Source organism: Phyllobates terribilis, unplaced genomic scaffold (assembly GCF_046119375.1).
Source record: "Phyllobates terribilis strain yellow unplaced genomic scaffold, ASM4611937v1 Scaffold_10__3_contigs__length_209671492, whole genome shotgun sequence".
NCBI classification, from domain to species: domain Eukaryota; kingdom Metazoa; phylum Chordata; class Amphibia; order Anura; family Dendrobatidae; genus Phyllobates; species Phyllobates terribilis.
Window position 1 is genome coordinate 90,648,507 of NW_027362770.1, and position 72,089 is coordinate 90,720,595.

Below are 72,089 nucleotides of genomic sequence, written 5' to 3' on the forward strand. Positions count from 1 at the left end.
CGATGACCTGTTGTCCGGTGGGCAGATGGGCCCCGATCCGATGACCTGTTGTCCGATGGGCAGACGGGCCCCGATCCGATAACCTGTTGTCCGGTGGGCAGACGGGCCCCGATCCGATGACCTGTTGTCCGGTGGGCAGACGGGCCCGGTTCCGATGACCTGTTGTCCGGTGGACAGATGGGCCCCGATCCAATGACCTGTTTTCAAGTGGGAAAACGGGACTGGATCCGATGATCTATTGTCCAGTGGACAGATAGGCCCAGATCCGATGACCTGTTGTCCGGTGGGCAGATGGGTCCCGATCAGGCAACCTGTTGTCCGGTGGACAGTTGGGCACCGATCTGATGACCTGTTGTCCGGTGGGCAGATGGGCCCCGATCCGACAACCTGTTGTCCGGTGGACAGATGGGCCCCGATCCGATGACCTGTTTTCCGGTGGGCAGATGGGCTTCACTCCGACAACCTGTTGTCCGGTGGACAGATGGGCCCCGATCCGATGACCTGTTTTCCGGTGGGAAAAAGGGACTGGATCCGATGACCTGTTGTCCAGTGGGCAAATGCGCCCCGATCCGATGACCTATTGTCAGGTGGGCAAATGGGCCCGGATCCGATGACCTGTTGTCCCGTGGACAGAAGGGCCCCGATCCGATGACCTGTTTTCCTATGGGAAAACGGGACTGGATCCGATGGCCAATTGTCCGGTGGGCAGAAGGGCCCCGGTCCGATGACCTGTTGTCCGGTGGGCAGATGGGCCCCGATCCGATGACCTGTTGTCCGATGGGCAGACGGGCCCCGATCCGATGACCTGTTGTCCGGTGGGCAGACGGGCCCCGATCCGATGACCTGTTGTCCGGTGGGCAGACGGGCCCGGTTCCGATGACCTGTTGTCCGGTGGACAGATGGGCCCCGATCCAATGACCTGTTTTCAAGTGGGAAAACGGGACTGGATCCGATGACCTATTGTCCAGTGGACAGATAGGCCCCGATCCGATGACCTGTTGTCTGGTGGGCAGATGGGTCCCGATCAGGCAACCTGTTGTCCGGTGGACAGTTGGGCACCGATCTGATGACCTGTTGTCCGGTGGGCAGATGGGCCCCGATCCGACAACCTGTTGTCCGGTGGACAGATGGGCCCCGATCCGATGACCTGTTTTCTGGTGGGTAAACGGGACTGGAACCGATGGCCTATTGTCCGGTGGGCAGACGGGCCCCGATCCGATGACCTGTTGTCCGGTGAGCAGATGGTCCCTGATCCAATGACCTGTTGTCCGGTGGGCAGACGGGCCCGGATCCGATAACCTGTAGTCCGGTGGACAGATGGGCCCCGATCCGATGACCTGTTGTCCGGTTGGAAAACGGGACTGGATCCGATGACCTATTGTCCGGTGGGCAGATGGGCTTCAATCCGACAACCTGTTGTCCGGTGGACAGATGGGCCCCGATCCGATGACCTCTTTTCCGGTGGGAAAACGGGACAGGATCCGATGACCTGTGGTCCAGTGGGCATATGCGCCCCGATCCGATGACCTATTGTCAGGTGGGCAAACGGGCCCGGATCCGATGACCTGTTGTCCCGTGGACAGATGGGCTCCAATTCTATGGTCTGTTTTCCCATGGGAAAACGGGACTGGATCCGATGGCCTATTGTCCGGTGGGCAGACGGGCCCCGATCCGATGACCTGTTGTCCGGTGGGCAGAAGGGCCCGGATCCGATGACCTGTTGTCCGGTGGGCAGATGGGCCCCAATCCGATGACCTGTTTTCCGGTGGGCAGATGGGTCCCAATCCGACAACCTGTTGTCCAGTGGACAGATCGGATCGGGGCCTATGACCTGTTGTCCGGTGGGCAGATGGGTCCCGATCCGACAACCTATTGTCCGGTGGACAGACGGGCACCGATCCGATGACCTGTTGTCCGGTGGGCAGATGGGCCCCGATCCGACAACCTGTTGTCCGGTGGACAGATGGGCCCCGATCCGATGACCTGTTTTCCGGTGGGAAAACGGGACTGGATCCGATGACTTGTTGTCCAGTGGGCATATGCGCCCCGATCCGATGACCTATTATCAGGTGGGCAAACGGGCCCGGATCCGATGACCTGTTGTCCCGTGGACAGATGGGCCCCGATCCGATGACCTGTTGTCCGGTGGGCAGATTGGCCCCGATCGGATGACCTGTTGTCCGGTGGGCAGACGGGTCCGGTTCCGATGACCTGTTGTCCGGTGGACAGATGGGCCCCGATCCGATGACCTGTTGTCCGGTGGGCAGATTGGCCCCGATCGGATGACCTGTTGTCCGGTGGGCAGACGGGTCCGGTTCCGATGACCTGTTGTCCGGTGGACAGATGGGCCCCGATCCGATGACCTGTTTTCAAGTGGGAAAACGGGACTGGATCCGATGACCTGTTGTCCAGTGGACAGATAGGCCCCGATCCGATGACCTGTTGTCCGGTGGGCAGATGGGCCCCCGATCCGATGACCTGTTGTCCAGTGGGCAGATTGGCCCCGATCGGATGACCTGTTGTCCGGTGGGCAGACGGGTCTGGTTCCGATGACCTGTTGTCCGGTGGACAGATGGGCCCCGATCCGATGACCTGTTTTCAAGTGGGAAAACGGGACTGGATCCGATGACCTGTTGTCCAGTGGACAGATAGGCCCCGATCCGATGACCTGTTGTCCGGTGGGCAGATGGGTCCCGATCAGGCAACCTGTTGTCCGGTGGACAGATGGGCACCGATCCGATGACCTGTTGTCCGGTGGGCAGATGGGCCCCGATCCGACAACCTGTTGTCCGGTGGACAGATGGGCCCCGATCCGATGACCTGTTTTCCGGTGGGTAAACGGGACTGGATCCGATGGCCTATTGTCCGGTGGGTAGACGGGCCCCGATCCGATGACCTCTTGTCCGGTGGGCAGATGGGCCCGGATCCGATGACCTGTTGTCCGGTGGACAGATGGGCCCCAATCCGATGAACTGTTTTCCGGTGGGAAAACGGGACTGGATCCGATGACCTGTTGTCCAGTGGGCATATGCACCCCAATCCGATGACCTATTGTCCGGTGGGCAAACGGGCCCGGATCCGATGACCTGTTGTCCGGTGGACAGATGGGCCCCGATCCGATGAACTGTTTTCCGGTGGAAAAACGGGACTGGATCCGATGGCCTATTGTCCGGTGGGCAGACGGGCCCCGATCTGATGACCTGTTGTTCAGTGGGCAGACGGGACCGGATCCGATGACCTGTTGTCCGGTGGACAGATGGGCCCCGATCCGATGACCTGTTTTCAGGTGGGAAAACGGGACTGGATCCGATGACCTATTGTCCGGTGGGCAGACGGGCCCCGATCCGATGACCTGTTGTCCGGTGAGCAGATGGACCCTGATCCGATGACCTGTTGTCCGGTGGGCAGACGGGCCCGGATCCGATGACCTGTTGTCCGGTGGACAGATGGGCCCCGATCCGATGACCTGTTGTCCGGTTGGAAAACGGGACTGGATCCGATGACCTATTGTCCGGTGGGCAGATGGGCTTCAATCCGACAACCTGTTGTCCGGTGGACAGATGGGCCCCGATCCGATGACCTGTTTTCCGGTGGGAAAAAGGGACTGGATCCGATGACCTGTTGTCCAGTGGGCATATGTGCCCCGATCCGATGACCTATTGTCAGGTGGGCAAACGGGCCCGGATCCGATGACCTGTTGTCCCGTGGACAGATGGGCCCCGATCCGATGACCTGTTTTCCTATGGGAAAACGGGACTGGATCCGATGGCCTATTGTCCGGTGGGCAGAAGGGCCCCGGTCCGATGACCTGTTGTCCGGTGGGCAGATGGGCCCCGATCCGATGACCTGTTGTCCGGTTGGAAAACGGGACTGGATCCGATGACCTATTGTCCGGTGGGCAGATGGGCTTCAATCCGACAACCTGTTGTCCGGTGGACAGATGGGCCCCGATCCGATGACCTGTTTTCCGGTGGGAAAAAGGGACTGGATCCGATGACCTGTTGTCCAGTGGGCATATGTGCCCCGATCCGATGACCTATTGTCAGGTGGGCAAACGGGCCCGGATCCGATGACCTGTTGTCCCGTGGACAGATGGGCCCCGATCCGATGACCTGTTTTCCTATGGGAAAACGGGACTGGATCCGATGGCCTATTGTCCGGTGGGCAGAAGGGCCCCGGTCCGATGACCTGTTGTCCGGTGGGCAGACGGGCCCGGATTCGATGACCTGTTGTCCGGTGGACAGATGGGCCCCGATCTGATGACCTGTTTTCCGGATGGAAAACGGGACTGGATCCGATGACCTGTTGACCAGTGGGCATATGCGCCCCGATCCGATGACCTATTGTCAGGTGGGCAAACGGGCCCGGATCCGATGACCTGTCAGTTTTTAATGGTATAAAAATTTAAGACGCAGAAGTAGCATTTAAACAATTCTCTATATAAAAATGTTAAATTATTGAACCCATAATATAAGCGCCACAAGAAGCATTTACCCCTTTAATGATCGTATTTTAGTTGCCATACCTCCTCCTAAACAATGAGTTAAAAAACAATCAAAATCTTTTGTGTTCTCCAAATTGTTGTCAATAAAAACATAAGTTTAACTCACACAAAATAATTCATCATATAGCTTTATCAATAGGAAAATATTTGGCCACAGAAAATGACGGGGAAACAATATTTTCAATCAACTACACCTTAATGGTGTGTCACAACAATGTCATTGTTTCAATCGTTCTAATAAAGACTTTTTTTTATACTGGATTTGGATCTTCACTTCAATTCGTTCACCTTGCTTCTACATCTGCCAGAGACTGGATCCTGTGCTTCGTTATATGGAACCCGCTGGGAATCCTTCAAGGGTGAGCTGAATATTACTCTTTGACCTATGTGGGGTCCATTATACTGTTTGGAGGGCTAGTGCGGACTATTATACAGTGTGGGGCCATTATACTGTATGTAGGCCCATTACACTGCATAGAGGGCTGTGTGGGGGGGCACAGTTGGGGGATCACACTGTGTTGTGGTCACATTACTTTTCCTTGGGAGTTGAGGGGGGGGGGCACAGTTTGATGACCCTACTGTACATGTGGAGGCTAAGGTGGAGGAATTCACCATGGGGGTATCATACTGTATTTGGGGGGCACTTCTGTTGGCATCATACTTTATGGTGGCAATGAGAGAGGAATTGAGGACTTCAGCAGGAGGAAAATTACTATGTAAAGGCTAGAAAATTGAGATATGCTCTTCTGTGACCCCGACATATATCATTTTTTTTTCTTTGAAGGGGGAGGCCCCAACTATAACTTCTGCTATGGGGCATCATGATTTCTACGTACTCCCCTGCCTCACGGCATCAATATATACGTGGACAGCACTGCTACAGCAATACACAGAATTAACAAAATGAAGGTGAGTGGCCCCCTAACCTATTAGCCCCCTGTGCAGCTGCACTGGTTGCACCAATGATATCCACTTAGTCTAGTAAAAACTGTCACCCCTTATCAAAGCTGAGCAACAAAAAACTCTCCTAGTTACCCATAGCAATCAGAGATTAAAAGGGTATTCCCATCTCCAAGATCCTATCCCAATATGTAGTAGGTGTAGTAATAATAATAATATTAGCAAATGCCTCCAATTAGAAATGTAGAATAGTTTTTCTGATTCACTATGTCTCTTTCCTCGTGTGCAGGCATTGCAGGACCTTAGGTATCCATGGTTACGACCACTAGCAACTAGCTAATTAACTATCGCTATATCATTGGTCGTAACCATGGATAGCTAAAGTCCTGCAATGCCTGCACATGAGGGAAGAGACATAGCGAATCAGAAAAACTATTCTACATTTCTAATCGGATGTATTTGCTAATATTATTACACCTACTCCATATTGGGAGAGGATTTTGGAGATGGGAATACCCCTTTAATAAAGCTGAGCTCTGACTGGTTGCTATGGGTAACGAGAATAGTTGTAATGCTGCTACATAATCTACATAATTTCTCACCTTTCTCATCAGTCAGGTGGATGTGACTGGGTCCTGGGTCTCCTCCTCCGCTTCCATCCTGTCAGTCGTGTCATGGCTCAGTGAAGCCTAAGAAGCGGGTTATTCTGTTCTTCTTGGCTTCTCCTGTCCCTATTCTCCAATTGATTCTTCTTGCCTTCCTTGTGGTTTGTGAGCTCCCGTGTGTCTCCTCTCACCTGCAGTGAGCGAGTGCAAAGCACCTGAGCTGCGCTCCTGTTTATGTAGCCACCTGCCATTGTGATGTCATCACTATGTCATGAAGATTCCACAAGCTGCCATCTATTGTGATGTCATCGCTGTCAAGGATTCCACATTCCGGCACCTGCCATTGTGATGTCATCGCTATGTCGCCATGCTTCCACATGCTGGTATGTGCCTCTGTGATATCACAGCTTTGGCCAATATGGCTGTAGTCCTGGGGCAGCATAAGTCACATGACTGGTACAAGTCGTATGGTCCAGGACATTGCAGTCCAATTGAAGAAATCATAGCTTGATTACAATCCGGTTTTCCACACAATTTACCTCACACATATTATTTACACCAGTGCATTATTAATGGCCGTACAGAACTAGGCCTCAAAAAGGCTGGGTTTATTGAGGTCCTGACAAGGATTTATTACTGGGTTTGATATGGAGGTTGGATGTGGAACTAGGAATGTGATAGGCTGGTGGTGGAGTTAAAGTGAGATTTATATAATAGGAGGGCAGCCATCTTTGGCGTGACAATCAGCACTGGCTTCACTTTCCTCTCCTACGGACATACAGTTGAAACCAGAAGTTTACATACATTATATAAAAAGACACATACGCATGTTTTTCTCAAACAGGTATAAAGCATTGCAATGGTAGTGCATTGCAATGCATTATACCAGTGATCAGACTGCTAAAAGTTAAAGTCCCATAGAGGAACTAAGAAAAAAAAAAGAATAAAAAAATAGTAAAAATATTTTATTTAAAAATCACAAAATAATGAAAAAGGAATAAAAAAAATTATACCCATAAATACATATTTTTATGTAAAAACAAAAATAAACAAAAAAGTTAACATATTGCCGCGTCTGGAACAACCACATCTATTCTGTCACAATAGTTAACAATTTCTGTTTTTGTTCATTCTACCTCCCAAAAATTGGAAAAGAAAGCAATCAAAAAATGTCATGTGTCTGAAAATGGTACCAATGAAAACGCCAACTCATCCCGCAAAAAATAAGCCCTCACATGACTGTTGGCAGAAATGTAGAAAAATTATAGTTCTCAAAAAAAAAAAAGCATCTTTTAGTGTGTGACAGCTGCCAAACATGAAGCGATCGCTGTAATCGCTGCAATCGCACCGACCCAGAGAGTAAAGTTGTCTAATCACTTATACCACATGAGGAACGGCGTAAAAAATAAATAAAACAAATTCTTCACCTGCTGTTGATTTGTTCATTTAGCCTCCCAAAAATCGCAGAAATGCTCGGCGCACATTTATTCTGCACTGAGCGCTTACAATGGGGTTTACGTGTAAATCTCTGAAATACACGATTCAGACAGAACCCCTGGGGGGAAGATTCCCTACAATGAGGCAGATGGAGGCACTGTGGACTCTGTCTGGCCTATGATCCGGCGGTGTCCGTCTTTTTAGGCGTGCATAAAAGTGCGATTGACAACAGTTTTGTGCACTTCTGAAAAGAAGAACAACACTGAACAGAGACCAGATGGAGTCCAGAATATCTCTGCTGCCTCATTATAGTGAATGGATCACTCGGGGTTTCATCTGAATCGTCATTTGGAGATTTAGATGGATACCCTGATGGTCCATTTTCTCCTATTATGCCTTTTGAAAATTGAAAACTTGAGGCCAAAGTAACATTTTAGAGGAAAAAATGGTAATTTTCCATTGACTCAGCCCAAAGTTATACAATTCTGAGGCTCGAGGGTTAAAAATGCACACGAGACCACTAGATGAATTCCTCAAAAGGTATAGTTTCCAAAATGGGGTTTCTGCTGTTTTGGCATGTCAGTGGCTTTTAAATGTGACATGGCATCCGCAATCTGTTCCAGCCAAAATTGAATTGGCACTCCTTCCCTTCCAAGCTCTGCCATGCACGCAAACAGTATTTTTCCACCACACATGGGGTACTCAGGAAAAATTGCACAACAAATTGTATGGTCCATTTTCTCTTGTTAATCTTGTGAAAATGAAAAATTTGGGGCAAAAGGAACATGTTTGTTGGAAAAATGTAATTTTTCATTTACACGGATCATTATAAAATTCTGTGAAGTACCTGGAAGTACCTGTGGGTTCAAGCTGCTCACCACACCTCTAGATAAATTCTTTGAGGGGTGTAGTTTCCAAAATAGGGTCACTTGTGGGGGGGGTTTCGACTGTTTAGACACATCAGGGGCTCTGCACTCGCGACATGGTGTGAACTATCTATTCCAGCCAATTTTGCACTACAAAAGTCAAATGGCGCGCCTTCTTTTCCGAGCACTGCAATGCACCCAAACAGTAGTTGTCCACCACATATGGGTTGTCGGCGTACTCATGAGAAATTACAGAAAAAATGAACGGTTTATTTTCTCCTATTACCCTTGTAAAAATGTAAAATTTGGGGATAAATGAACATTTTTTGTGGGAAAAATTAAAATGTTCATTTTTTACTTCCACGTTTCTTCAATTCCTCTGAAGCATCTGAAGGGTTAATAAACTTCTTGAATGTGGTTTTGAGCGCTTTGAGTGATGCATTTTTTAAAAAGATGTCACTTTTGGGCATTTTCTGTGTTAGAGGCCCTTTAAGGTCACATCAAACCTGATGTGGTCCCTAAAAAAAAGTTTTGTAAATTTTGTTGGAAAAATTAGAAATTGCTGATAAACTTTTAACCCTTCTAACTTCTTAAAAAAAAAAAATAAAACATGATGCAGATGTAAAGTAGATACATGGGAAATGTTATTTAGAAATTATTTTGTACAGCATGACTAACTGCTTTAAGGATATAAAAATTGAAAGTGTGAAAATTGCAAAATTTTCTAAATTTTCGACAAAATTCCGATATTTTCACTAATAAATGCAAAAAAAACTTTGGACCTAAATTTATGACTAACATAAATTATAATGTGTCTCGGAGAAACAATCTCACAATAACTGGGATTGGTTGAAGAGTTCCAGAATTATTAAAACATAAAGTGACACTGGTCAGCAAGGTGAAAACAGGCTCAGGGGTGAATGAATTTGGTGCAACTGTATGTCACGGTCGTTATTTCCCATACATATCAATAAGTTGGCGAAGCTGGGCTGGGCTGGACTGGCACAATAACATCAAAAGTGCACAAAAATCTTATGACAGTTCAAGTATTTTTACTCTAGAAACTGTTTGAAGAATAGACCTAATAGTGCCTCAAAATAACGCTTATAGTGCCCACAGGCATATTGTTTCATTGCAGCCACATTGCCTTAAGTCATAATGCCCCATTATACCAGCCATCGATCCTATGATGTCCAATAAAAGGAAACATTTTACAAGATAATAATGCACATTTTTCTTGTTCCAGTGCTGCTCCATTCTACTCTAACAGTATTCTTCCCATTAACCCCCCACCCCCAGTACATTAAGGGCCCCATTCATTAAGCCTGGCATTGTGTTCACAAGTCTTAATGATGGGTGAGCAGGAGTAAATGCACCTAATTCGTTAAGAGATGCATGCCACATAATGATGGAACATCTTATTGGTGTGCGGGGCTGGAGGACATTTCTGGTGTAAGGTTATGCCACAAAAGTGAATTTTTAAAGAATCTGTCGCGTGGGCTTCCACATGCCCCGTCCCGCCCTTCCTCTGCTCACTTTGGCATATCTGGCCAGAATTAGCAAGGAAATTCCAAGTGTTGCAACATTTTGGAATAACTTCTAAACCAGGCTTAAGTCCTGATGAATCAGATACTAAGTGCTGATATTACAGGGGCCACCAAAGGAAACTAGGCACAGGCCTCAGGCGGCTCGTCACCACTTAGTATGCCAAGCTGTGCTCTGGTGCAGTGCCATGAAGGCACGGTGACTACAGAATTTCCTAGGATTCTCTCATCAACTGGCAATGGCTCCAGCCCCTTAAACCATTACTACCTGCAGGCAGCGGTACAAAGACCTGGATTTCTCCACAATGCCACCTACTATTAAACTACATGTTAATATCTAGATCTTAGAGGAACAGAATATGACTGTAGACTCATTGATTTCCATTAATCATCCCCTTCATGTTATTTCAAAAGGAACCTCTGGTCAGCCGCTTGTTGCTGCAGCTTCCGTAGACTCCACAGCCTGCCCTGGGGACATCCTGAGAGCAGATCAGCTGCCCAAAAGCCACCAGACCCCTCAGGCTGGTTTCTGTGAAACTATCCCAGAAATATATTACAGCACATTAATTATTCTTATTTATTATAGCGCCATTTATTCCATGATGTGAAAGGGGTATACATAGCAAAAACAATTACAGATTATTCAGATTAATCTGCTGAACGCCAGTTTGACTCAAGTTTATCTCAAATAAACTGACTTTTACATTATAATCCTCTGTATCTGCGAAGTATACATTACACACACAGTGGTGATACCATGGGTGGTGCAAGCCAAAAAGGCACATTAAAGACCATCTTCACTTAGAGCCTGTTACACTGAATAAGTAACACGTTATCCAGGTTTTCTGACACTAGGAATAGGGTTTGCTACATTGTTATAATAGTCGGTACACCACCGTAGATTAGATACAACACTTACATTATGTTAGATGGTTAAGAGATGACGTTACCATACCTCCCAACTTTTGAATAACCGAAAGAGGGACACCTCATGTGGCACGCCACGGCAATTTTTGGCCACTGGCCACACCCCAATCCACAGCCATTTACCATTATCTTTATCCCCCGGCAGGAAGAGTTGTCAGAGGGGCTCTGGCAGTGAGGGACTCAGCAGACGCTTGAGACTGCAGGGCGAAGACCCAAATCTGGGACTGGCTGCTGTGTCCGGGATGGTTGGGACTAGAGATGAGCGGATCAATTCACGGGTCTCTGGTCCAGCGTCCAGATGAGTGGTACTGGGCGGCTGGACAGGAGGCCGCGAGTCTCTTATCTTCCGGTGTCCCCGGCGGCTTTTGATCACCCGGGGCAGCGCAACGTCATCTGTGCGTCCTGCTCCTCTCTAGTTGGGACCTGTGAATTATTTTTTGTTCCTTCATTCACAGTCGGAGCCGCCAGAACTTTCTCATCTTTATGTAGCTTCACTACATGACATATGACTTTTTTTGTTTCTGTAAGGGCGAGTTCACACGTTGCAGAAATACTGTGTTTTTTGTTTTCAGCAGATGTCGGCACCAAACTACGCAATAACAATCTTCTCCCCCTTATTTGATGCATTTTTGGTGCAGGTGTGAAGCCGCTTTTTTTAATGTGCTTTTAATAGTATAGAAAAACTGATTCTGCACTTAATATAGTATCTGCCTTTTTTTTTAGGCTTCACATAGAAGCACCTAGAGAAAAAAAAGCACCAAAACCGCAGCAGCGTCCTTGGGTGCACAGTGAGCGCCTTTTTTGGTAAAGTAGTTTTTATTAAGGATTTTTTACATAAATGGGGTAAAGAAAAAGGAGGGGATACATATTATAAATACACAGTTTTATAGAAGCAAACAAGAACAAAATAAAAGCAAAATTTAAAGGGATGAAAGATATAGGCAAAATAAAGGGTTAAGGATGAGAAGGGGGAAGGAAAAATATAGTTTATTAAAGAAAAGTAAGGAAAAAGAAAAAATTAAAAAGGGATAGAGGGAAAATGGAAAAGATTGGTATGGACAAGATAAGCAAGAGAAAGGAGTTACGATATACATATAAGATACCTTATATATAAAACATTTAAAAAGGTAGGAGGGGAAGAAAAGGTATGGGAAAAGCAAAGAAAGAAAAGGGAAAGGAAGAACACTTGCAAAAACAGGTGAAGAGACAGGAATATAGATAAATACTAACTTATAAATAACATAAAATACTATTTGTTGAATTCTAATAGCAGGCGCACGTCTCATGAAATCACATCCACTTTGCTTGAACAGTTAAACATAGCAGAATTATTGTGCAACCTGGTGGTGGGATGTACGTTACCCCAACGCGCGTTTTGCGTCGGCTTCCTCAGGGGGTACCTACATCCCGCCACCAGGTTGTATATGATTACACACTATGTATGTATTTTGTTTCCCCTAAGAATTACTTGTCATCTTTACTGGATTTATGAAATCATTCCTTTTGTCCCTCTTGATACTATAGCCGTTTCATCAGGTTATATATGTTTACATTTAGGTGATAGGTCTAATCGTATATCTGATGGTCTATATATAAAAATTACCTTTTTCTAACTTGAAGCATAGTTCATACCGTCTGATACTGATTGGCCTGCCTTTTATACCTCTGTATTTTCTCTATTTGTTGGAGAGGTTTATGCCCTGATTACTGAGTGAGGGGTGCATGAATTTGGGGCTGTTCTACCATTGGATCGCTGTCCTATAATTATTGTTTGCGGCTTGTGGGAACCTGTATACCTGTGGTGGTGTGGCACTCTGTCACTTCTCCTTTATATCAATTTTATATTGCTAATGTTTCAATAAAGAATCTGATTTTATTTGGATTAATCCTTAGACGCATCTCTCTGCTCCCCTTTCTTTCTTTCGGGTAGATCTATTCGGAAGGGCGTATTATAGTGGACGGCATCATTTGTGTTGGGATACTTACTGATTACACAGGATGGCGCACTGCTGAAAATGACTTTTGTGCTGCTCAGATCATTTCACCCCATTGAGCGTTTTGCTCCTTGCTTGGCAGCCTGTTTGCAGGATTAGTCTGCAAGATTGTGTGTGAAAAGCTTAAAAGGGTTCTCCAAGAAATGTAATAAAACATTTACAAACTATTCCTATTTCTGAATACCTTCATTTAGCAGAGGTTTGCTTTATCTACTGCACACTCAGGATTTTAAACATGGCAACTGCCAGGACACGAAGTAGGACTGACCCAGTAAAACGGTCAGGCTGACTGAACGGGGGCATGTGCGATCATAATGCCGCTGCTCTGCCCTTGGTCTTGTGCCTGACAGCCTTTCCTACTCAGAGCGCGTGTCCTCAGATCTAGGACAGGTTGTAATTGATGGTAGCCGCCATCTTGGAATCCTGAGTGCAGTAGACCAAGCAAAAAGGTATTTAGAAAAGTGTTTACTATGTAACCCCTTCATGACCTTGTGATTTTCTGCTTTTGTTTTTCCCTCCCCTTATTACAAGAGCCATAACCCTTTAATTTTTCTGTCCCCATAGTCATATGAGGGCTTTTTTTTACCCCATGTTCACTATATGGTAAAACTGACCTTGTTATATTATTCTCCAGGTCAGTATGAGTACACAGATACCAAACATGTATAGGGTTTGTTAGTTTTTCCCTCAGATTACTTGTTTTTATATTTAGATAAATAGGACATTTCTGAACGCTGATACCAAATGTGCACTTTTTCAAATGGTTTTTAATGGAGCAAAAGGAAGAGGGTTTAAACGTAGGTTTTAAAAGTATGAAAAATAGAACACATCGACTTAATAGTCCCCTTAGGGGACTTGAAGCTGGGATCGTCTGATCGCCTGTGCCATGTATAGCAGAAGTCACGATCTGCTGTATACTGTACGCCGGCTACGGGCTGGTGTTCATAGGAGGATTGTAATGACTGGCATGGAGGGGGGGGGGTGGTTTGCAGACCCTCAGTTGTCATAACAAACCATCAGCACCCCATAATCACGTGACAGGGAGACCAATGATGCAATTTCTGCCAGCACGTGTTAAATCCTGCCATCAGTGATTGACAGACATTTAACCAGTTAATAGCTGCAAGTGGATAAACTGCTCCACTCATGGCTGTTAAGGCACATGATGACTGATTAGATCAGCCATCATGTGCAAGGAAAGGTGTGGGCTCGGTGTGCAAGTCCACATTAACACCTTTACCCCCAAGGTTGTTTGCACATTAATGACCAGGCCACTTTAAGGTAATACCTCTGGAACGCTTCAACGGATCCCACTGATTGAAATTGTTTTTTCGTGACATCTCGTACTTCATGATACTGGTAAAATTTGATATGACTGGCTTTTTTTGTGAAAAAAAGAGAAAAAAAAATCAGAAATTTGGCGAAAATTTTGCAATTTTCAAACTTTGAATTTTCATGTTCTTAAATCAGAGAGATATGTCACACAAAAGTAGTTAATAAATAACATTTCTCACATGTCTACTTTACATCAAAAATATTTTGGTTCCGAAATTGTGCTGGTTAGGAAGTTATAAGGGTTAAAAGGTGACCAGCGATTTCTCATTTTTCCAACAAAATTTACAAAACCATTTTTTTTTTTTTTTCGAGACCACATCACATTTGAAGTGACTTTAAGAGGCCTTTATGACAGAAAATGCCCAAAAGTGACACCATTCTAAAAAATGCACCCCTCAAGGTGCTTAACACCACATTCAAGAAGTTTATTAACCCTTCAGGTGCTTCATAGGAATTTTTGGAATATGGAACAATTAACATTTAACTTTTTTTTCACAAAAATTGTACACATTTTTAATTTTTTTTTTTTTTTTCGCAAGGATAACAGGAAAAAAATTAGACCCCAAAATTTGTTGTGCAATTTCTCCTGAGCACGCCGATACCCCATATGTGGGGGAAAACCACTGCTTGGGCACAGAAGGGAAGGAGCGCTATTTGACTTTTTGAATGTAAAATTTGGTTGAATAATTAGTGGACGCTGTGTCGCATTTAGGTGCATCAGAGGCTTCCCAAACAGTGGAAACCGCCCACCAGTGACACCATTTTGGAAACTACACCCCTCAAGGATTTTATCAAGGGGTACAGTGAACATTTTGAACCCAGAGGTACGACACAGAATTTGATAACTGTCAGGAATTCCAACACACACAGAGGGACGACACCGGGGAGATCATGCAATATCTCACCGTGCCGTCATGCTGTGCGTATTTTGTTCGGAGTCGTGAGCACGCGATCCAGACTACTCTTTACGTTGGTATCGGTAAGCAACCAGTGAGTGTATGACGCAACACCCTGGGTTCCACAGCCTTGAATTCGTGTTTAACGCCCTCCGTACGGTCATTGTCAGCTTCAAGATAGCCCAATTATTAATTCTCTCTGCCACCACCGGCCGAGTTTGAAATATCATACAGTCCGGACGCCTACATTTTGGTAGCGTATATGGCTTCGGGGAAGGGAACTATTACAGAACAAAAGGAACAGGACTATTAAATTTTATATTTAATCCAAAAGGGAGGCAGTGTTTAGGAAAAATATATACAAGGATGTTACAAAGGGGACATTAAAATACATATGCAGTTACATAAAATAAACAGGAGGAAAGAAGAAAACTTACACTATACGATCGCTGAGACGATTCAATATAGGTGGAGGAGGGGCTCTCCAGTTAGATTATGCTGTTATTGAAAATAATTCTTATTCCGCCCCTGGCAATGAGTGCTACTGTCTTCTCCATGGATTGTCTTATACCTAAGGGGAGATCTGCCCACACGCTCCTTGTGGTGACATCATGTGGGCCGGTCTCCAGCCTGTACATTTTTATTAAAAACGCTAACTTCTGTGATAACTCATCGCTCGTTGATCGCAGAAGCTTGCAAACTACGCCATTTTTTCCCTTATGATTTTATCTTTATTTAGATATCACACATCACATAGCTGCAGTCTGCTATTCTGGTGTTTTTGCGCTACAGCTCCCTGATTTTGGTTACAGCCCTGGAAAACTACCTATACATTCCTGGGCTGATTTGGTCACTACACATATGGGTCTCGTTACTGTCGGACGTATGGAACTCATAATATTTCATATCGGAGTCTATCTGGCTATGGCTGGTGGCCGGGAATTGTTTGTGAGTGCCTTTGAACTTAACGAACCATTTCCTCTTTCCTCCAAACTCTGGCCTGGGAGAAGGTGTCAATCTATCTCAGGTCTGTGTTTTAATTACCTCCTGCATCTTTCATAGACAAGATGCTTGCTTCCTAACAAAGTTATAACACTCCTTGCCTGGCATCGTTTGCATTAGCTATTTCTCAGGCGTGTGCTAATTGGGGCTTTTGTGCTGAGCAGAAGGGGAATAAGGGAGGGGGGTGAACATCTATGTCAGGCAGATATGGAAGAACATTTTCCTGATACTAATACTTTCCTGACAATAACATTAGGTCATCATGTTGAATAAGTTGTCATTAGTTTTGCGCGCAAGTGCTCGTTACTTGAGTTTGCATCGGGTACTTGGATATGCACCAAGTATAGCGGGTGCTCGAGTGAGATGCTCGAATCCACGCATTTTCACTGTTAGACACCCCCCAAAAAGAAAAGTGTGGGGGATTGCTCGTGTATGGCAGGCAATCCCCCGTGTTTTTTTTTTTTTTTGGCTGTATAACAGACGCAAAACATGCGGGGCGGAGACTTTTTTTTTTAAAGTCCTAATACAACCCTAACTCCAGGGATCCATTCACTCTAATGAGGCAGCAGGGTTAGTCTGGACTCCGTCTGGCCTCTGTTTAGTGGTGTCCTTTTTTCTTTTTTTTAAATAAAGGAGGTTCACAAAACTGTGGCCGAAGGCACTTTTATGCATGCCTAATGAAAAGACGGACACCGTGGGATCACAGGCCAGAGGGCGTCTCCATTTGCCTCCTTACAGGGAATCTTCCGCCGAGGGTTCCATCTGAAGCACGTATTTCAGAGATTTACACGGATACCCCGGCATAAGCGTTCAGAGCAGGATAAATGTGAGCCCAGCTATACTGCGATCTTTGGGAGGCTTTTTTTTTCTGCAGAGACTAGTTTTTGCATCGCCATATTTTGAGAGCTATAACTTTTTTCCATATTTTGGCTGACAGTCATGTAAGGACTTGTTTTTTTGCTGGACAAGTTGACATTTTTATTGGTACCATTATTGGGCACATGACTTTTTATCGCTTTTGTGACCACACAGCTTCTAATCTTAATTAGCCAGACTTCTAAATTTGTTAAGCCAAGAGAAATACACTATTATCTTTGTGTTGACAATATTGACTACTCTTGGTTTGGAAACAATGTTTGTTAATATGCTGATTATCAATTGTACTAAAGTCAGCTAGTTTATTTACAAGAGCAGGGGATTTAGCTCAACCAATGAGACCTGAGCACTGTACCCCCCCTCCCCACGTGACTGATGACCTTAGCCACATATATAAATATAAAAAGGGGTTTTCTATCCTGCTGAAAAGGGAATCATGGAGAATCAGATAGACATTCTTCAGGACAGCAGATGGATAGCATGGCTCAATCCAGATTTGCATTCTACATGATTCCGGCCTAAGGGTATACGACCATGACTGGAAGGATATAGATCTGCTCCATTGACCATCAGAGAACCCATGGATAGATTTGGGGGAACCAGGTTGGGACGATGAAGTCATCTAGCCCCATGGATATGTTGTTTGGAGTTGCCAGGTGGGACCCTCTGGTCACCTGGAACCCATGGAGACGTTCGGAGAAGCCAGATTGGAACCAGCCGGTCATCTGACCCCATTGAAGCTCTTGGAGAAGCCCAGGTGGGACCATCGGGTCTCCTGCCCTGTACCTCGGTGGACTGTCAGCTTCCTAAGCTTGCTGCTACCTCCTCTCTGTGGCAGCCCGCCAAAAGTGGGGAGCCACTAGTGAGGTAGCTGGCCCTGGAAGTCCCGAAGTTGCAGCTGATCTATTCTGGGCGGGCCAGCGGCCGGGTGAGACTGTGCAATGTTGTGGCATCTTGGGTGTTTGCTGGGACTGTTCTATATGTTTGGTGGTTCAATAAAGTATTGCCACACTGTTTTACCCTCACCCTGCGTTGTCTGAATAGTGTTATGCCCATGGAAGACTCAAGGTCTTCACAGCATTTAGGGGGTTAAAGTGCGGAGAGCGGTGCAGGCACTGCTCCTGGCACAGAGTGCCAGCTGTCAGAATCAGCTGACACCTGGCGGCTATCACACCCGCACAACCTGTGTGCGATCGCCATGTCGTAATACCTCCCTGGTCAATAAAGCCAAGGGCACAGGAATGTATTACCATGTCAGAAAGGGGTTAAAGGCAGGGAACTTTACCTGTGATTAAAATATACTGCAAGAGAGGAAGGTGTTAAATGTGTATTCATCTACATTTCTCAGAGATCACCTTCAACAATGCTCAAGCACAATTAGCTTGTAGTGAAGTGCAGTCATCGTTCTAAATTAGAGATATACAGTGCTGGCCAAAAGTATTGGCACCCCTGCAATTCTGTCAGATAATACTCAGTTTCTTCCTGAAAATGATTGCAATCACAAATTCTTTGGTCTTATTATCTTCATTTAATTTGCTTGCAAGGAAAAAACGCAAAAGAGAATGAAGCAAAAATCAAATCATTGATCATTTCACACAAAACTCCAACAATGGGCCGGACAAAAGTATTGGCACCCTCAGCCTAATACTTGGTTGCACAACCTTTAGCCAAAATAACTGTGAACAACCGCTTCCGGTAACCATCAATGAGTTTCTTACAATGCTCTGCTGGAATTGTAGACCATTCTTCTTTGGCAAACTGCTCCAGGTCCCTGATATTTGAAGGGTGCCTTCTCCAAACTGCCATTTTGAGATCTCTCCACAGGTGTTCTATAGGATTTAGGTCTGGACTCATTGCTGGCCACCTTAGAAGTCTCCAGTGCTTTCTCTCAAACCATTTTATAGTGCTTTTGGAAGTGTGTTTTGGGTCATTGTCCTGCTGGAAGACCCATGACCTCTGAGGGAGACCCAGCTTTCTCACACTGGGCCCTACATAATGCTGCAAAATTTGTTGGTAGTCTTCAGACTTCATAATGCCATGCACACGGTCAAGCAGTCCAGTGCCAGAGGCAGCAAAGCAACCCCAAAACATCAGGGAACCTCCGCCATGTTTGACTGCAGGGACCGTGTTCTTTTCTTTGAATGCCTCTTTTTTTCCTGTACACTCTATGTTGATGCTTTTTCCCAAAAGCTCTACTTTTGTCTCATCTGACCAGAGAACATTCTTCCAAAACGTTTTAGGCTTTCTCAGGTAAGTTTTGGCAAACTCCAGCCTGGCTTTTTTATGTCTCGAGGTAAGAAGTGGGGTCTTCCTGGTTATCCTACCATACAGTCCTTTTCATTCAGACGTCGATGGATAGTACGGGTTGACACTGTTGTACCCTCAGACTGCAGGGCAGCTTGAACTTGTTTGGATGTTAGTCAAGGTTCTTTATCCACCATCCGCACAATCTTGCGTTGAAATCTCTCGTCAATTTTTCTTTTCCGTCCACATCTAGGGAGGTTAGCCACAGTACCATGGGCTTTAAACTTCTTGATGACACTGCGCACGGTAGACACAGGAACATTCAGGTCTTTGGAGATGGACTTGTAGCCTTGAGATTGCTCATGCTTCCTCACAATTTGGTTTCTCAAGTCCTCAGACAGTTCTTTGGTCTTCTTTCTTTTCTCCATGCTCAATGTGGTACACACAAGGACACAGGACAGAGGTTGAGTCAACTTTAATCCATGTTAACTGGCTGCAAGTGTGATTTAGTTATTGACAACACCTGTTAGGTGCCACAGGTAAGTTACAGGTGCTGTTAATTACACAAATTAGAGAAGCATCACATGATTTTTCAAAGGGTGCCAATACTTTTGTCCATCCCCTTTTTTAGGTTTGGTGTGGAATTATATCCAATTTGGCTTTAGGACAATTCTTTTTGTGTTTTTTTCATTGAAGACAAATTAAATGAAGATAATAAGACCAAAGAATTTGTGATTGCAATCATTTTCAGGAAGAAACTGAGTATTATCTGACAGAATTGCAGGGGTGCCAATACTTTTGGCCAGCACTGTATACACGGCTCCGGAAAAGCTACATTCCTCCAACACATGGTGAATTTACACTTTAGCAGAAGTAGAGTAGAAATTCCCAACTGTAATGCCATCCTTCAATATATGTAACAAGCAATACATTCATTAAAACATTTTTTTTTATTATTTAAGAACAAGCGCACTAACAAAATGGAGGACAAATAAATAAGTGACGTTTCACTGTTTAATCTGTTCAGTCAGTCAGGGGCATCTCCACAGCGATCTCTTCCAGCATGGCAAGGAAAGATGGAAGACTGTCAGCAGCATCTGGAATACAAAGTTATTTTGACTAGTGTAGAAAACCTATTTGACCTGCTATATAGCAATTCAGTGGTGTCCAATGACCCACATTAAGCATATAACGGCAGTTAAAGATCCGGTGCCCCCACCGTTATAGGAGGTATACTTAATGAGTACCCCTGGATGTGACCCCATCAGGTATTCTCCCATCACCTCTAGCTTCAAGCGCCCTCTAACCGGCAGTATCATTTTCTCTCAAGCTTCCCACCCATCTACACATCCAGATCTGCTGTTCTTTGCAGGGTTCTTCACAAGTCACCATCTGGAGACCTGCTCTTTATGGCTGTTCGCTAGACCTGATGTAAATGCACCCAGCTGTAAGGCACACGGGGGGTCTGAGCCCCAGAATGCGGACCCCTGCTGTAGGGAATGAGGCTAGTGACACTGGATAACAGTTATATGGGGAGAGTGAGGAGAACAAGGAAGCTAATGGTCAAGTCACTCAAAACCCAGCCCACCAGTCTAGACATGGATGAGGATTGTAGCCTGTTACCAACATGGCCGAGATCACTACTTAAATGGAATCTGCCATCAGGATTTTGGGACCTAATCTGAGCGACCGATTCCAGCGATGTGACACTTATCGGACTGCTTAGTGTAGTGCTGATAAATATCAATAATTATCAGTAGGAGACCACCACTAGAGGACTAGTAAACCTGCTGCCATGTAGTCCTACAGAGCTCATCCTCATCACTGATTAGCAGCTTTGACCATGGGTACAATTAATGGTGGGGTTACACAGAGCTCAGCATTCAGAGAACTGCTAGACAGAGAAAAGTGATGTCGCTTACTGTCATTTTTATGACCACAGGAATCAGGGTCTCTGCTACCCCATCTGAGTGCAGCACAATGTAGGGGCAATCACCTGGTGACAATTTTAACCCCATCAGCTGTACTCCTTCCCCTGCTGCTAGTTATAGGCTGCAGCAGTGACAGTGCAGGGGAAAGGGAGCGAGCTGTAAACCCTGCATGGCAAGACAGCGGGGCTCTGATTCATCCAGACTGGTGTTATTAAAGTATTTGCACCATAATTCTGGCGTCATATCTAACTGCTGGCAGTCACTGTTTTCACCAAATGGTTTTAGGCTTTTACAGTGCTTGGTATGAAGGTGTCAGAACTGCAGTCACCCGTATTGATGACAGTACCATGATGTGTAGTGATCTCTGCAGAGTAAGGCTGGCTTTCACCATCTTATCTGCCATTTCAATTATAATCACCTACCTGACACCCAACTAAGTGCAGGGATGTCCATGAGGGCCGGCTCTAGGCTTAGTAGAGACACAAACCTTTTAGCATCATTCACATTAGCTATAAGACCGACACCAGCCAGGGAGAGGTGACTCAGTTTATGTTCTTCTGGGACATCAAAGGTCTCAAAATCTACAAGGCAAAAAAATATATAATATAGTTTTAGCATAGGTTGATCTTTGGTAAAGGAATAAGCAACTGGCTGCTCAAAGATACCCAGCAATCTTGCTGCAAGTCCACTCATATCTTATGGTTTAAAAGGGCTTTAATGTGGTGCTTAAGATTAGGAGGCATTCCTAGATTGTAGTAAGATACGGCACTAAAATCTCTGTAAATACTACACCAACATGTGTGCTAGTTAGAAATTCACACATTCACCAGACATGTGGACAGGACAGTTTGGAAGAAATTACAAAGAACCAATCAAGAACCGAATATAGAAAATGTATGCATAAATAGGAAAAAACCTTTAATGAATACACGGTTAGGTAAGAGAGTGACACTAGAGACCGGCGCTCACACCAATGTACATACAATAGTTAAAATACAAAAATATAGAATAGATCTCACAGACACAGGGCAAAGTGTGTGGTATGGAATCCAATATATAATGTATCTGAGCAAAGATTATAGATCTAACCATGCAATAGCTCTGTCCAAGAGTAATTGAATAAATCTACTATATGACGAGATAAGAGTGCTTGTGCATAATCTAAATAGGGATTCCCAACACTTGGGTGGGCTCCACACAAGTCTCTGGACCACACAGGTACTAATGCTTTATTTACTACCGACCTTGATATGCACTAAGCACCTTTAGATTTATTCAATTACTCTTGGACAGAGCTATTGCATGGTTAGATCTATAATCTTTGCTCTGATACATTATATATTGGATTCCATACCACACACTTTGCCCTGTGTCTGTGAGATCTAGTCTATATTTTTGTATTTTAACTATTGTATGTACACTGGTGTGAGCGCCTGTCTCTATGGTGTCACTCTAAAAAACCTTTAATGAATACACGGTTAAGTAGATTTCCTATTTATGCAGAATTTGACTATTTTGTTCGGTTGTTCTTGATTGGTTCTTTGGCATTCCTAGTTTACCTTTGGGCTCAATGCACCAAAATGGGTCATCTAGCATCAATGAACTTGAACCACCTTCACTGCACACGTCAGTGTTGTGCCCTCCTCTCCCCACCCCCAAATAGCTGCAGAGTCCCACCTGTATAGTGGAGCCCAAGACCACACTCTGGATCTCTGGCACTCCTGATGTCACGTGCAGGGGCCCCAGGAGCCTCCGAACACCACACTGACATCTGTCTGCTCTCCTCCACAACTGAGCAGCAGCAGAAGCCCAGCTAACAGACATTGCTGTCACTGCAAACACTCATTGGATTAACTGACACGATGTCAGCGAGTTTCTGAAGATCCGGATACTGCAGCCATGAGATCTGTGGCTGCATTAGGCAGATGGGACATTGCAGCTAATAGAGAGTAAGAGTGTAACAGAGATGGCCCTAAACTGCATTTAAAGGGAATCTGTCACCAGGTTTATTGCCACCTGATCTGAGAGCAGCACAACGTGGGGACAAAGATCCCCAATTCCAGAGACGTGTTGCTTTCTGGGCTGACTGCTGTAGTTTTGATAAGTGATCCTCCACCAGCAGGAGACTGCCACCAGAGGACTAGTAAAGCTGCTGCCATGTAGTCCAACCCTGTCCCCACAACTGATGGATAGCTCTATACACCGTGCATAGGCAGAAAGCTACCAATCAGTGGTGTGGGTGGGGTTATACAGAGCCCAGCATTCAGAGCATTTGTAGATCTGCAGCAGACACAGTTACTCTGAACTGCACCAAGCGATCCATCACTGTAATCAGGGTCTCAGCCCCTAAATCATGCTGCTCTCAGATGGGGCAGCAAAATCCTGGTGACAAATTCACTAACCCCATCCAGCTTCAGGTGCAAATATTAGAATTGATTCTGATGCTCAAAATTAAATGTAAAGGCAAGTGGCTAATGGCAGGCAATAGGTACAGCAAGGTGTGGAAGAGTTACCTGCAGGATTGTAGGGAACAAACTTCTCAATGTCGGGGTACTGCTGTTCGTCTGTCTTATGAGAAGTGTCAGAAACCTAGTGGGGAACGGGAACCAGGTCACAAGCTTCATTTATCCAGTATTTACCATTAGGTTCTCCATATATGATCTGAAAAGGAGTCAGCCAAGCCCTTGTGGCCTAGCTGTGGTCTGGCCATACACTGTTTGGCTAGCAGTCATCTCTCCCAACATACAGATGAGCTCTCATGTGTTCTGTGGGGAGGAGGGTAATCTGCTGCCTCTAAGCAATGTGTGCCTAGAGAACAAGGAGCGGGTATTTGAACTGAACATTTGTTAGGGCAGCCAGGAGACCCCCATACACATTACACAGCTAGATTAGCCAGATATTAGCCCACTTTAATCCAACAGATAATAATGGGACTTGTAATAGTAGAAAATGCCATGTGGTCTTCTTGCAGATGTTCCTGTGGCATTTTAGGATTATGTAGATACAAGTCTGTACATCAGTACAGGGCAGAACACAAGAGCGGTGTATGATCAGAGCTGCGGTAATACATTATACCTGTATAACAGCTGGCGCAGGCTTTGGCACTTTCCGGTCTCCTTTCAGAGGCTGCCCGTTCTTCTGGGTCATTACTTGCTTGTTGATATTTCCTAGAGCTTTTCTTGATGTTTTCCCACATGATACAGAACCGTGCACTTTGTCCAGGTGGGTTTTCACAAGCGACTTTCCTTTTTAAAAAAAAAATCAGATACCTTTTATTAAAAGACATTTTTAACATTGCACATAAACATTGAGGCATCACCCAACTGGCAATGCCCTTCAAAACCCACCCGTTCCCCCTCCCCCCGCCCATTACACCCCCAAAAACCATATGGCAAAGACAAATTTAATTACAGACGGCATATTATCATATAGCTTATCTAACTGTTAAAGCATTGATAATTTGATCCATGGATACAGAGCATAATATCTAATAGTCAGTGATTAGTTAAGTAGAACCTGAGAGACCACAACATTTCAGACTCAACTGATATTTAAAATGGACATAATATGATAACCATGAAACGTGCTCCATCTACCCCAGATTTGATCAAATTTCCGTATAGCCTTCCGCTTTTTGTACACTCCCTCTTCTAATCTTAATAAAAGACGCAATCTATCCAAGAATTCCTGGAACCTGAGAGGGATCCAACCAATGTGCAGCTATAAGCTTTCTGATCTGATATAGAGTCCTCTTAACGGCTATTATTTCATCCTCGTCACATCCTATTATTTCTACATGGCCCAACACACACTTTAGGATATAAGGGTAGATTACACTCAAACATATTATTAATGTACTACACACACATTCCAGAATACCGCGACCCTCCTACACGTCCACATCATATGCATAAGATCTGCTCCTTCCTCTCCACATTTTGGACACACACTGTCATTCCTTGCTCCAATGCGCTGTAGAAATTTGGGAGTTCTATATACCCTATGCAATAAGTACAACTGTGAGAGTCTATGTGCCGCACATGTAGATAGTATCGGAACGCTCCCCACCACATCTTCCCATTCTTCCGAGGTTATAGTACCAATGTCACGCTCCCACCTCTCCTTAACATTTAAGGGTCTGTCCCACTGAAATTGCTGCATAAGTATCCTGTAGATTCTGGAAATCAATCCCTTCCCACCTCTATGGCATAATAATGTGTTAAACAGTAGATGATGTTGGATTTTACTCTGCATATGTCGCGGCTGTACAAACCATGCATGTCTTATTTGGAGATAAAAGTAGAAACTAGTTTGTGGAATACAGTATTCTTCTTTCAGCTGATGGAACGATTTAAATATTTCCCCCTCTAATATTTGTGCCACATTAGTTATTCACAATTTTTCCCATATTCCGAATCCTTTCAATTTCTGGATCTCTGGAAGGCCCGCATTATGCCACAACGGGGTAAAACCCTCTATTCCCAACAACAGTTTGATTTTCTGCCACGTTTTCCCCATAAGTGCTAGGGTCGGAAGATGCCGCCTAGCATCCCACCCCGAGATTCCCGTTTCTAGAAAGGAGGTAATTGGCAAATTGTGTTTGAGTAGAAGTATCAGTTTATCTAGGTTCCCCTGAATTAACCAGAGTTGTTGAGTCTGAGAGGCTAGAAAATATATCCATGGATTAGGTGCGGCTAGTCCCCCCTGATCTTTGGGCCTTTGAAGTGTATCCAACCCCTTTTTTCCAGATCAATTCCCGAAATAGTGCTTGAAATTTATAAAATTTTCTCATGGGGACCCAGACAGGTGAATTATGAAGGATATATAATAATTGGGGCATTAACACCATTTTAATGAAGTTAGTTCGACCTACTACTGATAGGGGGAGTTTGCTCCAAGTATTGGCCTTTTGTTGAAATCTGGTAAGCAGTTCAAGTAAGTTTAAAGGAATGTAATCTCCGATAGATGTGGTCACTCTAACTCCGAGATATTTAAATTCTCGCACAATCTTCAATCAAGTATTCCCTGCCCTAGTATTCAGAGTATTCAGAGACAAACCATCCACCGGCATAAGAACTGATTTATCCCAATCAATCTGTAGGCCAGAATGATCTCCAAACTCCCTTATTAAATTCATAGCCGTCGTCAGAGATTGCTCCGTGTCGCCCAAAAACAACAGAAGGTCGTCGGCATATAGGGCTACCCGCTCCTCCAGTGTTTTATAGCGGAACCCCTGTATTTCGCTGCTGGAGCGAAGCTTAACAGCCAACGGCTCCATAGCCAGGGCGAACAGTAAGGGAGACAATGGGCAGCCCTGACGCGTGCCTCTGCCCATTTCAATGCTACCAGAAAGATTGCCATTAATTTGAATCTGAGCTACCGGATTGTTATACAGAAGCCGCGGCCAGGCCCGAAATCCAGTACCAAACCCCATCTTTCTCAAAACAGCCCATAAATACTCCCATTCGACACTATCAAAAGCCTTAGCGGCATCAAGTGATAGCACTGCCCTACCACCCGCATTTTGTGACTGCATTTGCAGATTAAGAATTAATTGCCGTCGACTTGGCCGGTATAAACCCAGTCTGGTCTTCTGCAACCAAATGTGTGATAACCGCCACCAGTCTGGTAGCCAAGACCTTAGCTAAAATTTTTACATCTACCGAGAGTAAGGATATTGGCCTATATGATTCAGGGTTTAATGCATCCTTTCCAGGTTTTGTCAAAAGAACTATGCTAGCCTCCCTCATTGAAGTCGGCAAAGCCCCCCCCTCCCTCGCCCCCTTAAGCCCTTCCAGTAACCTGGGAAGCAAAACCCCCCCAGCTTCCTTATAAATTTCCGCGAGGATCCCATCAGTACCAGGGGCCTTGTTATTTTGAAAATCTTTTAAAGCTTCCTGCATCTCCTCCAGTGTAATTGGTGCATCTAGTTGCTCTCTCTGGCCATCTGTCAGACATGGTATTTGCATATCATGAAGATAGAGATCTATGTCCCTTTGCGCCTTAGTCAGTTTGGAGGAGTATAATTGTCTGTAAAACTTCCATTGAATCAGTAGTTACCGCACCCTTAGTATCCCTGATAGGTGCAATCATAGGAGCCCCAGTCTGGGCCTTGGCTATGGTGGCCAGCAAGTGCCCTGTACTCTCTCCCTCCACATAAAATTGCTGTTTAAGAAAGAACCGTTTATGCTCCGCTTGTTTCAATATATGATCATTTAGTGTAGCCTGTGCCCGTGTCCAGTGTTCCCTATTCTCTATGCTTGGGGACCCAACATACCTCTGTTCCAATATGTCTACTTCCCTCCGCAGCTCCTGAAGACGGGCCCTGTTTTTGGATTTGATCATGGAAATTTCCTTAATCAGGATCCCCGGTAAAAATGCCTTCATGGCTTCCCATACCGTATTTAAAGGGGCAGAGCCTATGTTGTCTTTAAAGAAACGATCCAATTTACCTGCTAAGTCCATCTGTTCCCCAAATACATCCAGCCAGTAGGGGTTAAACCTCCACAGTGCCCTTCTGTTTATGGTGCCAGGATCGACCCCCAAAACAACCAATAATGGTGAATGATCAGATAACAATCTCGTGCAGTATTCTACTTTAGTAACTAGAGGGACTAGATGACTATTTCCCAGAGCCAGGTCAATTCTGGACAGAGGAATAGGATGGCGAGTAACACGAATACTGCTTAACATTTGGGAATCGAGCCCGCCACACATCTACCAAGCTAATTTCCTGCAAGACACTTGCCAACGACGTCTCTTGAGCAGCCCCTCCCCCAACATTACCCCTATACTTATCAAGCTCAGCGTGTAGGTACATATTAAAATCACCGATGACTAACAGGGGTATGGTAGCAAATTCCGTTATCCACGGGAATAGCTGGCGCACAGTCTGTATAGAGAAAGGTGGAGGAACATACAGAGCAATTAGACAAGTTCTAAGCCCAGCCACTCTGCACACTAGACATACATACCTTCCCTCCCTGTCACAAATACTTCCTTCACATTCAAAGGGTAAATTCGGATGAATCAATCTACTAACCCCCCTAGAATAAGTACTATGTGTAGAATGATAGGCCGGCCCCCTCCAAAGCTTGCTCAGTGCCACAGCGGCCCCCGTATCGCAATCCGTCTCCTGTAAATCTTTAGTTGTGATCTCCCATACCTCTAATATTCCAGGATACTACATTAACCTGCTTAACCATATTTTAACGATTGAAAATGAACTGTCACATGCCCCCCTCTGTACCCACTCCTGCGTCTGACCATCAACATTATAACATTGTACTAATACACAGTCTGTATTAATCAAAGTAGATTTTGTTCTTTTACCGCCATCACTCCCTCATTTAACATCCCCTCCCCCCTTAATTAAATGGATACCAACAGCCGTAACATGAAGAGCCGGATATTTAGCCTCATGCAACCTAACACGCCTTAGCACACGAGGCGCCGTGGCATAAGGTGCATCACAGACTCCCCCATTTTTCCCCCACACAGCGACTTTCCTTTAGGGAAATCTAGATCATGTGAGGACGGTTCCTGAGCCAACCATGTGGACCATCAATGGGCATGAAAGTGAAAGATTGCCAACACCAAAGCTGCAGAGGCAAAAGTCTTCCAATACACAAGGAACAGAATTATGCCCACCTGGATGTCAGGTGTACTAGTAATCCCAGCACCCAGCCCTCATGCCCAAAAGGACTACGTCATATCTACACTAAAAGGATTTCACGTGACAAAACCCCACTGGAGTGGCACTTTAACCTCTTACCAACATGATTTGCCGTTACATCATATGCCAGATGTGACTTCACGCCTGGAAGATGATGGCTGTGATATTTAGCCATCATCTGCCTTTAATAGCCACATGTAGGCCAGAGCTCCACCTGTTAGAGATGGACAGTGGCATTACCAGCGAACTGAGAAGGGAGTCATGCCATGTGCCCATCTGTGCCCCTGTAACACGATCGTGGGATGCCATCACTGTCAGGAAGGAGTCTGCTGAAAAGACCCATGCCTGTCATGACAGATCTGTGAATGCTGGCTATATACTGCAGTATTGCTGTACATAACACAAGAAATCAGATAATTGCATGTTCAAGTCCCCTAAGGGGACAAAAAGGAAAAAGTAGAATCTGAACATTCAAATCACCCCTGCCCCTCTATGACCCATTTTAAAATAAAACATATGGGCATTACTTCTGTAAAAGTCCAATCAAAATATAAAAATAATTTACCTGATCAGTGAACGGCATAAAAACAAAAACCCTCATATGGCTGTACTGACAGAAAAATAAAGTTACTGCTCTTAGAAGAGTAAGAAAAATGCAGAGATGGGAAATAACATGGTCAGGAAGAGGTTAAATTCTGCCACTTCTATAGAAAACTGAACCCATTTGCCAAATAAGGCAGGGGGTTAGAGGAACACCGACCTTATATTGTAGAGATCAGGGGTGGTCTTGTAGACTTCTAGGATGCTTAAGAAGTGGACATTCCCTTTAAGCTACATTGTGCAGACAAAGCCATGGCAGTGTAGAAGGCCGACAAGATCTCAGTGGAAAGGCTGCAGGTTTGCGTCTGCATTAGGCAAGTTATAGAGGTAGAAGTGTTGGGACCTTGTTGCTGTGCAGGTAGAATCTGGAGCCTCGGCACCGTCCTGCGTAGTCCATACTACAGGGAGGAGGAGCAGCGCCATGTGTAGTAATCTGAGCAGGATAGTCAGTGTTCAGCCAGCACTGATGGAGACTGACACCCCAACTCATTACCCAATACATGACAGGCTTAAAGACCCTCTCCCATCAGAGCTTATCCTCTTAGTATATTGTAATCAGATTATACAGCACTGTACTTACAGCTGCTCATTATACCTTTCTACTGGGCTAATTATTCTCTTTTCTCTGCTCTATGTAGAATTAGGAAGACTCTTCCCTGCAAAAATCATTCCCCTCCTGACCAAGCTGCTCTCATCCCCCTGCCAGGGACTTTTGCAGTGACTTATGACTCATACAAGGAAAACTGACCTCCTGTTTCTACATACAGCTTATAAATATTATCAAAAATGTCCAATCACATTGTAAATATAACGACATCCAAAAATGGGTGTGTGGCAATGGACACATGGACAGTGTAGAGCAGGGGTCCTCAAACTACGGCCCGCGGGCCACATGCGGCCCGCGGAGGACTTTTATCCGGCCCGCCGGGCTATGGGCGGAGGAGAGGAGAGCGGTGCCATTGCCCGCCCTTCCGCCCGCTTGCTCAGGGCCCCGGCAGGCGGATACTTACCTCTTCCCGTGCCTCCACAGATCCGCTGTCTTCCTGCTGTGCGCTTCCTGTGACGTCTCAGGTCAGAGGGCGCGGTGACGTCTTTACACCGCACTCTCCCGAGTGCTGTCACAGGGAGAGCAGAGCGGGACGACGCCGCCGCGACGCTGGAGTCCAGACCAGACCAGAGCAGCGGCAGCAGGTGAGGAGGAGTGAGGTGAGTATTGGATTTTTTTTTTTTTAATGTATGGAGGCATAGGTCATTATATGGGGGGGTGACATCCTGCATGGGGAATGATATGGGGGGTGACATCCTGCATGGGGCATTATATGGGGGGGTGACATGCTGCATGTGGCATTATATGGGGGGGTGACATGCTGCATGGGGCATTATATGGGGGGGGTGACATGCTGCATGGGGCATTATATGGGTGGTGACATGCTGCATAGGGCATTATATGGGGGGGTGACATGCTGCATGTGGCATTATATGGGGGGTGACATGCTGCATGGGGCATTATATGGGGAGTGACATGCTGCATGGGGCATTATATGGGGAGTGACATGCTGCATGGGGCATTATATGGGGGGTGACATGCTGCATGGGGCATTATATGGGGGGTGACATCCTGCATGGGGCATTATATGGGGGGGGAGGGACATTCTTCATGGGGCATTATATGGGGGGTGACATCCTGCATGGGGCATTATATGGGGAGGGAAGGGACATCCTGCATGGGGCATAATATGGGGGGGGGGTTGACATGCTGCATGGGGCAATATATGGTGGGGGTGACATGCTGCATAGGGCATTATATGGGGGGGTGACATGCTGCATGGGGCATTATAAGGGGTGGAACAGCCTGCATATGGCATTATAAGGGGGAAACAGCCTGCCTATTGGGAACATTTACCTGCCCATTGAGGACCTATGCTGCCTATTGGGGATATTTACCTGCCTACTGGGGACATTTACCTGCCTATTGGGGACATTTATCTGCCTATTGAGGACCTATGCTGCCTATTGGGTACAGTTACCTACCTATTGAAATACCGGTTGATTTAACTTTACTTGTTCTTCATTTTAAATATTGTATTTGTTACTGTATTGTTTTTTTAAACTACAAAATAAGATATGTGCAGTGTGCATAGTAATTTGTTCATAGTTTTTTTTAAAAACTATATTCCGGCCCTCCAATGGTCTGAGGGACCGTGAACTGGCCCATCTGTTTAAAAAGTTTGAGGACCCCTGGTGTAGAGGGTTATGTAAAAGAATGGGAAGCCACTAGGCGGCAGCACAACCTCACATAACAGGATTTTTGATCCAGATGGCTGTGAATGTACTAGTCATTAGGTTACCTGACTCAGGGTCCTTCTAAGAATGAAATAATCATTCATAGATCCCAACAGCCAAATGTAGATGTATTGAAGTACAACAGTGAGACATAATACCTGTGTAGGATTGCATTGCCAAACCCAGGATAAAAAAACCCAACTCAGACGTACATTTCGCCTTCTGCCTTCTAAAATTTTAAGTGCTATACAATATGATGATTGCAATATATTGAGAATAAAAACTTTGATTATTGCTTCTGTAAAGATGGGTGGGCAGAAGAAACCAAGTTCATTATGAGGTGGACCCCCAATTAACACTTGTGGGGAGGCGCAATTAATTTGTAAAAAAACAAAACACTGGAGGGGTGCTTTTTTTACTGCATTGCTGGAGTGGCGCTTTATATACAATTGCCCGGTCTCATACTCACTTGCTGCCGCCTTTGTTTTCCAGAGTTGCTCCCATCGTTGTCCGGTGAAGAGTGACCTGTTGGCTGCTCCAGTGTTTCATGGAGCTGCGGAGGTCACTTTCCCATACAAGTCTATGAGAGCCTTGTTCTGGCTTCCATAGAGTTGCATTGAGATCTTGTGTCGTAGCTTCTGACTTATGGCCAGTCAGCTGCGCTCACAAGATAGTGCCATAGGAACAGAACAGTGCCGAAAAACAGTGAAGACGCCGGAGGGCGAGTATATGACCAGAGGCCCTACATTTAAAAGAGCCATCCCAGCGCTGAAAACCAAACAAAAAAAGCTGGAGTGGTGCTGTAAGTCCCAACTTTCCATGAGTATCAGGCGGCTCCACCATGCCCTGTCCATGCTCCACCCACTTGGCAGAGCTGGCTGACCTGGCATGAAAGTGCTAAAAAGGTCACAATTTTTAATCATTAAGTTGCATAAAAGTTTTGACTTGTCAGAGTTCTGCTAGAAATCTATTAAACCCCTTGATGAATTGGGGCCAGATCGGCCGTTACCTTTAGAAACCACTTACCGGCACATGATAGTTGTGCACGATCTCTGGACAACAGCGCAGCATTAACATCACCGTTCTCCTGGTCAGTGTAGATCACGGTCGCCATTATAGTCAGATTCTGCAGGCAAAATATAAGAATGAGCCACATTTCATTGCAGAACACACAAACAAGTAGTGTCCTCCTCACCAACCCCTGGACAATCTCCTCACACCACAACTCAGGAATATTAGAGGAGCCCTTCATTATGATGGTCCTTGTCAGGAGGAATATAGCGTAAGCTCAGAAGAGGAAGCCATTCCTGGTAAGCAGGTGCCCAGTGTTATAGCGATGATCCTCCTACAGATGCCAGGACCAGAGAATAGAGGCCTGTACCTCCAACCACAGCAACAACCCATTACAGGGACCGGACAGATCCTTAGTGCTATGTGCAGCACTGATCAGCAGCCATATCTACACTGCAGCAATTACCCATTACAGGGTCCTGACAGATCCATAGTGCTATGAGCAGCACTGACCAGCCGCCATGTCTACACTGCAGCAATTACCCATTACAGGGTCCTGACAGATCCATAGTGCTATGAGCAGCACTGATCAGCAGCCAAGTCTACACTGAAGCAATTACCCTTTACAGGGTCCTGACAGATCCATAGTGCTATGAGCAGCACTGATCAGTAGCCATGTCTACACTGCAGCAATTACCCATTACAGGGACCTGACAGATCCATAGTGCTATGTGCAGCACTGATCAGCCGCCATGTCTACACTGCAGCAATTACCCATTACAGGGCCCTGACAGATCCATAGTGCTATGTGCAGCACTGATCAGCAGCCATGTCCACACTGCAGCAATTAACCATTACAGGGACCTGACAGATCCATAGTGCTATGAGCAGCACTGATCAGCAGCCATGTCTACACTGCAGCAATTACCCATTACAGGGACCTGACAGATCCATAGTGCTATGAGCAGCACTGATCAGCAGCCATGTCCACACTGCAGCAATTACCCATTACAGGGTCCTGATAGATCCATAGTGCTATGAGCAGCACTGATCAGCAGCCATGTCTACACTGCAGCAATTACCCAATACAGGGTCCTGACAGATCCATAGTGCTATGAGCAGCACTGATCAGCCGCCATGTCTACACTGCAGCAATTACCCATCACAGGGTCCTGACAGATCCATAGTGCTATGAGCAGCACTGATCAGCAGCCATGTCTACACTGCAGCAATTACCCATTACAGGGACCTGACAGATTCATAGTGCTATGAGCAGCACTGATCAGCAGCCATGTTTACACTGCAGCAATTACCCATTACAGGGTCCTGACAGATCCATAGTGCTATGAGCAGCACTGATCAGCAGCCATGTCTACACTGCAGCAATTACCCATTACAGGGTCCTGACAGATCCATAGTGCTATGAGAAGCACTGATGAGCAGCCATGTCTACACTGCAGCAATTACCCATTACAAGGTCCTGACAGATGCATAGTGCTATGAGCAGCACTGAACAGCAGCCATGTCTACACTGCAGCAATTACCCATTACAGGGTCCTGACATCCATAGTGCTATGAGCAGCACTGATCAGCAGCCATGTCTACACTGCAGCAATTACCCATTGCAGGGTCCTGACAGATCCATAGTGCTATGAGCAGCACTGATCAGCAGCCATGTCTACACTGCAGCAATTACCCATTACAGGGTCCTGACAGATACAAAGTGCTATGAGCAGCACTGATCAGCAGCCATGTCTATACTGCATCAATTACCCATTACAGGGTCCTGACATCCATAGTGCTATGAGCAGCACTGATCAGCAGCCATGTCTACACTGCAGCAATTACCTATTACAGGGTCCTGACAGATCCATAGTGCTATGAGCAACACTGATCAGCAGCCATGTCTACACTGCAGCAATTACCCATTACAGGGTCCTGACAGATCCATAGTGCTATGAGCAGCACTGATCAGCAGCCATGTCTACACTGCAGCAATTACCCATTACAGGGTCCTGACATCCATAGTGCTATGAGCAGCACTGATCAGCAGCCATGTCTACACTGCAGCAATTACCCATTACAGGGTCCTGAGAGATCCATAGTGCTATGAGCAGCACTGATCAGCAGCCATGTCTACACTGCACCAATTACCCATTACAGGAACCTGACAGATCCATAGTGCTATGAGCAGCACTGATCAGCAGCCATGTCTACACTGCAGCAATTACCCATTACAGGAACCTGACAGATCCATAGTGCTATGAGCAGCACTGATCAGCTGCCATGTCTACACTGCAGCAATTACCCATTACAGGGTCCTGACATCCATAGTGCTATGAGCAGCACTGATCAGCAGCCATGTCTACACTGCAGCAATTACCCATTACAGGGTCCTGACAGATCCATAGAGCAATGAGCAGCACTGATCAGCAGCCATGTCTACACTGCAGCAATTACCCATTACAGGGTCCTGACAGATCCATAGAGCAATGAGCAGCACTGATCAGCAGCCATGTCTACACTGCAGCAATTACCCATTACAGGGACCTGACAGATCCATAGTGCTATGAGCAGCACTGATCAGCAGCCATGTCTACACTGCAGCAACTACCTATTACAGGGTCCTGACAGATCCATAGTGCTATGAGCAGCACTGATCAGCAGCCATGTCTACACTGTAGCAATTACCCATTACAGGGACCTGACAGATCCATAGTGCTATGAGCAGCACTGTTCAGCAGCCATGTCTACACTGCAGCAATTACCCATTACAGGGTCCTGACAGATCCATAGAGCAATGAGCAGCACTGATCAGCAGCCATGTCTACACTGCAGCAATTACCCATTACAGGGTCCTGACAGATCCATAGTGCTATGAACAGCACTGATCAGCCGCCATGTATACACTGCAGCAATTACCCATTACAGGGTCCTGACAGATCCATAGTGCTATGAGCAGCACTGATCAGCAGCCATGTCTACAATGTAGCAATTACCCATTACAGGGTCCTGACAGATCCATAATGCTATGAGCAGCACAGATCAGCAGCCATGTCTACACTGCAGCAATAAAACATTACAGAGACCTGACAGATCCATAGTGCTATGAGCAGCACTGATCAGCAGCCATGTCTGCACTGCAGCAATTAAACATTACAGGGACCTGACAGATACATAGTGCTATGAGAAGCACTGATCAGCAGCCATGTCTACACTGCAGCAATTACCCATTACAGGAACCTGACAGATCGAAAGTGCTATGAGCAGTATTGATCAGCAGCCATGTCTACACTGTAGCAATTACTCATTACAGGAACCTGACAGATCCATAGTGCCATGAGCAGCACTGATCAGCAGCCATGTCTACACTGCAGCAACTACACATTACAGGGTCCTGACAGATCCATAGTGCTATGAGCAGTATTGATCAGCAGCCATGTCTACACTGTAGCAATTACTCATTACAGGAACCTGACAGATCCATAGTGCCATGAGCAGCATTGATCAGCAGCCATGTCTACACTGCAGCAAATACCCATTACAGGGTCCTGACTGATACATAGTGCTATGAGCAGCACTGATCAGCTGCCATGTCTACACTGTAGCAATTACCCAATACAGGGTCCTGACAGTTCCATAGTGCTATGAGCAGCACTGATCAGCCGCCATGTCTACACTGTAGCAATTACCCAATACAGGGTCCTGACAGATCCATAGTGCTATGAGCATCACTAATCAGCAGCCATGTCTACACTGCAGCAATTACCCAATACAGGGTCCTGACAGATCCATAGTGCTATGAGCAGCACTGATCAGCAGCCATGTCTACCCTGCAGCAATTACCCAATACAGGGTCCTGACAGATCCATAGTGCTATAAGCAGCACTGATCAGCAGCCATGTCTACACTGCAGCAATTACCCAATACAGGGTCCTGACAGATCCATAGTGCTATGAGCAGCACTGATCAGCCAGCATGTGTACACTGCAGCAATTACCCATTACAGGGTCCTGACAGATCCATAGTGCTATGAGCAGCACTGATCAGCCGCCATGTCTACACTGCAGCAATTACCCATTACACGGACCTGACAGATCCATAGTGCTATGAACAGCACTGATCAGCCGCCATGTCTACACTGCAGCAATTACCCATTACACGGACCTGACAGATCAATAGTGCTATGATCAGCACTAATCAACAGCCATGTCTACACTGCAATTACCCATTACAGGGTCCTGACTGATCCATAGTGTTATGAGCAGCACTAATCAGCAGCCATGTCTACACTGCAGCAATTACCCATTACAGGGTCCTGACATCCATAGTGCTATGAGCAGCACTGATCAGCAGCCATGTCTATACTGCAGCAATTACCCATTACAGGGTCCTGACAGATCCATAGTGCTATGAGCAGCAATGATCAGCAGCCATGTCTACACTGCAGCAATTACCCAATACAGGGTCCTGACAGATCCATAATGTTATGAGCAGCAATGATCAGCAGCCATGTCTACACTGCAGCAATTACCCAATACAGGGTCCTGACAGATCCATAGTGCTATGAGCAGCACTGTTCAGCCAGCATGTGTACACTGCAGCAATTACCCATTACAGGTTCCTGACAGATCCATAGTGCTATGAGCAGCACTGATCAGCCACCATGTCTACACTGCAGCAATTACCCATTACAGGGTCCTGACATCCATAGTGCTGTGAGCAGCACTGATCAGCCGACATGTCTACACTGCAGCAATTACCCATTACAGGGTCCTGACAGATCCATATTGCTATGAGCAGCACTAATCAGGAGCCATGTCTACACTGCAGCAATTATCCATTACAGGGTCCTGACACCCATAGAGCTATGAGCAGCACTGATCAGCCGCCATGTCTACACTGCAGCAATTACCCATTACAGGGACCTGACAGATCCATAGTGCTATGAGCAGCACTGATCAGCAGCCATGTCTACACTGCAGCAATTACTCATTACAGGGTCCTGACAGATCCATAGTGCTATGAGCAGCACTGATCAGCCAGCATGTCTACACTGCAGCAATTACCCATTACAGGGTCCTGACATCCATAGTGCTATGAGCAGCACTGATCAGCAGCCATGTCTACACTGCAGCAATTACCCATTACAGGGTCCTGACAGATACATAGTGCTATGAGCAGCAGTGATCAGCAGCCATGTCTACACTGCAGCAATTACCCATTACAGAGTCCTGACATCCATAGTGCTATGAGCAGCACTGATCAGCCGCCATGTCTACACTGCAGCAATTACCCATTACAGGGACCCGACAGATCCATAGTTCTATGAGCAGCACTGATCAGCAGCCATGTCTACACTGTAGCAATTACCCATTACAGGGTCCTGACAGATCCATAGTGCTATGAGTAGCACTGATCAGCCGCCATGTCTACACTGCAGCAATTACCCATTACAGGGTCCTGACAGATCCATAGAGCAATGAGCAGCACTGATCAGCAGCCATGTCTACACTGCAACAATTACCCATTACAGGGTCCTGACAGATCCATAGTGCTATGAACAGCACTGATCAGCCAGCAAGTGTACACTGCAGCAATTACCCATTACAGGGTCCTGACAGATCCATAGAGCTATGAGCAGCACTGATCAGCTGCCATGTCTACACTGCAGCAATTACCCATTACAGGGTCCTGACATCATTAGAGCTATGAGCAGCACTGATCAGCCGCCATGTCTACACTGCAGCAATTACCCATTACACGGACCTGACAGATCCATAGTGCTATGAGCAGCACTGATCAGCAGCCATGTCTACACTGCAGCAATTACCCATTACAGGGTCCTGACTGATCCATAGTGCTATGAGCAGCAATGATCAGCAGCCATGTCTACACTGCAGCAATTACCCAATACAGGGTCCTGACAGATCCATAATGCTATGAGCAGCACTGATCAGCAGCCATGTCTACACTGCAGCAATTACTCATTACAGGGTCCTGACAGATCCATAGTGCTATGAGCAGCACTGATCAGCCAGCATGTGTACACTGCAGCAATTACCCATTACAGGTTCCTGACAGATCCATAGTGCTATGAGCAGCACTGATCAGCCGCCATGTCTACACTGCAGCAATTACCCATTGAAGGGTCCTGACATCCATAGTGCTGTGAGCAACACTGATCAGCCGCCATGTCTACACTGCAGCAATTACCCATTACAGGGTCCTGACAGATCCATAGTGCTATGAGCAGCACTGATCAGGAGCCATGTCTACACTGCAGCAATTACCCATTACAGGGTCCTGACAGATCCATAGAGCAATGAGCAGCACTGATCAGCAGCCATGTCTACACTGCAGCAATTACCCATTACAGGGACCTGACAGATCCATAGTGCTATGAGCAGCACTGATCAGCAGCCATGTCTACACTGCAGCAACTACCTATTACAGGGTCCTGACAGATCCATAGTGCTATGAGCAGCACTGATCAGCAGCCATGTCTACACTGCAGCAATTACCCATTACAGGGACCTGACAGATCCATAGTGCTATGAGCAGCACTGTTCAGCAGCCATGTCTACACTGCAGCAATTACCCATTACAGGGTCCTGACAGATCCATAGAGCAATGAGCAGCACTGATCAGCAGCCATGTCTACACTGCAGCAATTACCCATTACAGGGTCCTGACAGATCCATAGTGCTATGAACAGCACTGATCAGCCGCCATGTATACACAGCAGCAATTACCCATTACAGGGTCCTGACAGATCCATAGTGCTATGAGCAGCACTGATCAGCAGCCATGTCTACAATGTAGCAATTACCCATTACAGGGTCCTGACAGATCCATAATGCTATGAGCAGCACAGATCAGCAGCCATGTCTACAGTGCAGCAATAAAACATTACAGGGACCTGACAGATCCATAGTGCTATGAGCAGCACTGATCAGCAGCCATGTCTACACTGCAGCAATTACACATTACAGGGACCTGACAGATACATAGTGCTATGAGAAGCACTGATCAGCAGCCATGTCTACACTGCAGCAATTACCCATTACAGGAACCTGACAGATCGAAAGTGCTATGAGCAGTATTGATCAGCAGCCATGTCTACACTGTAGCAATTACTCATTACAGGAACCTGACAGATCCATAGTGCCATGAGCTGCACTGATCAGCAGCCATGTCTACACTGCAGCAACTACACATTACAGGGTCCTGACAGATCCATAGTGCTATGAGCAGTATTGATCAGCAGCCATGTCTACACTGTAGCAATTACTCATTACAGGAACCTGACAGATCCATAGTGCCATGAGCAGCACTGATCAGCAGCCATGTCTACACTGCAGCAAATACCCATTACAGGGTCCTGACTGACACATAGTGCTATGAGCAGCACTGATCAGCTGCCATGTCTACACTGTAGCAATTACCCAATACAGGGTCCTGACAGTTCCATAGTGCTATGAGCAGCACTGATCAGCCGCCATGTCTACACTGTAGCAATTACCCAATACAGGGTCCTGACAGATCCATAGTGCTATGAGCAGCACTAATCAGCAGCCATGTCTACACTGCAGCAATTACCCAATACAGGGTCCTGACAGATCCATAGTGCTATGAGCAGCACTGATCAGCAGCCATGTCTACCCTGCAGCAATTACCCAATACAGGGTCCTGACAGATCCATAGTGCTATAAGCAGCACTGATCAGCAGCCATGTCTACACTGCAGCAATTACCCAATACAGGGTCCCGACAGATCCATAGTGCTATGAGCAGCACTGATCAGCAGCCATGTCTACACTGCAGCAATTACTCATTACAGGGTACTGACAGATCCATAGTGCTATGAGCAGCACTGATCAGCCAGCATGTGTACACTGCAGCAATTACCCATTACAGGGTCCTGACAGATCCATAGTGCTATGAGCAGCACTGATCAGCCGCCATGTCTACACTGCAGCAATTACCCATTACACAGACCTGACAGATCCATAGTGCTATGAACAGCACTGATCAGCCGCCATGTCTACACTGCAGCAATTACCCATTACACGGACCTGACAGATCAATAGTGCTATGATCAGCACTGATCAACAGCCATGTCTACACTGCAATTACCCATTACAGGGTCCTGACTGATCCATAGTGTTATGAGCAGCACTAATCAGCAGCCATGTCTACACTGCAGCAATTACCCATTACAGGGTCCTGACATCCATAGTGCTATGAGCAGCACTGATCAGCAGCCATGTCTATACTGCAGCAATTACCCATTACAGGGTCCTGACAGATCCATAGTGCTATGAGCAGCAATGATCAGCAGCCATGTCTACACTGCAGCAATTACCCAATACAGGGTCCTGACAGATCCATAATGTTATGAGCAGCAATGATCAGCAGCCATGTCTACACTGCAGCAATTACCCAATACAGGGTCCTGACAGATCCATAGTGCTATGAGCAGCACTGTTCAGCCAGCATGTGTACACTGCAGCAATTACCCATTACAGGTTCCTGACAGATCCATAGTGCTATGAGCAGCACTGATCAGCCGCCATGTCTACACTGCAGCAATTACCCATTACAGGGTCCTGACAGATCCATAGTGCTGTGAGCAGCACTGATCAGGAGCCATGTCTACACTGCAGCAATTATCCATTACAGGGTCCTGACACCCATAGAGCTATGAGCAGCACTGATCAGCCGCCATGTCTACACTGCAGCAATTACCCATTACAGGGACCTGACAGATCCATAGTGCTATGAGCAGCACTGATCAGCAGCCATGTCTACACTGCAGCAATTACTCATTACAGGGTCCTGACAGATCCATAGTGCTATGAGCAGCACTGATCAGCCAGCATGTCTACACTGCAGCAATTACCCATTACAGGGTCCTGACATCCATAGTGCTATGAGCAGCACTGATCAGCAGCCATGTCTACACTGCAGCAATTACCCATTACAGGGTCCTGACAGATCCATAGTGCTATGAGCAGCAGTGATCAGCAGCCATGTCTACACTGCAGCAATTACCCATTACAGAGTCCTGACATCCATAGTGCTATGAGCAGCACTGATCAGCCGCCATGTCTACACTGCAGCAATTACCCATTACAGGGACCCGACAGATCCATAGTTCTATGAGCAGCACTGATCAGCAGCCATGTCTACACTGTAGCAATTACCCATTACAGGGTCCTGACAGATCCATAGTGCTATGAGTAGCACTGATCAGCCGCCATGTCTACAGTGCAGCAATTACCCATTACAGGGTCCTGACAGATCCATAGAGCAATGAGCAGCACTGATCAGCAGCCATGTCTACACTGCAGCAATTACCCATTACAGGGTCCTGACAGATCCATAGTGCTATGAACAGCACTGATCAGCCGCCATGTATACACAGCAGCAATTACCCATTACAGGGTCCTGACAGATCCATAGTGCTATGAGCAGCACTGATCAGCAGCCATGTCTACAATGTAGCAATTACCCATTACAGGGTCCTGACAGATCCATAATGCTATGAGCAGCACAGATCAGCAGCCATGTCTACACTGCAGCAATAAAACATTACAGGGACCTGACAGATCCATAGTGCTATGAGCAGCACTGATCAGCAGCCATGTCTACACTGCAGCAATTACACATTACAGGGACCTGACAGATACATAGTGCTATGAGAAGCACTGATCAGCAGCCATGTCTACACTGCAGCAATTACCCATTACAGGAACCTGACAGATCGAAAGTGCTATGAGCAGTATTGATCAGCAGCCATGTCTACACTGTAGCAATTACTCATTACAGGAACCTGACAGATCCATAGTGCCATGAGCAGCACTGATCAGCAGCCATGTCTACACTGCAGCAACTACACATTACAGGGTCCTGACAGATCCATAGTGCTATGAGCAGTATTGATCAGCAGCCATGTCTACACTGTAGCAATTACTCATTACAGGAACCTGACAGATCCATAGTGCCATGAGCAGCACTGATCAGCAGCCATGTCTACACTGCAGCAAATACCCATTACAGGGTCCTGACTGATACATAGTGCTATGAGCAGCACTGATCAGCTGCCATGTCTACACTGTAGCAATTACCCAATACAGGGTCCTGACAGTTCCATAGTGCTATGAGCAGCACTGATCAGCCACCATGTCTACACTGTAGCAATTACCCAATACAGGGTCCTGACAGATCCATAGTGCTATGAGCAGCACTAATCAGCAGCCATGTCTACACTGCAGTAATTACCCAATACAGGGTCCTGACAGATGCATAGTGCTATGAGCAGCACTGATCAGCAGCCATGTCTACCCTGCAGCAATTACCCAATACAGGGTCCTGACAGATCCATAGTGCTATAAGCAGCACTGATCAGCAGCCATGTCTACACTGCAGCAATTACCCAATACAGGGTCCTGACAGATCCATAGTGCTATGAGCAGCACTGATCAGCAGCCATGTCTACACTGCAGCAATTACTCATTACAGGGTACTGACAGATCCATAGTGCTATGAGCAGCAATGATCAGCCAGCATGTGTACACTGCAGCAATTACCCATTACAGGGTCCTGACAGATCCATAGTGCTATGAGCAGCACTGATCACCCGCCATGTCTACACTGCAGCAATTACCCATTACACGGACCTGACAGATCCATAGTGCTATGAACAGCACTGATCAGCCGCCATGTCTACACTGCAGCAATTACCCATTACACGGACCTGACAGATCAATAGTGCTATGATCAGCACTGATCAACAGCCATGTCTACACTGCAATTACCCATAACAGGGTCCTGACTGATCCATAGTGTTATGAGCAGCACTAATCAGCAGCCATGTCTACACTGCAGCAATTACCCATTACAGGGTCCTGACATCCATAGTGCTATGAGCAGCACTGATCAGCAGCCATGTCTATACTGCAGCAATTACCCATTACAGGGTCCTGACAGATCCATAGTGCTATGAGCAGCAATGATCAGCAGCCATGTCTACACTGCAGCAATTACCCAATACAGGGTCCTGACAGATCCATAATGTTATGAGCAGCAATGATCAGCAGCCATGTCTACACTGCAGCAATTACCCAATACAGGGTCCTGACAGATCCATAGTGCTATGAGCAGCACTGTTCAGCCAGCATGTGTACACTGCAGCAATTACCCATTACAGGTTCCTGACAGATCCATAGTGCTATGAGCAGCACTGATCAGCCGCCATGTCTACACTGCAGCAATTACCCATTACAGGGTCCTGACATCCATAGTGCTGTGAGCAGCACTGATCAGCCGACATGTCTACACTGCAGCAATTACCCATTACAGGGTCCTGACAGATCCATAGTGCTATGAGCAGCACTGATCAGGAGCCATGTCTACACTGCAGCAATTATCCATTACAGGGTCCTGACACCCATAGAGCTATGAGCAGCACTGATCAGCCGCCATGTCTACACTGCAGCAATTACCCATTACAGGGACCTGACAGATCCATAGTGCTATGAGCAGCACTGATCAGCAGCCATGTCTACACTGCAGCAATTACTCATTACAGGGTCCTGACAGATCCATAGTGCTATGAGCAGCACTGATCAGCCAGCATGTCTACACTGCAGCAATTACCCATTACAGGGTCCTGACATCCACAGTGCTATGAGCAGCACTGATCAGCAGCCATGTCTACACTGCAGCAATTACCCATTACAGGGTCCTGACAGATCCATAGTGCTATGAGCAGCAGTGATCAGCAGCCATGTCTACACTGCAGCAATTACCCATTACAGAGTCCTGACATCCATAGTGCTATGAGCAGCACTGATCAGCCGCCATGTCTACACTGCAGCAATTACCCATTACAGGGACCCGACAGATCCATAGTTCTATGAGCAGCACTGATCAGCAGCCATGTCTACACTGTAGCAATTACCCATTACAGGGTCCTGACAGATCCATAGTGCTATGAGTAGCACTGATCAGCCGCCATGTCTACAGTGCAGCAATTACCCATTACAGGGTCCTGACAGATCCATAGAGCAATGAGCAGCACTGATCAGCAGCCATGTCTACACTGCAGCAATTACCCATTACAGGGTCCTGACAGATCCATAGTGCTATGAACAGCACTGATCAGCCAGCATGTGTACACTGCAGCAATTACCCATTACAGGTTCCTGACAGATCCATAGTGCTATGAGCAGCACTGATCAGCCGCCATGTCTACACTGCAGCAATTACCCATTACAGGGTCCTGACATCCATAGTGCTCTGAGCAGCACTGATCAGCCGACATGTCTACACTGCAGCAATTACCCATTACAGGGTCCTGACAGATCCATAGTGCTATGAGCAGCACTGATCAGGAGCCATGTCTACACTGCAGCAATTATCCATTACAGGGTCCTGACACCCATAGAGCTATGAGCAGCACTGATCAGCCGCCATGTCTACACTGCAGCAATTACCCATTACAGGGACCTGACAGATCCATAGTGCTATGAGCAGCACTGATCAGCAGCCATGTCTACACTGCAGCAATTACTCATTACAGGGTCCTGACAGATCCATAGTGCTATGAGCAGCACTGATCAGCCAGCAAGTGTACACTGCAGCAATTACCCATTACAGGGTCCTGACAGATCCATAGAGCTATGAGCAGCACTGATCAGCTGCCATGTCTACACTGCAGCAATTACCCATTACAGGGTCCTGACATCCTTAGAGCTATGAGCAGCACTGATCAGCCGCCATGTCTACACTGCAGCAATTACCCATTACACGGACCTGACAGATCCATAGTGCTATGAGCAGCACTGATCAGCAGCCATGTCTACACTGCAGCAATTACCCATTACAGGGTCCTGACTGATCCATAGTGTTATGAGCAGCACTAATCAACAGCCATGTCTACACTGCAGCAATTACCCATTACAGGGTCCTGACAGATCCATAGTCCTATGAGCAGCAATGATCAGCAGCCATGTCTACACTGCAATTACCCATTACAGGGTCCTGACATCATTAGAGCTATGAGCAGCACTGATCAGGCGCCATGTCTACACTGCAGCAATTACCCATTACAGGGTCCTAACATCCATAGTGCTATGAGCAGCACTGATCAGCACCCATGTCTACAATGTAGCAATTACCCATTACAGGGTCCTGACAGATCCATAATGTTATGAGCAGCACTGATCAGCAGCCATGTCTACACTGCAGCAATTACCCAATACAGGGTCCTGACAGATCCATAATGCTATGAGCAGCACTGATCAGCAGCCATGTCTACACTGCAGCAATTACTCATTACAGGGTCCTGACAGATCCATAGTGCTATGAGCAGCACTGATCAGCCAGCATGTGTACACTGCAGCAATTACCCATTACAGGTTCCTGACAGATCCATAGTGCTATGAGCAGCACTGATCAGCCGCCATGTCTACACTGCAGCAATTACCCATTACAGGGTCCTGACATCCATAGTGATGTGAGCAGCACTGATCAGCCGCCATGTCTACACTGCAGCAATTACCCATTACAGGGTCCTGACATCCATAGAGCTATGAGCAGCACTGATCATCCGCCATGTCTACACTGCAGCAATTACCCATTACAGGGACCCGACAGATCCATAGTGCTATGAGCAGCACTGATCAGGAGCCATGTCTACACTGCAGCAATTACCCATTACAGGGTCCTGACATCCATAGAGCTATGAGCAGCACTGATCATCCGCCATGTCTACACTGCAGCAATTACCCATTACAGGGACCCGACAGATCCATAGTTCTATGAGCAGCACTGATCAGCAGCCATGTCTACACTGTAGCAATTACCCATTACAGGGTCCTGACAGATCCATAGTGCTATGAGTAGCACTGATCAGCCGCCATGTCTACACTGCAGCAATTACCCATTACAGGGTCCTGACAGATCCATAGAGCAATGAGCAGCACTGATCAGCAGCCATGTCTACACTGCAACAATTACCCATTACAGGGTCCTGACAGATCCATAGTGCTATGAACAGCACTGATCAGCCAGCAAGTGTACACTGCAGCAATTACCCATTACAGGGCCCTGACAGATCCATAGAGCTATGAGCAGCACTGATCAGCTGCCATGTCTACACTGCAGCAATTACCCATTACAGGGTCCTGACATCATTAGAGCTATGAGCAGCACTGATCAGCCGCCATGTCTACACTGCAGCAATTACCCATTACAGGGATCTGACAGATCCATAGTGCTATGAGCAGCACTGATCAGCAACCATGTCTACACTGCAGCAATTACCCATTACAGGGTCCTGACATCCATAGTGCTATGAGCAGCACTGATCAGCAGCCATGTCTACACTGCAGCAATTACCCATTACAGGGTCCTGACAGATCCATAGTGCTATGAGCAGCAGTGATCAGCAGCCATGTCTACACTGCAGCAATTACCCATTACAGAGTCCTGACATCCATAGTGCTATGAGCAGCACTGATCAGCCGCCATGTCTACACTGCAGCAATTACCCATTACAGGGTCCTAACATCCATAGTGCTATGAGCAGCACTGATCAGCAGCCATGTCTACACTGCAGCAATTACCCATTGCAGGGACCCGACAGATCCATAGTTCTATGAGCAGCACTGATCAGCAGCCATGTCTACACTGTAGCAATTACACATTACAGGGTCCTGACAGATCCATAGTGCTATGAGCAGCACTGATCAGCCGCCATGTCTACACTGCAGCAATTACCCATTACAGGGTCCTGACAGATCCATAGTGCTATGAGCAGCACTGATCAGCACCCATGTCTACAATGTAGCAATTACCCATTACAGGGTCCTGACAGATCCATAATGTTATGAGCAGCACTGATCAGCAGCCATGTCTACACTGCAGCAATAAAACATTACAGGGACCTGACAGATCCATAGTGCTATGAGCAGCACTGATCAGGAGCCATGTCTACACTGCAGCAATTACTCATTACAGGGCCCTGACAGATCCATAGTGCTATGAGCAGCACTGATCAGCCGCCATGTCTACACTGCAGCAATTAAACATTCCAGGGACCTGACAGATACATAGTCCTATGAGCAGCACTGATCAGCAGCCATGTATACACTGCAGCAATTACCCATTACAGGAACCTGACAGATCGAAAGTGCTATGAGCAGTATTGATCAGCAGCCATGTCTACACTGCAGCAACTACACATTACAGGGTCCTGACAGATCCATAGTGCTATGAGCAGCACTGATCAGCAGCTATGTCTACACTGCAGCAAATACCCATTACAGGGTCCTGACAGATACATAGTGCTATGAGCAGCACTGATCAGCTGCCATGTCTACACTGTAGCAATTACCCAATACAGGGTCCTGACAGTTCCATAGTGCTATGAGCAGCACTGATCAGCCGCCATGTCTACACTGTAGCAATTACCCAATACAGGGTCCTGACAGATCCATAGTGCTATGAGCAGCACTGATCAGCAGCAATGTCTACACTGCAGCAATTACCCAATACAGGGTCCTGACAGATCCATAGTGCTATGAGCAGCACTGATCAGCAGCCATGTCTACACTGCAGCAATTACCCAATACAGGGTCCTGACAGATCCATAGTGCTATAAGAAGCACTGATCAGCAGCCATGTCTACACTGCAGCAATTACCCAACATAGGTTCCTGACAGATCCATAGTGCTATGAGCAGCACTGATCAGCAGCCATGTCTACACTGCAGCAATTACTCATTACAGGGTCCTGACAGATCCATAGTGCTATGAGCAGCACTGATCAGCGAGCATGTGTACACTGCAGAAATTACCCATTACAGGGTCCTGACAGATCCATAGTGCTATGAGCAGCACTGATCAGCCGCCATGTCTACACTGCAGCAATTACCCATTACAGGGTCCTGACATCCATAGTGCTGTGAGCAGCACTGATCAGCCGCCATGTCTGCACTGCAGCAATTACCCATTACAGGGTCCTGACATCCTTAGAGCTATGAGCAGCACTGATCAGCCGCCATGTCTACACTGCAGCAATTACCCATTACACGGACCTGACAGATCCATAGTGCTGTGAGCAGCACTGATCAGCAGCCATGTCTACACTGCAGCAATTACCCATTACAGGGTCCTGACTGATCCATAGTGTTATGAGCAGCACTGATCAGCAGCCATGTCTACACTGCAGCAATTACCCATTACAGGGTCCTGACATCCATAGTGCTATGAGCAGCACTGATCAGCAGCCATGTCTACACTGCAGCAATTACCCATTACAGGGTCCTGACAGATCCATAGTGCTATGAGCAGCAGTGATCAGCAGCCATGTCTACACTGCATCAATTACCCATTAGAGAGTCCTGACATCCATAGTGCTATGAGCAGCACTGATCAGCAGCCATGTCTACACTGTAGCAATTACCCATTACAGGGTCCTGACATCCATAGTGCTATGAGCAGCACTGATCAGCAGCCATGTCTACACTGTAGCAATTACCCATTACAGGGTCCTGACAGATCCATAGTGCTATGAGTAGCACTGATCAGCCGCCATGTCTACACTGCAGCAATTACACATTACAGGGTCCTGACAGATCCATAAAGCAATGAGCAGCACTGATCAGCAGCCATGTCTACACTGCAGCAATTACCCATTACAGGGTCCTGACAGATCCATAGTGCTATGAACAGCACTGATCAGCCGCCATGTATACACTGCAGCAATTACCCATTACAGGGACCTGACAGATCCATAGTGCTATGAGCAGCACTGATCAGCAGCCATGTCTACACTGCAGCAATTACCCATTACAGGGTCCTGACAGATCCATAGTGCTATGAGCAGCACTGATCGGCACCCATGTATACAATGTAGCAATTACCCATTACAGGGTCCTGACAGATCCATAATGCTATGAGCAGCACTGATCAGCAGCCATGTCTACACTGCAGCAATAAAACATTACAGGGACCTGACAGATCCATAGTGCTATGAGCAGCACTGATCAGCAGCCATGTCTACACTGCAGCAATCACCCATTACAGGGCCCTGACAGATCCATAGTGCTATGAGCAGCACTGATCAGCCGCCATGTCTACACTACAGCAATTAAACATTACAGGGACCTGACAGATACATAGTCCTATGAGCAGCACTGATCAGCAGCTATGTCTACACTGCAGCAAATACCCATTACAGGGTCCTGACAGATACATAGTGCTATGAGCAGTATTGATCAGCAGCCATGTCTACACTGCAGCAATTACCCAATACAGGGTCCTGACAGTTCCATAGTGCTATGAGCAGCACTGATCAGCAGCCATGTCTACACTGCAGCAAATACCCATTACAGGGTCCTGACAGATCCATAGTGCTATGAGCAGCACTGATCAGCACCCATGTCTACAATGTAGCAATTACCCATTACAGGGTCCTGACAGATCCATAATGTTATGAGCAGCACTGATCAGCAGCCATGTCTACACTGCAGCAATAAAACATTACAGGGACCTGACAGATCCATAGTGCTATGAGCAGCACTGATCAGCAGCCATGTCTACACTGCAGCAATTACCCATTACAGGGTCCTGACTGATCCATAGTGTTATGAGCAGCACTAATCAGCAGCCATGTCTACACTGCAGCAATTACCCATTACAGGGTCCTGACAGATCCATAGTGCTATGAGCAGCAATGATCAGCAGCCATGTCTACACTGCAGCAATTACCCAATACAGGGTCCTGACAGATCCATAATGCTATGAGCAGCACTGATCAGCAGCCATGTCTACACTGCAGCAATTACTCATTATAGGGTCCTGACAGATCCATAGTGCTATGAGCAGCACTGATCAGCCAGCATGTGTACACTGCAGCAATTACCCATTACAGGTTCCTGACAGATCCATAGTGCTATGAGCAGCACTGATCAGCCGCCATGTCTACACTGCAGCAATTACCCATTACAGGGTCCTGACATCCATAGTGATGTGAGCAGCACTGATCAGCCGCCATGTCTACACTGCAGCAATTACCCATTACAGGGTCCTGACAGATCCATAGTGCTATGAGCAGCACTGATCAGGAGCCATGTCTACACTGCAGCAATTACCCATTACAGGGTCCTGACATTCATAGAGCTATGAGCAGCACTGATCATCCGCCATGTCTACACTGCAGCAATTACCCATTACAGGGACCCGACAGATCCATAGTTCTATGAGCAGCACTGATCAGCAGCCATGTCTACACTGTAGCAATTACCCATTACAGGGTCCTGACAGATCCATAGTGCTATGAGTAGCACTGATCAGCCGCCATGTCTACACTGCAGCAATTACCCATTACAGGGTCCTGACAGATCCATAGAGCAATGAACAGCACTGATCAGCAGCCATGTCTACACTGCAACAATTACCCATTACAGGGTCCTGACAGATCCATAGTGCTATGAACAGCACTGATCAGCCAGCAAGTGTACACTGCAGCAATTACCCATTACAGGGTCCTGACAGATCCATAGAGCTATGAGCAGCACTGATCAGCTGCCATGTCTACACTGCAGCAATTACCCATTACAGGGTCCTGACATCATTAGAGCTATGAGCAGCACTGATCAGCCGCCATGTCTACACTGCAGCAATTACCCATTACAGGGACCTGACAGATCCATAGTGCTATGAGCAGCACTGATCAGCAACCATGTCTACACTGCAGCAATTACCCATTACAGGGTCCTGACTGATCCATAGTGTGATGAGCAGCACTAATCAGCAGCCATGTCTACACTGCAGCAATTACCCATTACAGGGTCCTGACATCCATAGTGCTATGAGCAGCACTGATCAGCAGCCATATCTACACTGCAGCAATTACCCATTACAGGGTCCTGACAGATCCATAGTGCTATGAGCAGCAGTGATCAGCAGCCATGTCTACACTGCAGCAATTACCCATTACAGAGTCCTGACATCCATAGTGCTATGAGCAGCACTGATCAGCCGCCATGTCTACACTGCAGCAATTACCCATTACAGGGTCCTGACATCCATAGTGCTATGAGCAGCACTGATCAGCAGCCATGTCTACACTGTAGCAATTACCCATTACAGGGTCCTGACAGATCCATAGTGCTATGAGTAGCACTGATCAGCCACCATGTCTACACTGCAGCAATTACCCATTACAGGGTCCTGACAGATCCATATAGCAATGAGCAGCACTGATCAGCAACCATGTCTACACTGCAGCAATTACCCATTACAGGGTCCTGACAGATCCATAGTGCTATGAACAGCACTGATCAGCCGCCATGTATACACTGCAGCAATTGCCCATTACAGGGACCTGACAGATCCATAGTGCTATGAGCAGCACTGATCAGCAGCCATGTTTACACTGCAGCAATTACCCATTACAGGGCCCTGACAGATCCATAGTGCTATGACCAGCACTGATCAGCCGCCATGTCTACACTGCAGCAATTAAACATTACAGGGACCTGACAGATACATAGTCCTATGAGCAGCACTGATCAGCAGCCATGTCTACACTGCAGCAATTACCCATTACAGGAACCTGACAGATCGAAAGTGCTATGAGCAGTATTGATCAGCAGCCATGTCTACACTGTAGCAATTACTCATTACAGGAACCTGACAGATCCATAGTGACATGAGCAGCACTGATCAGCAGCCATGTCTACACTGCAGCAACTACACATTACAGGGTCCTGACAGATACATAGTGCTATGAGCAGCACTGATCAGCAGCCATGTCTACACTGCAGCAATTACTCATTACAGGGTCCTGACAGATCCATAATGCTATGAGCAGCACTGATCAGCCAGCATGTGTACACTGCAGCAATTACCCATTACAGGGTCCTGACAGATCCATAGTGCTATGAGCAGCACTGATCAGCCGCCATGTCTACACTGCAGCAATTACCCATTACAGGGTCCTGACATCCATAGTGCTGTGAGCAGCACTGATCAGCCGCCATGTATACACTGCAGCAATTACCCATTACAGGGTCCTGACATCCATAGAGCTATGAGCAGCACTGATCAGCCGCCATGTCTACACTGCAGCAATTACCCATTACACGGACCTGACAGATCCATAGTGCTATGAGCAGCACTGATCAGCAGCCATGTCTACACTGCAGCAATTACCCATTACAGGGTCCTGACTGATCCATAGTGTGATGAGCAGCACTAATCAGCAGCCATGTCTACACTGCAGCAATTACCCATTACAGGGTCCTGACATCCATAGTGCTATGAGCAGCACTGATCAGCAGCCATGTCTACACTGCAGCAATTACCCATTACAGGGTCCTGACAGATCCATAGTGCTATGATCAGCAGCCATGTCTACACTGCAGCAATTACCCATTACAGAGTCCTGACATCCATAGTGCTATGAGCAGCACTGATCAGCCGCCATGTCTACACTGCAGCAATTACCCATTACAGGGTCCTGACATCCATAGTGCTATGAGCAGCACTGATCAGCAGCCATGTCTACACTGTAGCAATTACCCATTACAGGGTCCTGACAGATCCATAGTGCTATGAGTAGCACTGATCAGCCGCCATGTCTACACTGCAGCAATTACCCATTACAGGGTCCTGACAGATCCATATAGCAATGAGCAGCACTGATCAGCAGCCATGTCTACACTGCAGCAATTACCCATTACAGGGTCCTGACAGATCCATAGTGCTATGAACAGCACTGATCAGCCGCCATGTATACACTGCAGCAATTGCCCATTACAGGGAACTGACAGATCCATAGTGCTATGAGTAGCACTGATCAGCCGCCATATCTACACTGCAGCAATTACCCATTACAGGGTCCTGACAGATCCATATAGCAATGAGCAGCACTGATCAGCAGCCATTTCTACACTGCAGCAATTACCCATTACAGGGTCCTGACAGATCCATAGTGCTATGAACAGCACTGATCAGCCGCCATGTATACACTGCAGCAATTACCCATTACAGGGACCTGACAGATCCATAGTGCTATGAGCAGCACTGATCAGCAGCCATGTCTACACTGCAGCAATTACCCATTACAGGGTCCTGACATATCCATAGTGCTATGAGCAGCACTGATCAGCACCCATGTATACAATGTAGCAATTACCCATTACAGGGTCCTGACAGATCCATAATGCTATGAGCAGCACTGATCAGCAGCCATGTCTACACTGCAGCAATAAAACATTACAGGGACCTGACAGATCCATAGTGCTATGAGCAGCACTGATCAGCAGCCATGTCTACACTGCAGCAATTACCCATTACAGGGCCCTGACAGATCCATAGTGCTATGAGCAGCACTGATCAGCCGCCATGTCTACACTGCAGCATTTAAACATTACAGGGACCTGACAGATACATAGTCCTATGAGCAGCACTGATCAGCAGCCATGTCTACACTGCAGCAATTACCCATTACAGGAACCTGACAGATCGAAAGTGCTATGAGCAGTATTGATCAGCAGCCATGTCTACACTGTAGCAATTACTCATTACAGGAACCTGACAGATCCATAGTGCCATGAGCAGCACTGATCAGCAGCCATGTCTACACTGCAGCAACTACACATTACAGGGTCCTGACAGATCCATAGTGCTATGAGCAGCACTGATCAGCAGCTATGTCTACACTGCAGCAAATACCCATTACAGGGTCCTGACAGTTCCATAGTGCTATGAGCAGCACTGATCAGCAGCCATGTCTACACTGCAGCAAATACCCATTACAGGGTCCTGACAGATCCATAGTGCTATGAGCAGCACTGATCAGGTTCCATGTCTACACTGTAGCAATTACCCATTACAGGGTCCTGACTGATCCATAGTGCTATGAGCAGCACTAATCAGCAGCCATGTCTACACTGCAGCAATTACCCATTACAGGGTCCTGACATCCATAGTGCTATGAGCAGCACTGATCAGCAGCCATGTCTACACTGCAGCAAATACCCATTACAGGGTCCTGACAGATCCATAGTGCTATGAGCAGCACTGATCAGGTGCCATGTCTACACTGTAGCAATTACCCATTACAGGGTCCTGACTGATCCATAGTGTGATGAGCAGCACTAATCAGCAGCCATGTCTACACTGCAGCAATTACCCATTACAGGGTCCTGACATCCATAGTGCTATGAGCAGCACTGATCAGCAGCCATGACTACACTGCAGCAATTACCCATTACAGGGTCCTGACAGATCCATAGTGCTATGAGCAGCAGTGATCAGCAGCCATGTCTACACTGCAGCAATTACCCATTACAGAGTCCTGACATCCATAGTGCTATGAGCAGCACTGATCAGCCGCCATGTCTACACTGCAGCAATTACCCATTACAGGGTCCTGACATCCATAGTGCTATGAGCAGCACTGATCAGCAGCCATGTCTACACTGTAGCAATTACCCATTACAGGGTCCTGACAGATCCATAGTGCTATGAGTAGCACTGATCAGCCGCCATGTCTACACTGCAGCAATTACCCATTACAGGGTCCTGACAGATCCATATAGCAATGAGCAGCACTGATCAGCAGCCATGTCTACACTGCAGCAATTACCCATTACAGGGTCCTGACAGATCCATAGTGCTATGAACAGCACTGATCAGCCGCCATGTATACACTGCAGCAATTGCCCATTACAGGGACCTGACAGATCCATAGTGCTATGAGCAGCACTGATCAGCAGCCATGTCTACACTGCAGCAATTACCCATTACAGGGTCCTGACAGATCTATAGTGCTATGAGCAGCACTGATCAGCACCCATGTATACAATGTAGCAATTACCCATTACAGGGTCCTGACAGATCCATAATGCTATGAGCAGCACTGATCAGCAGCCATGCCTACACTGCAGCAATAAAACATTACAGGGACCTGACAGATCCATAGTGCTATGAGCAGCACTGATCAGCAGCCATGTCTACACTGCAGCAATTACCCATTACAGGGCCCTGACAGATCCATAGTGCTATGAGCAGCACTGATCAGCCGCCATGTCTACACTGCAGCAATTTAACATTACAGGGACCTGACAGATACATAGTCCTATGAGCAGCACTGATCAGCAGCCATGTCTACACTGCAGCAATTACCCATTACAGGAACCTGACAGATCGAAAGTGCTATGAGCAGTATTGATCAGCAGCCATGTCTACACTGTAGCAATTACTCATTACAGGAACCTGACAGATCCATAGTGCCATGAGCAGCACTGATCAGCAGCCATGTCTACACTGCAGCAACTACACATTACAGGGTCCTGACAGATCCATAGTGCTATGAGCAGCACTGATCAGCAGCTATGTCTACACTGCAGCAAATACCCATTACAGGGTCCTGACAGATACATAGTGCTATGAGCAGCACTGATCAGCAGCCATGTCTACACTGCAGCAATTACTCATTACAGGGTCCTGACAGATCCATAGTGCTATGAGCAGCACTGATCAGCCAGCATGTGTACACTGCAGCAATTACCCATTACAGGGTCCTGACAGATCCAAAGTGCTATGAGCAGCACTGATCAGCCGCCATGTCTACACTGCAGCAATTACCCATTACAGGGTCCTGACATCCATAGTGCTGTGAGCAGCACTGATCAGCCGCCATGTCTACACTGCAGCAATTACCCATTACAGGGTCCTGACATCCATAGAGCTATGAGCAGCACTGATCAGCCGCCATGTCTACACTGCAGCAATTACCCATTACACGGACCTGACAGATCCATAGTGCTATGAGCAGCACTGATCAGCAGCCATGTCTACACTGCAGCAATTACCCATTACAGGGTCCTGACTGATCCATAGTGTGATGAGCAGCACTAATCAGCAGCCATGTCTACACTGCAGCAATTACCCATTACAGGGTCCTGACATCCATAGTGCTATGAGCAGCACTGATTAGCAGCCATGTCTACACTGCAGCAATTACCCATTACAGGGTCCTGACAGATCCATAGTGCTATGATCAGCAGCCATGTCTACACTGCAGCAATTACCCATTACAGAGTCCTGACATCCATAGTGCTATGAGCAGCACTGATCAGCCGCCATGTCTACACTGCAGCAATTACCCATTACAGGGTCCTGACATCCATAGTGCTATGAGCAGCACTGATCAGCAGCCATGTCTACACTGTAGCAATTACCCATTACAGGGTCCTGACAGATCCATAGTGCTATGAGTAGCACTGATCAGCCGCCATGTCTACACTGCAGCAATTACCCATTACAGGGTCCTGACAGATCCATATAGCAATGAGCAGCACTGATCAGCAGCCATGTCTACACTGCAGCAATTACCCATTACAGGGTCCTGACAGATCCATAGTGCTATGAACAGCACTGATCAGCCGCCATGTATACACTGCAGCAATTGCCCATTACAGGGACCTGACAGATCCATAGTGCTATGAGCAGCACTGATCAGCAGCCATGTCTACACTGCAGCAATTACTCATTACAGGGCCCTGACAGATCCATAGTGCTATGAGCAGCACTGATCAGCCGCCATGTCAACACTGCAGCAATTAAACATTACAGGGACCTGACAGATACATAGTCCTATGAGCAGCACTGATCAGCAGCCATGTCTACACTGCAGCAATTACCCATTACAGGAACCTGACAGATCGAAAGTGCTATGAGTAGTATTGATCAGCAGCCATGTCTACACTGCAGCAACTACACATTACAGGGTCCTGACAGATCCATAGTGCTATGAGCAGCACTGATCAGCAGCTATGTCTACACTGCAGCAAATACCCATTACAGGGTCCTGACAGATACATAGTGCTATGAGCAGCACTGATCAGCTTCCATGTCTACACTGTAGCAATTACCCAATACAGGGTCCTGACAGTTCCATAGTGCTATGAGCAGCACTGATCAGCCGCCATGTCTACACTGTAGCAATTACCCAATACAGGGTCCAGACAGATCCATAGTGCTATGAGCAGCACTGATCAGCAGCCATGTCTACACTGCAGCAATTACCCAATACAGGGTCCTGACAGATCCATAGTGCTATGAGCAGCACTGATCAGCAGCCATGTCTACACTGCAGCAATTACCCAATACAGGGTCCTGACAGTTCCATAGTGCTATGAGCAGCACTGATCAGCAGCCATGTCTACACTGCAGCAAATACCCATTACAGGGTCCTGACAGATCCATAGTGCTATGAGCAGCACTGATCAGCTGCCATGTCTACACTGTAGCAATTACCCAATACAGGGTCCTGACAGTTCCATAGTGCTATGAGCAGCACTGATCAGCCGCCATGTCTACACTGTAGCAATTACCCAATACAGGGTCCTGACAGATCCATAGTGCTATGAGCAGCACTGATCAGCAGCCATGTCTACACTGCAGCAATTACCCAATACAGGGTCCTGACAGATCCATAGTGCTATGAGCAGCACTGATCAGCAGCCATGTCTACACTGCAGCAATTACCCAATACAGGGTCCTGACAGATCCATAGTGCTATAAGCAGCACTGATCAGCAGCCATGTCTACACTGCAGCAATTACCCAAAATAGGGTCCTGACAGATCCATAGTGCTATGAGCAGCACTGATCAGCAGCCATGTCTACACTGCAGCAATTACTCATTACAGGGTCCTGACAGATCCATAGTGCTATGAGCAGCACTGATCAGCCAGTATGTGTACACTGCAGCAATTACCCATTACAGGGTCCTGACAGATCCATAGTGCTATGAGCAGCACTGATCAGCCGCCATGTCTACACTGCAGCAATTACCCATTACAGGGTCCTGACATCCATAGTGCTGTGAGCAGCACTGATCAGCCGCCATGTCTACACTGCAGCAATTACCCATTACAGGGTCCTGACATCCATAGAGCTATGAGCAGCACTGATCAGCCGCCATGTCTACACTGCAGCAATTACCCATTACACGGACCTGACAGATCCATAGTGCTATGAGCAGCACTGATCAGCAGCCATGTCTACACTGCAGCAATTACCCATTACAGGGTCCTGACTGATCCATAGTGTGATGAGCAGCACTAATCAGCAGCCATGTCTACACTGCAGCAATTACCCATTACAGGGTCCTGACATCCATAGTGCTATGAGCAGCACTGATCAGCAGCCATGTCTACACTGCAGCAATTACCCATTACAGGGTCCTGACAGATCCATAGTGCTATGAGCAGCAGTGATCAGCAGCCATGTCTACACTGCAGCAATTACCCATTACAGAGTCCTGACATCCATAGTGCTATGAGCAGCACTGATCAGCCGCCATGTCTACACTGCAGCAATTACCCATTACAGGGTCCTGACATCCATAGTGCTATGAGCAGCACTGATCAGCAGCCATGTCTACACTGTAGCAATTACCCATTACAGGGTCCTGACAGATCCATAGTGCTATGAGTAGCACTGATCAGCCGCCATGTCTACACTGCAGCAATTACCCATTACAGGGTCCTGACAGATCCATATAGCAATGAGCAGCACTGATCAGCCGCCATGTCTACACTGCAGCAATTACCCATTACACGGACCTGACAGATCCATAGTGCTATGAGCAGCACTGATCAGCAGCCATGTCTACACTGCAGCAATTACCCATTACAGGGTCCTGACTGATCCATAGTGTGATGAGCAGCACTAATCAGCAGCCATGTCTACACTGCAGCAATTACCCATTACAGGGTCCTGACATCCATAGTGCTATGAGCAGCACTGATCAGCAGCCATGTCTACACTGCAGCAATTACCCATTACAGGGTCCTGACAGATCCATAGTGCTATGAGCAGCAGTGATCAGCAGCCATGTCTACACTGCAGCAATTACCCATTACAGAGTCCTGACATCCATAGTGCTATGAGCAGCACTGATCAGCCGCCATGTCTACACTGCAGCAATTACCCATTACAGGGTCCTGACATCCATAGTGCTATGAGCAGCACTGATCAGCAGCCATGTCTACACTGTAGCAATTACCCATTACAGGGTCCTGACAGATCCATAGTGCTATGAGTAGCACTGATCAGCCGCCATGTCTACACTGCAGCAATTACCCATTACAGGGTCCTGACAGATCCATATAGCAATGAGCAGCACTGATCAGCAGCCATGTCTACACTGCAGCAATTACCCATTACAGGAACCTGACAGATCGAAAGTGCTATGAGCAGTATTGATCAGCAGCCATGTCTACACTGTAGCAATTACTCATTACAGGAACCTGACAGATCCATAGTGTGATGAGCAGCACTAATCAGCAGCCATGTCTACACTGCAGCAATTACCCATTACAGGGTCCTGACATCCATAGTGCTATGAGCAGCACTGATCAGCAGCCATGTCTATACTGCAGCAATTACCCATTACAGGGTCCTGACAGATCCATAGTGCTATGAGCAGCAGTGATCAGCAGCCATGTCTACACTGCAGCAATTACCCATTACAGAGTCCTGACATCCATAGTGCTATGAGCAGCACTGATCAGCCGCCATGTCTACACTGCAGCAATTACCCATTACAGGGTCCTGACATCCATAGTGCTATGAGCAGCACTGATCAGCAGCCATGTCTACACTGTAGCAATTACCCATTACAGGGTCCTGACAGATCCATAGTGCTATGAGTAGCACTGATCAGCCGCCATGTCTACACTGCAGCAATTACCCATTACAGGGTCCTGACAGATCCATATAGCAATGAGCAGCACTGATCAGCAGCCATGTCTACACTGCAGCAATTACCCATTACAGGGTCCTGACAGATCCATAGTGCTATGAACAGCACTGATCAGCCGCCATGTATACACTGCAGCAATTGCCCATTACAGGGACCTGACAGATCCATAGTGCTATGAGCAGCACTGATCAGCAGCCATGTCTACACTGCAGCAATTACCCATTACAGGGTCCTGACAGATCCATAGTGCTATGAGCAGTACTGATCAGCACCCATGTATACAATGTAGCAATTACCCATTACAGGGTCCTGACAGATCCATAATGCTATGAGCAGCACTGATCAGCAGCCATGTCTACACTGCAGCAATAAAACATTACAGGGACCTGACAGATCCATAGTGCTATGAGCAGCACTGATCAGCAGCCATGTCTACACTGCAGCAATTACCCATTACAGGGCCCTGACAGATCCATAGTGCTATGAGCAGCACTGATCAGCCGCCATGTCTACACTGCAGCAATTAAACATTACAGGGACCTGACAGATACATAGTCCTATGAGCAGCACTGATCAGCAGCCATGTCTACACTGCAGCAATTACCCATTACAGGAACCTGACAGATCGAAAGTGCTATGAGCAGTATTGATCAGCAGCCATGTCTACACTGTAGCAATTACTCATTACAGGAACCTGACAGATCCATAGTGCCATGAGCAGCACTGATCAGCAGCCATGTCTACACTGCAGCAACTACACATTACAGGGACCTGACAGATCCATAGTGCTATGAGCAGCACTGATCAGCAGCTATGTCTACACTGCAGCAAATACCCATTACAGGGTCCTGACAGATACATAGTGCTATGAGCAGCACTGATCAGCAGCCATGTCTACACTGCAGCAATTACTCATTACAGGGTCCTGACAGATCCATAGTGCTATGAGCAGCACTGATCAGCCAGCATGTGTACACTGCAGCAATTACCCATTACAGGGTCCTGACAGATCCATAGTGCTATGAGCAGCACTGATCAGCCGCCATGTCTACACTGCAGCAATTACCCATTACAGGGTCCTGACATCCATAGTGCTGTGAGCAGCACTGATCAGCCGCCATGTCTACACTGCAGCAATTACCCATTACAGGGTCCTGACATCCATAGAGCTATGAGCAGCACTGATCAGCCGCCATGTCTACACTGCAGCAATTACCCATTACACGGACCTGACAGATCCATAGTGCTATGAGCAGCACTGATCAGCAGCCATGTCTACACTGCAGCAATTACCCACTACAGGGTCCTGACTGATCCATAGTGCTATGAGCAGCAGTGATCAGCAGCCATGTCTACACTGCAGCAATTACCCATTACAGGGTCCTGACAGATCCATAGTGCTATGAGCAGCAGTGATCAGCAGCCATGTCTACACTGCAGCAATTACCCATTACAGAGTCCTGACATCCATAGTGCTATGAGCAGCACTGATCAGCCGCCATGTCTGCACTGCAGCAATTACCCATTACAGGGTCCTGACATCCATAGTGCTATGAGCAGCACTGATCAGCAGCCATGTCTACACTGTAGCAATTACCCATTACAGGGTCCTGACAGATCCATAGTGCTATGAGTAGCACTGATCAGCCGCCATGTCTACACTGCAGCAATTACCCATTACAGGGTCCTGACAGATCCATATAGCAATGAGCAGCACTGATCAGCAGCCATGTCTACACTGCAGCAATTACCCATTACAGGGTCCTGACAGATCCATAGTGCTATGAACAGCACTGATCAGCACCCATGTATACAATGTAGCAATTACCCATTACAGGGTCCTGACAGATCCATAATGCTATGAGCAGCACTGATCAGCAGCCATGTCTACACTGCAGCAATTACCCATTACAGGGACCTGACAGATCCATAGTGCTATGAGCAGCACTGATCAGCAGCCATGTCTACACTGCAGCAATTACCCATTACAGGGCCCTGACAGATCCATAGTGCTATGAGCAGCACTGATCAGCCGCCATGTCTACACTGCAGCAATTAAACATTACAGGGACCTGACAGATACATAGTCCTATGAGCAGCACTGATCAGCAGCCATGTCTACACTGCAGCAATTACCCATTACAGGAACCTGACAGATCGAAAGTGCTAAGAGCAGTATTGATCAGCAGCCATGTCTACACTGTAGCAATTACTCATTACAGGAACCTGACAGATCCATAGTGCCATGAGCAGCACTGATCAGCAGCCATGTCTACACTGCAGAAACAACACATTACAGGGTCCTGACAGATCCATAGTGCTATGAGCAGCACTGATCAGCAGCTATGTCTACACTGCAGCAAATACCCATTACAGGGTCCTGACAGATACATAGTGCTATGAGCAGCACTGATCAGCTGCCATGTCTACACTGCAGCAATTACCCAATACAGGGTCCTGACAGATCCATAGTGCTATGAGCAGCACTGATCAGCAGCCATGTCTACACTGCAGCAATTACCCAATACAGGGTCCTGACAGATCCATAGTGCTATAAGCAGCACTGATCAGCAGCCATGTCTACACTGCAGCAATTACCCAAAATAGGGTCCTGACAGATCCATAGTGCTATGAGCAGCACTGATCAGCAGCCATGTCTACACTGCAGCAAATACCCATTACAGGGTCCTGACAGATCCATAGTGCTATGAGCAGCACTGATCAGCCAGCATGTGTACACTGCAGCAATTACCCATTACAGGGTCCTGACAGATCCATAGTGCTATGAGCAGCACTGATCAGCCGCCATGTCTACACTGCAATTACCCATTACAGGGTCCTGACATCCATAGTGCTGTGAGCAGCACTGATCAGCCGCCATGTCTACACTGCAGCAATTACCCATTACAGGGTCCTGACATCCAAAGAGCTATGAGCAGCACTGATCAGCCGCCATGTCTACACTGCAGCAATTACCCATTACACGGACCTGACAGATCCATAGTGCTATGAGCAGCACTGATCAGCAGCCATGTCTACACTGCAGCAATTACCCATTACAGGGTCCTGACTGATCCATAGTGTTATGAGCAGCACTGATCAGCAGCCATGTCTATACTGCAATTACCCATTACAGGGTCCTGACAGATCCATAGTGCTATGAGCAGCAATGATCAGCAGCCATGTCTACACTGCAGCAATTACCCAATACAGGGTCCTGACAGATCCATAGTGCTATGAGCAGCACTGATCAGCAGCCATGTCTACACTGCAGCAATTACTCATTACAGGGTCCTGACAGATCCATAGTGCTATGAGCAGCACTGATCAGCCAGCATGTGTACACTGCAGCAATTACCCATTACAGGTTCATGACAGATCCATAGTGCTATGAGCAGCACTGATCAGCCGCCATGTCTACACTGCAGCAATTACCCATTACGGGGTCCTGACATCCATAGTGCTGTGAGCAGCACTGATCAGCCGCCATGTCTACACTGCAGCAATTACCCATTACAGGGTCCTGACAGATCCATAGTGCTATGAGCAGCACTGATCAGGAGCCATGTCTACACTGCAGCAATTACCCATTACAGGGTCCTGACATCCATAGAGCTATGAGCAGCACTGATCAGCCGCCATGTCTACACTGCAGCAATTACCCATTACAGGGTCCTGACAGATCCATAGTGCTATGAGCAGCACTGATCAGCCAGCATGTCTACACTGCAGCAATTACCCATTACAGGGTCCTGACTGATCCATAGTGTTATGAGCAGCACTAATCAGCAGCCATGTCTACACTGCAGCAATTACCCATTACAGGGTCCTGACATCCATAGTGCTATGAGCAGCACTGATCAGCAGCCATGTCTACACTGCAGCAATTACTCATTACAGGGTCCTGACAGATCCATAGTGCTATGAGCAGCACTGATCAGCCAGCATGTCTACACTGCAGCAATTACCCATTACAGGGTCCTGACTGATCCATAGTGTTATGAGCAGCACTAATCAGCAGCCATGTCAACACTGCAGCAATTACCCATTACAGGGTCCTGACATCCATAGTGCTATGAGCAGCACTGATCAGCAGCCATGTCTACACTGCAGCAATTACCCATTACAGGGTCCTGACATCCATAGTGCTATGAGCAGCACTGATCAGCAGCCATGTGTACACTGCAGCAATTACCCATTACAGGGTCCTGACAGATCCATAGTGCTATGAGTAGCACTGATCAGCCGCCATGTCTACACTGCAGCAATTACCCATTACAGGGTCCTGACAGATCCATAGTGCTATGAGCAGCACTGATCAGCAGCCATGTCTACACTGCAGCAATTACCCATTACAGGGTCCTGACATCCATAGTGCTATGAGCAGCACTGATCAGCCGCCATGTCTACACTGCAGCAATTACCCATTACAGGGTCCTGACAGATACATAGTGCTATGAGCAGCACTGATCAGCAGACAGGTCTACACTGCAGCAATTACCCATTACATGGACCTGACAGATCCATAGTGCTATGAGCAGCACTGATCAGTAGCCATGTCTACACTGCAGCAATTACCCATTACAGGGACCTGACAGATCCATAGTGCTATGAGCAGCACTGATCAGCAGCCATGTCTACACTGCAGCAATTACCCATTACAGGGACCTGACAGATCCAAAGTGCTATGAGCAGCACTGATCAGTAGACAGGTCTACACTGCAGCAATTACCCATTACAGGGTCCTGACAGATCCATAGTGCTATAAGCAGCACTGATCAGCAGCCATGTCTACACTGCAGCAATTACCCAAAATAGGGTCCTGACAGATCCATAGTGCTATGAGCAGCACTGATCAGCAGCCATGTCTACACTGCAGCAATTACTCATTACAGGGTCCTGACAGATCCATAGTGCTATGAGCAGCACTGATCAGCCAGCATGTTTACACTGCAGCAATTACCCATTACAGGGTCCTGACAGATCCATAGTGCTATGAGCAGCACTGATCAGCCGCCATGTCTACACTGCAGCAATTACCCATTACAGGGTCCTGACATCCATAGTGCTGTGAGCAGCACTGATCAGCCGCCATGTCTACACTGCAGCAATTACCCATTACAGGGTCCTGACATCCAAAGAGCTATGAGCAGCACTGATCAGCCGCCATGTCTACACTGCAGCAATTACCCATTACACGGACCTGACAGATCCATAGTGCTATGAGCAGCACTGATCAGCAACCATGTCTACACTGCAGCAATTACCCATTACAGGGTCCTGACTGATCCATAGTGTTATGAGCAGCACTAATCAGCAGCCATGTCTACACTGCAGCAATTACCCATTACAGGGTCCTGACATCCATAGTGCTATGAGCAGCACTGATCAGCAGCCATGTCTATACTGCAGCAATTACCCATTACAGGGTCCTGACAGATCCATAGTGCTATGAGAAGCAATGATCAGCAGCCATGTCTACACTGCAGCAATTACCCAATACAGGGTCCTGACAGATCCATAGTGCTATGAGCAGCACTGATCAGCAGCCATGTCTACACTGCAGCAATTACTCATTACAGGGTCCTGACAGATCCATAGTGCTATGAGCAGCACTGATCAGCCAGCATGTGTACACTGCAGCAATTACCCATTACAGGTTCCTGACAGATCCATAGTGCTATGAGCAGCACTGATCAGCCGCCATGTCTACACTGCAGCAATTACCCATTACAGGGTCCTGACATCCATAGTGCTGTGAGCAGCACTGATCAGCCGCCATGTCTACACTGCAGCAATTACCCATTACAGGGTCCTGACAGATCCATAGTGCTATGAGCAGCACTGATCAGGAGCCATGTCTACACTGCAGCAATTACCCATTACAGGGTCCTGACATCCATAGAGCTATGAGCAGCACTGATCAGCCGCCATGTCTACACTGCAGCAATTACCCATTACAGGGTCCTGACAGATCCATAGTGCTATGAGCAGCACTGATCAGCCAGCATGTCTACACTGCAGCAATTACCCATTACAGGGTCCTGACTGATCCATAGTGTTATGAGCAGCACTAATCAGCAGCCATGTCTACACTGCAGCAATTACCCATTACAGGGTCCTGACATCCATAGTGCTATGAGCAGCACTGATCAGCAGCCATGTCTACACTGCAGCAATTACTCATTACAGGGTCCTGACAGATCCATAGTGCTATGAGCAGCACTGATCAGCCAGCATGTCTACACTGCAGCAATTACCCATTACAGGGTCCTGACTGATCCATAGTGTTATGAGCAGCACTAATCAGCAGCCATGTCAACACTGCAGCAATTACCCATTACAGGGTCCTGACATCCATAGTGCTATGAGCAGCACTGATCAGCAGCCATGTCTACACTGCAGCAATTACCCATTACAGGGTCCTGACATCCATAGTGCTATGAGCAGCACTGATCAGCAGCCATGTCTACACTGCAGCAATTACCCATTACAGGGTCCTGACAGATCCATAGTGCTATGAGTAGCACTGATCAGCCGCCATGTCTACACTGCAGCAATTACCCATTACAGGGTCCTGACAGATCCATAGTGCTATGAGCAGCACTGATCAGCAGCCATGTCTACACTGCAGCAATTACCCATTACAGGGTCCTGACATCCATAGTGCTATGAGCAGCACTGATCAGCCGCCATGTCTACACTGCAGCAATTACCCATTACAGGGTCCTGACAGATACATAGTGCTATGAGCAGCACTGATCAGCAGACAGGTCTACACTGCAGCAATTACCCATTACATGGACCTGACAGATCCATAGTGCTATGAGCAGCACTGATCAGCAGCCATGTCTACACTGCAGCAATTACCCATTACAGGGACCTGACAGATCCATAGTGCTATGAGCAGCACTGATCAGCAGCCATGTCTACACTGCAGCAATTACCCATTACAGGGACCTGACAGATCCAAAGTGCTATGAGCAGCACTGATCAGTAGACAGGTCTACACTGCAGCAATTACCCATTACAGGGTCCTGACAGATCCATAGTGCTATGAGCAGCATTGATCAGCAGCCTTGTCTACACTGTAGCAATTACTCATTACAGGAACCTGACAGATCCATAGTGCTATGAGCAGCACTGATCAGCAGCCATGTATACACTGCAGCAATTACACATTACAGGGTCCTGACAGATCCATAGTGCTATGAGCAGCACTGATCAGACGCCATGTCTACACTGCAGCAATTACCCATTACAGGGTCCTGACATCCATAGTGCTATGAGCAGCACTGATCAGCAGCCATGTCTATACTGCAGCAATTACCCATTACAGGGACCCGACAGATCCATAGTTCTATGAGCAGCACTGATCAGCAGCCATGTCTACACTGTAGCAATTACCCATTACAGGGTCCTGACAGATCCATAGTGTTATGAGTAGCACTGATCAGCCGCCATGTCTACACTGCAGCAATTACCCATTACAGGGTCCTGACCGATCCATAGTGCTATGAGCAGCACTGATCAGCCGCCATGTCTACACAGCACCAATTACCCATTACAGGGTCCTGACAGATCCATAGTGGTATGAGCAGCACAGATCAGCCGCCATTTCTACACTGCAGCAATTACCCATTACAAGGTCCTGACAGATGCATAGAGCTATGAGCAGCACTGATAAGCAGCCATGTCTACACTGCAGCAATTACCCATTACAGGGTCCTGACAGATCCATAGTGCTATGAGCAGCACTGATCAGCAGCCATGTCTACACTGCAGCAATTACCCATTACAGAGTCCTGACATCCATAGTGCTATGAGCAGCACTGATCAGCCGCCATGTCTACACTGCAGCAATTACCCATTACAGGGTCCTGACAGATACATAGTGCTATGAGCAGCACTGATCAGCCGCCATGTCTACACTGCAGCAATTACCCAATACAGGGTCCTGACAGATCCATAGTGCTATGAGCAGCACTGATCAGCAGCCATGTCTACACAGCACCAATTACCCATTACAGGGTCCTGACAGATCCATAGTGCTATGAGCAGCACTGATCAGCCGCCATGTCTACACTGTAGCAATTACCCAATACAGGGTCCTGACAGATCCATAGTGCTATGAGCAGCACTGATCAGCAGCCATGTCTACACTGCAGCAATTACCCATTACAGGGTCCTGACAGGTCCATAGTGCTATGAGCAGCACTGATCAGCAGACAGGTCTACACTGCAGCAATTACCCATTACAGGGTCCTGACATCCATAGTGCTATGAGCAGCACTGATCAGCCGCCATGTCTACACTGCAGCAATTACCCATTACAGGGTCCTGACAGATACATAGTGCTATGAGCAGCACTGATCAGCAGACAGGTCTACACTGCAGCAATTACCCATTACATGGACCTGACAGATCCATAGTGCTATGAGCAGCACTGATCAGCAGCCATGTCTACACTGCAGCAATTACCCATTACAGGGACCTGACAGATCCATAGTGCTATGAGCAGCACTGATCAGCAGCCATGTCTACACTGCAGCAATTACCCATTACAGGGACCTGACAGATCCAAAGTGCTATGAGCAGCACTGATCAGTAGACAGGTCTACACTGCAGCAATTACCCATTACAGGGTCCTGACAGATCCATAGTGCTATGAGCAGCATTGATCAGCAGCCTTGTCTACACTGTAGCAATTACTCATTACAGGAACCTGACAGATCCATAGTGCTATGAGCAGCACTGATCAGCAGCCATGTATACACTGCAGCAATTACACATTACAGGGTCCTGACAGATCCATAGTGCTATGAGCAGCACTGATCAGACGCCATGTCTACACTGCAGCAATTACCCATTACAGGGTCCTGACATCCATAGTGCTATGAGCAGCACTGATCAGCAGCCATGTCTATACTGCAGCAATTACCCATTACAGGGACCCGACAGATCCATAGTTCTATGAGCAGCACTGATCAGCAGCCATGTCTACACTGTAGCAATTACCCATTACAGGGTCCTGACAGATCCATAGTGTTATGAGTAGCACTGATCAGCCGCCATGTCTACACTGCAGCAATTACCCATTACAGGGTCCTGACCGATCCATAGTGCTATGAGCAGCACTGATCAGCCGCCATGTCTACACAGCACCAATTACCCATTACAGGGTCCTGACAGATCCATAGTGGTATGAGCAGCACAGATCAGCCGCCATGTCTACACTGCAGCAATTACCCATTACAAGGTCCTGACAGATGCATAGAGCTATGAGCAGCACTGATAAGCAGCCATGTCTACACTGCAGCAATTACCCATTACAGGGTCCTGACAGATCCATAGTGCTATGAGCAGCACTGATCAGCAGCCATGTCTACACTGCAGCAATTACCCATTACAGAGTCCTGACATCCATAGTGCTATGAGCAGCACTGATCAGCCGCCATGTCTACACTGCAGCAATTACCCATTACAGGGTCCTGACAGATACATAGTGCTATGAGCAGCACTGATCAGCCGCCATGTCTACACTGCAGCAATTACCCAATACAGGGTCCTGACAGATCCATAGTGCTATGAGCAGCACTGATCAGCAGCCATGTCTACACAGCACCAATTACCCATTACAGGGTCCTGACAGATCCATAGTGCTATGAGCAGCACTGATCAGCCGCCATGTCTACACTGTAGCAATTACCCAATACAGGGTCCTGACAGATCCATAGTGCTATGAGCAGCACTGATCAGCAGCCATGTCTACACTGCAGCAATTACCCATTACAGGGTCCTGACAGGTCCATAGTGCTATGAGCAGCACTGATCAGCAGACAGGTCTACACTGCAGCAATTACCCATTACAGGGTCCTGACAGATCCATAGTGCTATGAGCAGCACTGATCAGCAGCCATGTCTACACTGCAGCAATTACCCATTACAGGGTCCTGACAGATCCATAGTGCTATGAGTAGCACTGATCAGCCGCCATGTCTACACTGCAGCAATTACCCATTACAGGGTCCTGACAGATCCATAGTGCTATGAGCAGCACTGATCAGCAGACAGGTCTACACTGCAGCAATTACCCATTACATGGACCTGACAGATCCATAGTGCTATGAGCAGCACTGATCAGCAGACAGGTCTACACTGCAGCAATTACCCATTACAGGGTCCTGACAGATCCATAGTGCTATGAGCAGCATTGATCAGCAGCCATGTCTACACTGTAGCAATTACTCATTACAGGAACCTGACAGATCCATAGTGCTATGAGCAGCACTGATCAGCAGCCAAGTCTACACTGCAGCAATTACCCATTACAGGGACCTGACAGATCCATAGTGCTATGAGCAGCACTGATCAGCCGCCATGTCTACACTGCAGCAATTACCCATTACAGGGACCTGACAGATCCATAGTGCTATGAGCAGCACTGATCAGCAGCCATGTCTACACTGCAGCAGCTCAAAACCATTTGACAAGGAGCAAGGTGGTGGATGTGACTGGTCTGACACCGGGGCCTACTTCTAGTCACCATGTGATTGGTCTGTAGATCAGGAGAGACCGGCCACATCTGTCATGGGACCAGTCAGGTCTCTTTCTATAGTCCATAAACTACATTTTCTCTGAAGTGTCAGGATAAAACTCATGCTGTCTGTGGTTTGGGCAACATGAACCTAGTGACAGGTTCCCTCTAAATGCCGTAGACATTGTTTGACAGCAGCTTTATCATGATCCGGATGGCAACAGTTTAGAGCACCCATCGGTTCCCCCTGAAATGCAATGTAGGGTACTAACGGGTAGGCATGTGGGAACCATCACAGGCTCTGGCACAGCCATAAAAGACCAATTAAAATGTGACCCTTCTGGGTAGAAAGTAGAAACCAGCTCTGATTGTTCACGTCAGCTTTAGTGATGCCAATCAGTGCCAAAAATAGAAAGAAAAAAACAAACAAAAAAACAAAAACCTGGATTAAATTGTGTGCATGGGGGAGGGTGTTTCTTGCCTTTTCACTGCACCTGGAGATTCCCGATTTATGGGGTAAAATGAATGGTGTCATTCAAAATTACTACCCAACTCATGAGAACAAGGCCTTACATGGCTGTGTGCACAGAAAACTAAAGCACAAAGTGGAACAGTTCATGAACACGGTGCGGCCAGAAATGCCACAATAAGTGATCCCCGGATCAGCGGCCCATAGACCAGGAGCAGTGCGTGGCCTCAGCTCCTCCGCCAGGCAGCACAGGGCTGCATCACAGCTCAGGATAGGAGGTGCCGCAGCAGTGTAAGAAGTTATTGCCCTAGGAAGGCAACAACCAGCACAGGTGAGGAGCACAGAGACTGCAGAGTCCTGGTGTCTGCGCAGCACAGGGAATGGGTTTAGGATACAGCAGCAAACACCATCACAGCACAAGAGCGACAGATCAGAGCTTTTACTCCAGAAGAGGCATAAGACAGGAATACGACAAGAAGTCTTTTTTACATAATGCAAATTTGCACAGTGTGACGGCAGCAAGACACAGAAGAAGCTTCATTCAGCGACGTGCGCCTCTTAATGATCATCCTCCAGTAAGATCGGCTCATGCACAACTCCAGTCTTATCAGCCCAAATGATTGCTGTGTGGATACTCCCAATCCAAGTCACTGT

General features: G+C 47.1%; 1 protein-coding gene across 1 annotated transcript; it reads right to left on the bottom strand.

Annotated features, from left to right (window-relative positions):
* Positions 1-20,153: 20,153 nt before the first annotated feature.
* On the bottom strand, positions 20,154-26,495 carry LOC141164035 (securin-like). Its single transcript, XM_073649201.1, has 5 exons — positions 26,486-26,495; positions 24,137-24,306; positions 23,575-23,650; positions 21,484-21,642; positions 20,154-20,227 (listed from the first exon to the last, which is right to left on the bottom strand). The coding sequence occupies exons 1-5, from the start codon at positions 26,493-26,495 to the stop codon at positions 20,154-20,156; spliced, it is 489 nt and encodes a 162-aa protein (XP_073505302.1).
* Between the last annotated feature and the right edge of the window lie 45,594 nt (positions 26,496-72,089).

What these genes read in the sequence shown, in the direction of transcription:
- LOC141164035 (XM_073649201.1), bottom strand. An exon ending in CTGCGCCAGCTGTTATACAG is followed by an intron (nt 23,651 to 24,136) that starts GTATAATGTATT and finishes GTTCCCCACTAG; the next exon opens with GTTTCTGACACTTCTCATAA. An exon ending in TGTTCCCTACAATCCTGCAG is followed by an intron (nt 21,643 to 23,574) that starts GTAACTCTTCCA and finishes TTTGCCTTGTAG; the next exon opens with ATTTTGAGACCTTTGATGTC.